The sequence below is a fragment of the Podarcis gaigeae genome (assembly GCF_964106915.1).
Source record: "Podarcis gaigeae genome assembly, chromosome: 9".
NCBI classification, from domain to species: Eukaryota; Metazoa; Chordata; class Lepidosauria; order Squamata; family Lacertidae; genus Podarcis; species Podarcis gaigeae.
This window is the reverse complement of record NC_139685.1, coordinates 31,606,385-31,678,473: the sequence shown is the minus strand read 5'-3', so window position 1 is coordinate 31,678,473 and position 72,089 is coordinate 31,606,385. Positions and strand designations below refer to the sequence as shown.

The following is a 72,089-nucleotide window of genomic DNA, read 5'->3' as shown; positions in this document are numbered from 1 at the left end:
TAAGCAATGCCTCGTGACGAAAACCAGGAAACACGCACTCCAGGTGGGTGTCAGGAGGGCCAAACGTGGCAACTCTCCCTCTCAGCAATGGCATAAGCAATGCCTCGTGACGAAAACCAGGAAACACGCACTCCAGGTGGGTGTCAGGAGGGCCAAACGTGGCAACACTCCCTCTCAGCAATGGCATAAGCAATGCCTCGTGACGAAAACCAGGAAACACGCACTCCAGGTGGGTGTCAGGAGGGCCAAACGTGGCAACTCTCCCTCTCAGCAATGGCATAAGCAATGCCTCATGACGAAAACCAGGAAACACGCACTCCAGGTGGGTGTCAGGAGGGCCAAACGTGGCAACTCTCCCTCTCAGCAATGGCATAAGCAATGCCTCGTCACGAAAACCAGGAAGCTCGCACTCCAGGTGGCAATCCGAGGTTAAAAGAGAAGAAAAAGGAAAAGAGGGAAGAAAAAAAAAATACGGATAAGTAGAGATAAAGGAGCAAGGCGCATTCTAACGAATGTAACCTTTATAAGCGTCGGATTCCACCGGCCCATATCCTTAATCTCATCCACTGGCAGGCCCAAGCGTGCACCTGTTATGGCGGTGCCAATCCTGAATGAGTGTGCCGCATAATCCTGGGAAGATAAAACACAGGCATCAATAACTTTGCGGAGTGCCCTTGTGAATTGGTGTCTCAACAAAGGTGACCCATCCTCGTGAACCAGGAGTGGGCCAGGACCGGGCAGTCTGAGGTAAAGGTACCATCTAGTGTCTTTTGACCGGGCATGGGCCCCGCTGCACTGAAGCTGTAAGTTTTTACGAGGGGACCCATACCTGCCTGGTCTGTTTTGGATTGACGTATGCGCACAGTCATGCTAGTTTCGGTCAACTGCACTTCCTCCCACTTGCGTTAACCTCGGCTACCACTTCACCAACCCTCAAGGCACCAATAAAGGCAATCGCATATGCTGCAGAAAAGAGGCGGGCCTCGAACTTGGCCCAGCAGATTGACCTAAGCTTTGTGCGTATCTGAGATAGCAGCCCGTAGGAAATTGGCTTACGGCTCTAGGGGGGTTGTAGCCTGCCCCAAACCTCAATAGCTCTGCGGATCAGGAAGTAACTACACGGGACAGAGGAAAACGTGGCTTTAGCAAAGAAGCTGATGGCGACTATGCGTATCTTTAAAGTTTTGGGGTCCCGTCCCAAAACATCAAGATGGAAAAGGTATTGCAGAATGTCGTCTGTGGTGGGTAGCACGCTAGGCAAAAGCCCCAATATCCCTGACCTGAAGCCCATGAGTTCCAGGTGCAAGCAACCGGAAGCGAGACATCTGAGAGCGAGACCCTTAGGGTAAGAAAGGTTGTGGATTAATCTAAACTCACCATGGGTCTTTTTGGGTACAATACCAAGGGGCGAGATATGCAGGTTTGGGAAAGGGAGGAGTACGAATGGACCAGCCACCCTCCCTGCGGCCACTTCCTTAGCTATTTTCTACTTCTGCAACCTCAAGCCTTTCCCTTACTGACATCTGGTTAGGGGAAATCCTTTGCAATTAAAGAGTCGGTTACTGGTATTCTGAAACCCTCTGACAAAACCCTTCCAACGAAAGGATGCTGTGCTTCCGTCTGGATAGCTAGACAAGAGGTTGCGGAGAGGAGGGAGCTGGATCAGTGGAAATACTAGACCCGGAGGGTCCCTATCGTCTAGAATGGTGGAACCCCCGACCTCCCCGAAAGGGCTGCTTCTCTTTGTAACACGCTGCGGCTGGGAGTACCCCTGCACACCTCTTGCATTCGTGGGATACTTACCAGACTGCCTTGGCATGACCCCTTATTGAATTACCAACGCACCTTGCGCTTTGGCTCCCTTCTTAAGTCTGGCTTACCCATGCGATGAGAATCTAATGGCTTCTTCTCAACATACGGGATGACCGCCACCGACCAGATGCCCCTTCCAAATTGGTCCCAGCGTGCTTGCGGGATCCTGGAAGCCTTCCTTCAGAACTTTTATCATAGCTAACGGTGGCGGCCCCCCATAAGGCACATAGGCTTTTCTGACTCTTCTTCCATGTTGCCCGTTTTAAACTTGCTCCTCTTACACACGTGCTCCTTCTTGGTGCGTCTTTTGCCTGATGGTTTGTCCCCCTCAGCTGTCTGAAGTCCTCCCTCCAGCTGCTGTTCCTCCTCACCGCCTGACGAGGTGCCCAATTCTGGAAGCTGGACCCAGGGCTGCTTATTCTGCGAAGGACTAGAAGAACTGGACACAACAGGGTTATTGACACAGGCCGGCGGCCTCCTCGCAGGCGACCCAATGCAGTTCTGAGGACCAGATGATGCCGAGTGAGCCCGAGACCTAGTTTGCACTGCTGCAGTTACTGTCCAAGAGCTTGGGCCTGCACCTGAGAACTGAGAATCGTTGAGGAGGTCGGCAGAGGTGCCTGGAAGGTCATCCAGCTGGGTGAGAGGCGGGCTCTCCAGGACCACCTGGGCTCTCCGGGACCACCTGGGTATCTGATATCATATCAGGGGTAGCAGCGGAGGGCATGGGGTTAGGGGATTGATTGGGGAAAAAAATAATAAATCGCTACTCATAATCATCAATGAACAATCTAAATGCATTTAGGCAGTGTAAAATAGGTTATAATCCCGTCCATGTGGCGCCCCCGATGAATCACGGCTATTGGCACCCATGCAGCCTGAGGTGTGAGCTGATTCCGTTGCAGAGCGCTTCCTCTTAGGTGCCATGGATAACATGCTAAAGCTACTGCCACAAACACATGCTACCGCTTACAAGCGGTTGTACAGGGACATGTAATAGATTCTGGAAAAATATACTAATTAATGATTGTTCTACTTATAATAAACAATGATTCCCAAGCATTCCGTTAAATGTTTAATTGTTTATGCCATAAGTATGTGCTGCGTGTGTTATTTATTACTCTCTCTATATAAATTAATTTATTATTATACATATATATATATATATATATATATATATATATATAGATGCTTCCTACTTCATATTATAATATCTCATTCAATCCCCTGCAATGCAGAATATACTGGGGTCCCGTACAGGGATCAAACCAGCAACCTTGGCATTATAGGCACCATGCTCTAACCAATGAGCTATCCAGGCTCTCTAGAATTGTGTGGGACCCCAAGGGTCATTTAGTCCAACCCCTTGCAAAGCAGGAATATGTAATTGTTCCATACAGGGATAAAACCTGCAACCTTGGCATTATTGTCGCCACGCTCTAACCAACTGAGGGTTCCGCAAAATATGTAAATTATATATTATTATAAATGAATTTTATTTTATTTTATTTGTTTATTTATATATTTATCTATAGATTTGTTCAATTAATTAATCGATTTAATCTTGGTATGTGACGTCATTCCACTTATTCTCTTTTATTATTATAATGTATATTATCATTATTATAATTAATTAATAATTAATTTATTATTATTATGATAATTATTATTATAATTATTATTATCATACTACTATTATGATAATTAATTAATAATTAATTTAATATTATTACTTATTCCTACTCTAAATATCTAAATTAAGATTTATTACTATTATTATAATCATAAACCAATTATTAATTTATTATTATTATTTATTTTCACTATAGTTTATGATAAAATTGCTTGAAATCAAGTGCAATGCCTTTGTCAGGTAATCAAATAAGCAATTCTTAAATGAGAATATCCTAGTATCCTGCCACAGCTTCCAAGGAATCAATTGCCCCCACAGCCAGGCCCCCTGGCTGCACTACCCTGAAATGCAGTGATCAGCAGCACTGGAGCTCTGGCCACTCCCACCAGGACACAGTATATGCTGGCTCCTAAACAACTGCAAAGCTACACTTTGTTAACCAAGGCAGGAAGATGCTAATTGCCCAGTTGCCGGGCGACCAGCAACAAATAGCTTGGCGATCCTCAAGCTGCACAGGACACAAAAGCTAACCCTGAGAAGTACCTGCAGGGCACACCTCCTCTTTACAAATGGGCAGGCAACGGAACAAAGCCCTAAAGTATCGCTCGTTAGCTGCTTTGCTGCTTTGTTTACGCACTCAGCAGTGGCTTCTATGGCAGGAGAATGAGTCACTCGGAAAACAAACAACTGCTGACCAAATATCTAAAGGGAGGGGGGATGTAGGAGCTCAGAGCCCAGGTGGTCTTGAACGAAATGAAATAAATGAAGAAACAAAGGACTAAAGCGAGGTTGAGGGGGGAGTAGATGAGTAGATTCCCTGTTCAACAGCAAGTTCCACAGGCAGAAACAGCCAGGCTAAGTGAAGCCCCCCAAACAAAACACCCTTTAAAGAAAAGTACCGGCTGGAGATTTAAAACACACGTAGGAAGCTTTAACAGACGTCCCCTTGCCTATAGTAATTCTACAACCAGACCAGCGAAAACCACCATTCAAATTACTAACTAAAAGGAGGCCAGTGGGTTTTTCTATAAAAACGTAGGGGGGGGGGGGGAAAGCACAACACCGTGTGGCTTTAAACAATGAAAAGGGGACTTAAACAGCAGCGAGCAGCAAGCTAAACAATGAAGTAAAGTGAGCAGCAGCCAAACAAGAGAAGCCGCTCTCCTATAAATAATAGTATAATAGTAAACTTCAGGGAAACATAAGCTTAAACTTCCATTAAAGAAACCAGTTTTATATGCAGCTGTCCCTTATGGGGATCGAACCTGCAACCTTGGCATTATCAGCAGCACCCTCTAACCAACTGAGCAGGGAAGGATTAAAACTAACCAAGTGAAACCCCAGGCAGACATGGAAATAAAATACCCACTTTAAAACCAAGCGGGTGGGGGAGGTAGAGGGGGGGGAGAGCTCGGAGCACAGGGGAGGATTAAAGCTAAAACAATAAAGAAGGAAAAATGGAGGTAATAACAGTGGTCAGCAAGGAGGTTTGGAAGGAGCAGCTGGCCCCTGAAATTGTGGACGCGTGGGGGGGGGGGAGCGCAGCATAAAGTCTGTTAAGGCAGAAAGGTGAAACGTTGCCCCCCAGAAAATGCCCTGACCACGTGTTCCAAAACACCAATAGACCAGTAGAGGAGGATGAGTTAAGATGGACCCTCCTGCCTGCAGACACTCAAAGCAAACACACAGACACCAGCAGAATACACACCACGACCATCTTAAGGGAATGGATTACAGCAATAAAGAAGCAAAATGGTGCAACAACATGATTTTAGTTAAATAAACCCCAAGGGGCAGAAGCAGCTTTGCCTGGCAAAGCCTGTCAACAAAATACTATTTAAAAGGCAAAGAGAGGCTGGGTTTAAACACACAGAGTCGGCAGGCAAAAGGAGGAGGAGCGGCAGAAATGCAGCTGGAGAAACTGGGAGAGGATAAGCAACGTTGTTCACAACCACGCACAAACCACTTTAACAACTATAAATGGTGCAGCAATGGCAAAGTAAGGATCAGAGCTAGCCTCGATGCTATGTATTAGTTGATATAATTGACCCCACCACAAACACACACACGCCGTGACAAACCCCAGGTCGGCAGCGGTGCCCCATAATAGCTGACTAGCAGCTGAGATTCAAAAGACGTTTCACAGCTCCATACATTCACAGGCAGGAAAATTTAAATACAGCAAGCACAGTGATACTGCAAGCACACAGGCACACACACAGACTGTCCGTCCTTAGATCGCCAGGGCGCTGAGGAACAGCACACACACATGCACACACAGAGTGGCTATCCACAGGTCGGAGGAGACAGCTTAATAATACAAATAAAAGGAAAGTAACCAGGCAGTGAAGAATACTGCACTGTGGCAAAAAACAAAGTCGCTAACCCAGCAACAAGTACCCAAAAGAAAAGGAGGACTTTAGGCAGTATAGTCGGGAGGCAGAGAACACTAGAAGTAAAGTCTTAAAGGGTAACGTAGAATTTCCGGAACTAAATAAGCTCAGCAGACGGAAACAATGAGAATAGGCTTTGGAAATCTAAATGAGAAAATAAGGAAGAATGAGGGGAAAGCATTAGGGAAATGCAAGGTACAGGCAAGGGGGGTTAGCTTGGACAACAGCAACCACATGGCGAAAACTCCCTTTTAAAAAAGTCCTCTTCAAAGTACAGGCTCCACGTGGTCGCTCAGCTGGGCACGTGGAAGAGGAGATCCTGATGAGATGACTCGCCACGGGACGACGATGAGGAATGAGGCCAGGGAGAGGCTAGTGCTGCAGCAAAAGGCTGCTGAACACGCCCCCTCTGTGGCACCTGGTTGGATGGCCACAGGAGGGGGCGTGAGCACCAGCCAGGTGAGCTGGAGGCAGGGGGCAAATGCCCCCCTGCTGGGCGGTGCTCGGGCTCCCGCCCACAACCACTCCCCTCTCTTTCAGGGAGGAGAGTCTATATCAATAACTGAGATTAAACAGGTCACAGCTTTAGGTTTTTAAATGGTATATTGAAGCCAGCACTTTTTATTCTGATGCTCAAGAAAATTGTCATGAACACCCACTTGAGATTTCCTCCTGACATAACTGATCTCACCAAAGACCTGCACCAAGTAAATTGTATATTCCCCATGTGAGAAGACATAAGTATGTGTTAGGTTCCCAGGGAAATGATAACAAAAATGAGTACTGTCTTAATGTAGTGTTGTTCTTATTGGGATATATTATCCTCTCTGTGTGTGTGTGTGTGTGTGTGTGCGCGCGCGCGCGTGCATGTTACCATGCAATGATGTGTGACAGGTTCCACCTCTATTCCTACACCAAAAAATTCACCCCACATCGCCACCAAGCAGATGTGTGCCATGAGAGCACTGTTTACCTGTTAGGGTGGGAAACGAAGACAGTGCCTGAATTTATTGTTGTTGTTTTGGGAGTAGAAGTAATCAGTTGATCAGTGCATGCAGACATGCCTGTGCAGAAAGCAGGCGATTTTGCCTTCTTTTGTCCCTCCTTCCACTTCATATAGGGGTGATCTAATTGTCAGCATTTTCATCCCTCCCATTGCAAGGATCACTTGATCATGTTGTTTTACTTTCAGTCTGTGAGAAAGGGGGGGGGGGGCGAGCTACTCTTCAAGACTTCCGTCTCTAGTACTGCAGGACTTTTCCTTTGATCTGTCTAGAGACAGGATGGCTGCATGAGAGCTGCTTCTCTCATACATGTTTGTTATGTTCTTTTATATGTTTAATTAGGAGAAATAAATTAGGTATACTACAAAACCTCACATGAGCAAATGTGAGTCCACAGGACCAGGACCTATTCCTCGGGAATGCTGTGTTGCTGTTCCTGTGTTACTGTGCTCAGAAGGTCAATGAAGGTGCTCCCGTCGCCCAGCCCATGCAGGCACTGAAGACGTGGGCTGAACATGGGTATACGGAAACTAATAAGTGCAAGGCCTCATAGTGCAAAGTCTTGGAAATGTATATTTTTGTCCTAGGGCAAATATTTTTTGGCATCATTGTAGGTCTGTGAAATCAACACATGAGGGTAAGTTACCCATTTATATGAGTGTAAAATCTGTGTTCCTGTGAATACAGTACTTAAGCTGTACTATCAAGAAGTATACATTTTCTCATACAAGCTCTTCTACATGTGTAGAAACAGCTTTTATCTGTGTTCTGGGAAATGTGTGAACAGCCCTATATTGTACAAGTCATATGTGACTGACAACAACAGATTAGGTATGTAGCTCTCCAACTAACAGTGTATTGCCAATTCAGTCCTTAGCAATGAATAAGTTACTGCTCCTTGAAGCCTAAATGTATCCTCCCTAAGGGATATCCCAATGGTTTTTGAAAGATATGCCTTTATAACATTTGTAAAGAAGCACATCCCTTAACAAGAAAACTGAAGGCAGACACTTATTCCACCACCACCCCCAGTGTTAAAAGAGCCTTACAATTGATTTTGGCAGATTTTGAATATAATATATTCACAAAGAGGGAGGGGGGAATCCTGCATGCTTTCCATATTTTTTTTCAACTTGTATACATTACTAGTCATTTAAATGTGTGCACTGTAAATGTTAACCAAATAATGTATTGGCTTTTAAAAAGCTTTCCATGTTTGCATCACAACTAAAATAACATTTCTGTGCTCATTAGAGCCTTGGTCTACTAAATGGCTCAAACATATAAATAGTGTTGGTCTCTGTAACATGAGTGAGCTAAGGAAGTTCATACTAACTGAACCACTGGCCTGTGCTGCTCAGGGGCTATGCTGCCTGATGGGGGGGGGGAGAGTTAACTGCCCCTCTAGTCAATTTGCTAAATATTAGGAAAGTGCTTTGCATTTCAAACACTTACTTCTCCCATTTTTCAAATGTCTGTTTCAGGATATAGGCTGGAAGTCAACAGCAGCTGCCAAAGAAGTCAGCTAGATGGCTTTCACCCTCAGTCTTTGTCTTCTCACTGGGAACTGGGACCATGTTTTCCTCTGTAGCCTCTGGCTTCTACAGCCAGGAAATTTAGTGCATGTATTTAAATGATTGTGCTGCAAAGGAATGAATGCAGGGGAAAGCAAGGAGAGAAAGGAGAAATGGCCTTTGAAATAAAGCGATTGGGAGAGATTTGTGGTTAAGCCAACAGTCCCTATTTTCAAAACTTGGAACTTCAAAGCTTCATTTCATAGGCATGCTAGCAAAACTTCAAAAGAAACTCTACAAGCACCAGGCAAGAAGCAAGGGAATAAAACCTCCATGGAGAGGCCCTCCTACCTGGCCTCAACAGCCCTTGTATTAATGGGACTGACACACTCACAGCAAATTTCAAGTCCTTTGAAACTGCAACAGGTTTCTGCTGGAAATTAACTTCTAGGGTGACCTGCTCTTGATACCTGTGTGCATATTATGTTTTCAGTTATAGAGGTGTTCTAAAAATGGATAATCAATTAGACTTCCTTCCTGCATCAGAGATAAAACAACTGATGTTGTTAATAATCATAAGCTTCGCTATAAAAAATGACCTTGTGAAGTCCCTACCAGCAGTAATGAGCAACTCTCAACCCTTCGAATAAAGCTCACCAAAAAGCAACAGGCTACTATTATAAGCGCTTGTGCACCAACACTGGATGCCGATGGAGACATTAAAGAAAAAATTTACTCTCAGCTGGATACCGTCCTATCAGAGATGACTAAAGAAGATAAAATTATCCTCCTGGGTGATTTTAATGCAAGAGTTGGGCAAGATTTCGATCTGTGGCCTGGGGCTATTGGGAAAGGAGGTGGCAACAGCACACTCGGCAAATCCACACCGTGATCAACTCCCGCCCGGGAACCAATGTCCCCACTGTGGAAGGACATGTGGATCCAGAATTGGCCTCCAGAGTCACTTACGGACTCATTGTTAAAACCGTGTTTATGGAAGACAATCTTACTTGGCTACGAGTGATTGCCAAAGAAGAAGAAGGAACTGAAAGCTGTTTAAATTCTATTAGGTGTTGTACACAAATTCAAAGATAAAAAGGGCTCAGCACGCTGTGAATAGATACATCTCAAAGAATACACATTATCTGGGCACAGACTGTAGTGCAACAATAAACATGCCTAAATTTGGGGATTATTATTGTGTGTATCTATTGTGTGTATCCTTTGATGAGTAACACACTTACCTTTTCTACTGGAGTAGTTTATGAACTGCTTTTAAAGACTTTTTAAAAAATGAACACAAAAAACCTTAAGTTTATGTGCACAGACCTCTACCTGTAACCCATTAGTGAGATAGAAAAAGAGAGTGCATGACAATGTTTTCCTCTCACAGTGCCCCTCTATTCAGGAACTTTTCCTTCCTTCCTTTCTTCCTGAGTAAGTGAGTGAGTGAAATTGATTAGAAAGAGTTTTGTCGCCCAGTCTAGGCAGCTCAGTCACTCCACTAACTTATCTGAGACTAGAGGATGCAGTTGCAATTAGGTAGCGAAATAAGATTAAGAGGCTTCTCACTACACCCCCTCACGACCACCACACACCACCATACCATGAGACATCGTCATCCCATTATGTTTCTGCAAAAACCAAGCAGCCAGTCCCATATCAGGATTCATGTCACAACAGAAGGGGAAAGTGATTCCCATTACTTTGCAGAAATTATAATCCATACACAGTTCTTTTGAAACCTACACTTGGGCTTTGCCAATTTGCAGCAGCCTTCCTGCTACACACACACACAACTGCTTTTAAAGTGTTTTTCAAATTTCAAATCCAGCCTTGGATATATATTCAAATAAATCTTTGCGCCTGTTTACCTCTGCTAATTTAAATTTCAAAAATACCCCACGTCTGTTGGATGTGATGCAGACCATTAGACCCTTTGGGTACATCCTCTTAAATCAGCTTATACATGTATGCCAATTTCTAAACTACAATTTAGATATATATATATTTTAATGTCCACATTTTAGTAAATATGGATTACATGCATATGTGATACTTTCTGTCCATTTATGATAAAAATTAATGCGTGTCTCAAGCAGTGCCTTAAAAACTAAAATAGTTTTCTCTAACTTGTCAATTTCTGAACATCTGAAACAGCACATAAGGATCAAATATATACTCTTCTGACTACGCACACATAAAAGAGGACACAAGGAAAGGGTAGAGTGTAGTCACACATTAGCATGAATATGAAGACATCATCATAATTTACCTTGGTAAACAATTTCTTCATTTTTTGATCTATTTGCAAACCATTCAGATAAGCTGCCTCACTCATCACTGGCATAACTTCAGGAGGACAAAACAGCATGCATAAATGCTTATGGAAAAACTATACTTTAGATGAAACATAAACCAAAATACATAAATTAAAACTTTGAAATACAAAGACCTGCTCCGATCATAACGCGTTGAAAATGGACATGACATTATTACCAACCGGCTCCTTTAGATGGAAGATGAATGACAACTTGTTTAGAGATCAGGAGATTATCAAGAAGGCCCAAAAAACAATAAAGGACTATTTTGAGATAAATTTGAACACTGCTGTGGAAAAAAGAACAATCTGGGACGCAAGCAAAGCTGTGATGAGAGGGTTCTTGATACAACAGAACGCCATAAAGAAAAGACTACAAAATGAGAAAAAGGACAAGATTTTGGGGAAAATTAAAGAGTTAGAGAAGAAACTAAGAGTAAACCCGAAGTCACAGCCGATTTTGAGAGAAATTAAACTTCATCAGGCACAATATTCCAAACTGATAAATCAGGAAATAGAATGGAAGATTAAATCAATGAAACAAAAAACATTTGAATCGGCTAATAAATGTGGGAAACTGCTGGCTTGGCAGTTGAAGAAGAGACAAAAGCTGAACATAGTAACAAATTTGGAAATAGAAGGAAGGAATATTCAGAACCCGGTGGAAATTAGAAAATGTTTCCAGAAATATTTCAAGAAATTATACACTCAAGGGCCACAAAAGGAGGAAGAGATTGCAAAATTTTTGGAGAAAAATGGACTTAAAAAACTATCACAAGAAAATAGATCACTCCTGAATAGTAAAATAACACGACTAGAGATAGAACAGGCCATTCAGAATATGAAGTTGGGCAAGTCTCCAGGGCCAGATGGCTTGACCTCCAAGTACTATAAGACATTAAGTGACTATTTGATTCAACCACTGCTGGAGGTCAGCAATGAAATTATGGAGGGAAAGAAGGCGCCTGAATCGTGGAAGGAAGCTTTCATCACATTGATACCAAAATCAGAAACTGAAAAGACACAACTTAAGAACTACCGCCCCATTTCCCTTTTAAATGTGGATTACAAAATATTTGCTGACGTTTTGGCAGGAAGATTCAAAAGAGTTTTAAATGAGATAATTCATAAAGACCAGGCAGGCTTTCTCCCAGGAAGACATTTATTTGCTAATACAAGGAACATTATTGACATTTTGGAACTCTTGCAAACAAATATTAACACTAAAGCAGTTCTAATTTTTATAGACGCGGAGAAGGCCTTTGATAATATTTCTTGGAAATTTATGAAGGGGAATTTAAAAGAAATGGGAGTGGGGCGGGGTTTTGAAAATGGGATTGACGCGATTTACTCAGAACAAAAGGCAAAACTGATAGTTAACAATGTGGTTACAGAAGAGTTTAAGATTGAAAAAGGGACACGACAAGGCTGCCCGATTTCCCCCTTGCTGTTTATTTCTGTCCTGGAGGTGCTCTTGAACTTGATTAGAGGGGACCGGTTGGTGCAAGGGATTCAGATCGGAGTGAAACAATATAAACTTAAAGCTTTTGCAGATGACCTTGTTTTGACATTGCAAGAGCCAGAATCTAGTACAAAAAGAGTGTTACAATTGATTCAGGACTTTGGTCGGGTAGCGGGCTTTAAACTAAACAAACAGAAAACTAAGGTGTTGGGAAAAAACTTGACAGATGCAGAGTCAGAACGGTTTCAGAGAGAAACAGAACTAACTGTGGTTAAAAAAGTAAAGTACCTAGGGGTAAACATAACAGCAAAAAATCTGAGTCTATTTAAGGATAATTATGAAAAATGTTGGTCTGAAATTAAGAGAGACTTGGACAGTTGGTCAAAATTGAAGCTTTCTTTGTTAGGCCGAATTGCTGCTATTAAGATGAATGTATTGCCTAAGATGTTGTTTTTATTTCAAACATTGCAAATTGTGGATAAGACGGAGTGCTTCAGGAAGTGGCAGAGAGATATTTCTAAATTTGTCTGGCAGGGCAAAAAGCCCAGAATTAAGTTTAAGATATTAACTGATGCGAAAGAAAGAGGGGGCTTTGCCCTGCCAGACTTAAGGTTGTACTACGAAGCCGCAGCTTTCTGCTGGCTAAAAGACTGGCTACTTCTAGAGGACACTGATGTGTTAGATTTAGAAGGTTTTAACAATGCATTTGGCTGGCATGCATACTTATGGTATGACAAAGTTAAGATCAATAAGGCCTTTAAGAACCATATTGTCAGGAAAGCAGTGTTTAATGTCTGGACAAAATACAAAGACCTATTGGAAAATAAAACTCCAAGATGGCTATCACCTCTGGAGGCTAAGGCCCGAAAAAGACCCAATATGGAGGCCAAATGGCCGAAATATTGGGAAATAATAGAGAAAGAGGGTAACAATTGGAAATTGCAGAGTTTGGAAAAAATGAAAGATAAAGTGCGAGACTGGTTACATTACGCTCAGATTCAAGAAATTTTTAAAAAGGATAAAAAGTTAGGATTCCAGGTGGAGAAATCGAAGTTGGAAACAGAATTGTTAGAACCTAAGACTAAAGTACTTTCAAGAATGTATAACTTGCTGTTGAAATGGAATACACAAGATGAAATGGTTAAGTCGGCTATGATAAAGTGGGCACAGGATATTGGGCATAATATTATGTTTGAGGATTGGGAAAGGTTGTGGACCACGGGGATGAACTTCACGGCATGTAATGCTCTGAAGGAAAATGTAATGAAAATGATTTATAGGTGGTACATGACCCCAGTTAAACTAGCCAAAATATGCCATGTGCCAGACAACAAATGCTGGAAATGTAAGGAAAATGAAGGAACATTCTTTCACCTCTGGTGGACTTGTCCCAGGGTGAAGGTCTTCTGGGAAATGATATATAATGAGCTGAAAAAGGTATTTAAGTATACCTTCCTTAAGAAACCAGAGGCCTTCCTCCTGGGCATTGTCGGCCAGATGGTGCCAAAGAAGGACCGAACATTCTTTTTGTACGCAACAGCAGCAGCAAGGATACTTATCGCCAAGAAGTGGAAAACTCAAGATCTACCCACTCTGGAAGAATGGCAGATGCAGCTGATGGACTATATGCAACTGGCCGAGATGACTGGCAGAATTCGAGACCTGGGAGAAGAGAGGGTTGAAGAAGATTGGAGGAAATTTAAGATTTATTTACAAAAATATTGTGATTTGGCGGAAAGTTAAGTAGGATGTTTGATCATAAATAATTGGCCACCACAAAATCGGATCGAAATGGGATGTAAAGTGAGATTAAGAGAAACTAATTTACAGAGGATTATATTTAAATGAGTGGTTATAAAATTTGCAAATTAGATGATAAATTGCTGGGAAAAATTTATGATGATGAAAATGGCAGCGGGAGATGTGAGGAAGTCCAAAGAAGTTATGAAACTTTGTTGAGATAAAAGAAAGGTTGTTTATTTCTGTACTTTATTTTGTAAAAACCCCTAATAAAAATTTATTAAAAAAAAAAAAAAAATAAAACTTTGAAATACAATATTCATAGTATATGACATAGAATGGAGTTATTTTGAATTTAAAAATAAAGATTAAATAAGAAAAAAATTCATTCTTAAACATTTAATTTGATTTTTTCTCCAGAAGTCTCTGATTTTGCTCTTATTCCTGTTTTAACTACTAAATTTTTATAAGTGCAAGATTCAGTCAAACTAAGATTTTAATTATTCTTTGCCAGGGGAGAGGAGATAAGAACAAGCTTTCTACCCAACTGCAGACCATTCACCCCCTGCAAGAGGGGAGGGGTTGTGGGCGGGATCCGATCCCCGCCTCAAGCAGGGGGCATTAGCCCCCTGCCACCCACTCACCTGGCTGGCGCACCATGCCTACAGGTAAGTGCCCAATCGGGCGGCTTGGTGGGGCGTGGTTTGCAGTTTAACTTACTGCTGCACCAGCCATTCTACCTCATTTTCCGCCTTCCCGTCACAATATTTATTTATATACTTTTATAATCCCTCATGTTTGTTAAGCATTAAAAAATAACTGTGGTGTCAGTTTCTGTAGTGTTTCCTTCAGATCCTGGGAATCAAATATCTATAAAACCTCAATGCATCTTGCTAGATATGGGCTATGCCAAAGAGGTGATTTATTGAAGGAAAGAATAATAGGATTTGAGTTGTGTGTTGTTCTCCTAGAGTGACTTAATGCTGCTATGTGCCCCTATAAGTTCTTTGACGAGAATACCAGTACAGGATTGGGGATAACGTCATGTGAAAACAGCACTATCCATACAGAGATGGATAGTTGTGTGTACCTTGCATGTACATAACAGCTGTCTTCTGCAAATAAGGAAAGGAAATGTATTGTTCTAATTGGGTGTTCAATCTATGATAATGAAGCAGATCTCATTGAAATCCTAAAGTAGTTGCTTGCCACATAATTTGAGTATGATTTATTGTTAAGTGAATAATTTGCCTCAACAGAAGGAAGGCACAGCCAGTACTTAACTCATCACTTTGCTAAGTGCTTAAGAATAAAATTCTTACAGAAACATTTTTCTCTTTATATAATCACTCAAAATTATAATCGAGACTGGTTGCTTCTACATTAGCCCATTTGTCAGAAACTGCTACCTTTTGTCAAAAGGGAGCAGTAAAACAGGTAGCACCTTTGCACAGGAATTAACAGAGGTAAACAGGACTTACTTAAGAGTAAATATGATATAGAAATCTTGATCAAGCAGAAAAGTGTTGGTGCATTGCCCTACATTAAATACATTGCAAAAACTTCATTTAAAATCCATTTCAATGAAAGTACAGAAAACAAGAGTGCCCAAGGGCTCCATTGGCTGCAGAGCATTAAGAATAGCCTGAACAAATCATTAGTTAACATCTGAACATTGTTACACAACGGTTTTAAATTGGGATATAATTATTTATTAGAATTTATCAGGATGCTGTGACAATCCACAACATTCAATCTGAGATGTAGGTATTGTAGCTCTGCTGCTGGAGACTGAAAACTGTGTCCAATTCTTGCTAATTTGTGAGTCCCTGGGTGTGTTTAAGGATTCACTGCATTTTTAATCTGTTTTCATAAATTGTGCTGAATTTATTTTATTGCAGTGCTCTTTTATTGGTTTATTATATTATAACTTGCCCCAGAATCATATGATAATGTGTGGGCTAGAAAATTATATTCTAAACAAACAAATATACTTACATGCATATGGAATTTAATTCTCAAAGGAAAAAGGGGGCCCTGGCTGGATGTGCAAACATGCTTTGAGGGGGGGGGAATTGATGCAGTTGGATGCATCTTGCACAAGCTTGATGATTTGTGCAGAAAGGAAGCTGAACTGCAGTGAAGCTGGGGGAGTACCTTCAAATGCAGTGATGAGAATCACAAGGGGTTTGAAATCTCTTCTTGATTTTAATCCTGCACCTAAAGGTGTATAAGCAATGACAAACCTAGACAGCATCTTAAAAAGCAGAGACATCACCTTGCCAACAAAGGTCCGTAGCTATGGTTTTCCCAGTAGTGATGTATGGAAGTGAGAGCTGGACCATAAAGAAGGCTGATTGCCAAAGAATTGATGCTTTTGAATTATGGTGCTGGAGGAGACTCTTCAGAGTCCCATGGACTGCAAGAAGATCAAACCTATCCATTCTTAAGGAAATCAGCCCTGAGTGCTCACTGAAAGGACAGATCCTGAAGCTGAGACTCCAATACTTTGGCCACCTCATGAGAAGAGAAGACTCCTTGGAAAAGACCCTGATGTTGGGAAAGATGGAGGGCACAAGGAGAAGGGGACGACAGAGTACGAGATGGCTGGACAGTGTTCTCGAAGCTACCAGCATGAGTTTGATCAAACTGCGGGAGGCAGTGGAAGACAGAAGTTCCTGGCGTGCTCTGGTCCATGGGGTCACGAAGAGTCGGACACGACTAAACGACAACAACAACAAAGGTGTATAATGAAGGTGCCAGACGAATCTCCCTGGGGAGAGAATTCCACAAAGGGGAAGCCACTGCAAAAGAAAAAAGAAAAAAAATCCAATTCTTGTGTTGCCACCCGCTGGACCTCTCATGAAGGTCTGAAAATGTAAGACAATGGTGGGAGTGGAAATAAAATAGGGAGCCCTTCACACACTTTGATGAATCAGCAGTAATAAAGAAAAGCTGATTCTCCACACCTAAAGTGAGGTAATTTTGTACACAATGTAACACCATCGTGTCCACAGCAGTGGTGCTTGTTGTGTGAAGTATAGAGCTGTCCAGAAGAATCAGGAAGCTGCTCTAGAGTTTCCATGCTCCTCACATCAATTTAGGAAAGGCCTTTTTTTCCCCTTCTCAACAGTCTGCTGGTCATAGCTAAACCACCAAGACATCTGTACCTCATGCCTTTGAAACTGAAGTTAAAAGACAATGCATAGGAAACATATTCTGGATCAAAAACCCTAACAGAAGTTTACCTGAAAAATTAATGGCTAATTAAAAATTTAAACATAATTTCAAAATGAATTGGACGCAACTCCAGGATCTGTCACCTTTGTACCAATCCTATGTGCCTGACATCTTTCTCATCAATAAAAATTATGTATAGCAAACTGTGAAGTTCCCTGGTGAACAATTCGTTGTGATCACCTTTGCTACACATCTAGGAATTCATTTCTTGGATGTTAAGTTTTATGGAACAACATCAATACACTCACAACTGCTTGATATGAAAATGGCATTGCTTCAAAAACTTTGGGGAATGGTTTTTTTCAGTTCAATGCCCCAGGATTAACTGTTTGACTTTCATTACTATTAATAGGGTTTGCATAGCACTATCCCAAAGGAACTGTGCTAATATGATGCCCTTTACTGTTCACTTCTGCACATAACATGCTTGTTAAACAGAATTTGGTGACTGGACTAATTACAATGCCATAAATATCCAGAAAAACAGATTATACAAATACGTGTTATCATTTGGGGAAAAAATATGCATTGTAAACTGCTAGCATTTCATAAATCCAAAACAACATTATAAAAATAGAACTAGTAAACACACCACAAGAATTGTATTGTTTAAATTGCATAAGTAAGTAGAAAATAGAAATGCCTAGGGTTATTGGATGGGAATGATCAGCAATTCTTCTTGGAACATCACCAACAAATGATAATGAACCATAGTTGAAACAGAATAGCTACATGGTGCCTGAAAGTGTGTGTTAGTGAAGCTAAGTCTATACAGAATATATGATATTAATGACTAGAGCCATAGTAGAGCATCAGATGGGGGCTTGGTTGTTATTTATCCCCAGGTTTTCTTAAGAGATCAGGCATCACAGCTACTAAATCTCTAGGCTCTTGTCTGTGGTTCAGTGTATGTTTCACTTGCAAAGTTTTCTGTGTCGTGCTCTGTTCATTTATGTGGGCACAAGAGCCTTTCTAGTTATGGCTAGTTGTATCTTGCTGCAATATTCATTGCCAGGTTAGATTTGCAGTGCAGACTAGCTAACTGCAAGTTTTGGAAGCACCACTAAAAACTTGGAAGCTGGAATTTGCAGAATTCTTATTGAATACTATCCTTTGGCTTTTTCTTTATTCTGTTTAAGGCTTCATTTTCACCTAATGATCTGACCAGAAATGAATAATACAATGTCATTAAAGGGGGGGGGGATCCAGCAGAGCCATCCTTTCTGTTTTCATGACATATCAGTTCTCATAATGCACACCTTTGGAGCAACGTATAAAGTGGTTAGGTGCCATGAGCATATGCTACATCTGAGACTCTTCCCATTCACTCAAATGGCTGCATGAAAATTTATCCCCAACTACATTTCAGAGAGTGCAGCATCTAGGAATACTGTGCCACTGGCAGGACTATTTATTGCATTTATATCCAATATTTTTCTCTGTGGAGCTCGATGTGACTTACATGTTTATTCCCCTCCTCATTTAATCCCCACAAAAACCATGTGAGGTAGGTTAGACTGAGAGTGAGTGACTGGCCCAAGGCCACCCTGTGAACTTCATGGCCAAACAGGGATTCAAACCTTTCTCTCCTAGGTCCTAGTATAACACTGCACCACATTGGCTCTCTATGGGGATCAGTTGCAGAGGCCAGGTTCCACACACTACCTTCAGATTCTTTAGTAGGGATAAGGTGGTTCTCAGAAAAGCAGCTTTGAATATTGAATTTTATGGATCTTAAACTCCCAATCTCATATTGAATCATGACTGCCACTCCACCCGCCTCAGCTGCTTTTAATGTTTGTTGTGCCTCCTCAATCCCACCATTCCCAGTCTTATTTGAATATGACAGTGGCAAGGAAGGCTCATAGGAGAGTCTTCATTGTCCACATTTAATATAAATCTTTTTAATTATGGGTTCTTTGGGATGTACCATGGAAAGGATTGTAATTCTGCATACTTGTATTATTGGTAGAATTTTTCCATCCTTCTGATTACGGATAATAGGAGCTTCTGGAGGGCCTCTCCAGAAACCACTATATGCCTTTCTTCTTGTTCCTTCTTCCTTGGTCCCCTTAAAGCCCCTTTCTGGATAATGACTGGCTAAAGACCAATTTCCCCAATAAAACTTGGCACCAAGCCTGGGAAGTGCATTGGGGCACCGAGGAAATGGAGCGTACCGTCAAACAGATTGAAACATATGCATTATTAATTTTGCTGTTTTCAAGCGTATTAAATCTTGTTTTACCTGCAACAAATAGCTGGGCTCTAATAACAGCCGAAATAAACAAGGAAGCAGGCTAAGGCATGCTTCCGATTAATGAAGAGAATAGCATTCTGCCTCCTGAGCTTTGATGCAGTGCTATAAATCTGCTTGGGAAAGCTTCATTCACCAAAAGGACTGTGACCTCTTTAGATTGTATTATTCTTTCTCAATTAAGCTGTTTCAGCTCCCAACAATTTGCATCAGCCGTGGACAACTTTTCATTCTGTTACCATGGTCTGAAGTGCTGAGCTAAATGTCAGAGGGAAACTGATTGCCCTGACCATGACCAATTATTCTTAGTGGATAATTTATTGGCCAAACTTCTTTCTTCTGTTTATTGCAAGGGGAGTCTGACAACAGGATGGTTCAGGAATGGTCTGAGCACAAGACGGCCCCAAGCAGGTTTCTAGAAGAATACTTTGCAGGACATAAAATGTTTGTGGCTTCAGCCTGTTGATGGAAAAGACATTTTCACAGCTACTATCTAATGCTCCAGTCCAAATCATAACACTTGGAAGAAAGTCCCATTAATCTTATAGGAACTTCAAAATAAAGGGTTTGAATCCAGACTAACTTAGCTGAACTTATGTACCATTGAACTACATGGGACAAGTTAACCATTACTGAACTTAAGCCCCATTGACTTCACTAGGAACAAAGTCAAACTGACCTAGTCTGGATCAAACCCAATGCGTTTATGGAGCCTTGGTGAATGTGCTGCTGAGGGTGAAGTGTTGACAGACTTTATTCAATAAGGAAGCAAGAAAAGGCTGGGCAAGAGAATAAGAGCAGTCGCACACTGCAGAAGGAAGCAGTCAAGGAATAAAAAGCACATAAGGTCAGAAATTAGGCATAAAATTAGTTGTGTGACTCCAACCAAATACTGGTACTAGTACTAACTATATAGACTATGTGGGGGACATTCCACTAAGTTGTTCTTAGAGTAGACACATTGAAATTAATGAACATGACTAAATTAATTTCAGTGGCACTTGTCTGAGGAAAACTTAGTCAAATACCATGCTATGGCCTGAGATGAAAAAGTCTACTGTGTTTGTTGTGATCTCAGCAAGTCATCATCTTTGTAATGTTTCAGTTTTAAAAGACATAAAGCCAATTTACTGATTCTGATGGGGGTGGCAATTAGGGTCCAGTGCAGCTTCGGACAAGTTGGCGGAGGAATCCTCTTACTACCATGCAGCTGACAGGTGACAAATCTCATCCATCACCTGCATGGGGTGAGAGGAAAGCCTACAAGATTTAGATTTCAATTGCCCAATCACTGGCAAATTTGGGGGTGGGACAGGCAGGGTGGACCTGAGTGAAGCCTTCCCTTGCCTGGCATCAATCAGGTCTGCCTTCACTGCATTTAAACTGACTGCCCTCACATTCCCACCCTAATGCTTTGCCCTTTCTGAATGGAAATGGGCATGTGAAAGGCCCTGCAATGGTTGCTATATTTGCAGCCAGGAAGGAATTTTTCTTGCAGACAAATTGGGCCTGTCGGGAGGTTTTGCCTACCTCACAGTAATTGTCACAACTTGTTGGCCAAAAAAGACATTGGGTTGGATCCTTAGTCTGGCAGAGAGGGTGGGTCAGAACCACACACCCATTTCATTGTTCAAGGTTTGAGGGGACTCCGTTAATGCGGTCCAGGGGGTTTGAAGCTGTTTGAATGACCACATGGGGGCTAACAGGCCATAGAACTCCCCCAAAAGACATTCTGGAGGGATTACCTGGAGTTAATTCATGTCATAGAGTGGTCCAAATACCCAAGATCAACCGAGAAGGAATAATCGCAATGTAAACAGGTTGGGTGATTCTGCATACACACCCAGTGCCAATGCCCAAACCTACTGACAACTGTATTCAATAAAGTTTTGGCCATTTGATCCCATGCTGTTGTCTGGTCATTATTTCTTCATCCCACACCCCATCCCTAGTGGCCCAGGTGCCCTGTGCCTGGTTCCACAATTTTGAATTTTTAGGGACCGAAAGTACAAATAGCATGCCTTTGTTTAAAAGTCAATATGTTAATCAAAGTGAACACCTATCATGGTGCCTCAGTCTTGACATTTAAAAGAAACTCTCTTCATGCAAATAAAGTATGTGACTGAATTGTCAGGGAAAAAATATCAAATGCCAAGCCCAGGAATACAATGAGGCACATGATATTGACTGAAATCCTTCATGCGCATTGTCTCAAGTGCAAATTAAATTTGAACTTGCCTGTTTTGAAGTTTAGGGATGCTTGCAGAGTGCATACTGATGTACATACTAAAACAAAATTAAACATACCACATTAAAATACATTTCCTCCTGTTGAGCTTCCTGTTCTCCTAAGTGTAGGCTCTGCACTGAAATGCTAATAAGTTAACAGAATCTGACACTCTGCAACTGTCTTTCAAATTGAGAAACAACTCATTTTCAAACGATGATGACTTGCTTTTGATATTTGGCTTTGTAGCTTCCCTTTGATTTCCCCTCTTCATAATATATACAGTTTATATGTGTTTTTGTTTATAGGGTAAAAAGGAAAAACATCAAGAGATGCTGCAATTTAGATAGAGAACTGAAATTCAGCACCAGCAAATTCTGTGATTACTACCAAGAATTAAAAGATATAATTACAACTAACAGGCGGGGGGGGGGGTGTGACACAAATATTTGAACTTATTTTCTAAAACAAAAGGGCTATTTTTTACACTGCTCTCATACCAGCCTACCATTACAACACCTCCCATTTACACTAGGTAAGTGAAAGGAAACAGCACACAAAGTCTATTTGCAAATGAATTATGGATCAGCCCTTCTATTATTCATTACTTTCCCAGTAAAGTAAGTGTCTCAGACATCCGTTATACAAGATCTTTAATCTTTACCCTCTGAATCATTGCCAAAACATACTGCTTTCACCACAAGTTTTTACACTTGGTTTGTTCATGGATTACATATTCATGCAAATTTGATACGGTAAGGAGGCTTCCTTTTGGACACCTTTGATATCCCTGCTGACATGTGCTTTATTGCAACAGCTCACAAATTGTAGCGTGGCTATGAATGGAATTTGGGGTAACCAGTTTTGGAGCTGCTTCTACAGTAAATCCAATCCGTTCTGGGAGTCACTGCTCTTCTACTGGAATCGGAATAAAAATGAAGCTTCTGTAATGCATTGAATATGATGCTACGTTTAGCTACCAATGTCCTTCCCCGTGGCCAAAAGCCTTCAGTGCTGCCTACTCACAGGTAAGGAACATCTGCAAATGTTCCTGGCAACTTCAAATAAAGGTTTATTGCTTGCATATTCCAGCAGTTTTATTGCTTCCTATTGATCCCTTCCAGGGGATCAGTGACTAATTTCCCTCTGAAAAGTTTATCTGTGAATTGCTCCATATCACTTTCTTTCCCTGGGGTGGGGACTGGTGTTATCTCTTTAAATAGCAATATAGATTGATATATATTACAATTTCACTATCTTTATTTATTTTTATGAAGAAAATTAAAGTGAGAAGAAATTAGTACCATCATACTCTCCCCACCGCCTCTCAGGAAAACAAGCTTAGCTGGGGCAATTCACAGAGAGGCTGTTCCAGGGAAAACTACTTCTTAGTCCCACATCTGCATCTATAGGAAGTAGTAAAACCACAGTCGTACCTCGGAAGTCAAACAGAACCCGTTCCGGAAGTCTACAGCAGCCAACAGAAGCCGTGGAAGCCCCATCGGACATTTGGCTTCCAAAAGAACGTTCAAAAAGCGGAACACTCACTTCCAGTTTTTGATCGTTCGGGAGCCGAAACGTTCGATTCCCAAGGCATTCAGGAGCCAAGGGGCAACTGTATACAGAACAACCCGCCCCCCCATCCTAGGTACTCATGTTACTTACTCCTGCAGGCTGTGCTCTTAATCCCCTAGTCCTAGAAGTATGTGCAAATATTTATTGGGTGTAATCATCACCCTGCCACCTTAATGCAAGAGTGAGAAACCTTCTTCAACCCAAGGGCTACCTTCTGGGGGCCAGATGTCATTTGGTGAATGGAGCAACGGATGTGAATTTTATCTTTGTAGAGTAGGCTTCTATCTACATACACAATCATCCACAAGAAGCATCATCAGAGTTCAGGGACACATTCTGATCACACTGAAGAAGGATGCAAAGCAAGGCCAGTGATTGGTATGGCTGGACAGGGGGCGTGGCTTGGGGAGAGTCCAGAGGGACAGATAGAGAGGCCTGGAAGGATGGATTGGTTTCCCCCAGACCTGAGCGTCTACATTCCTGCTGTAATGCACTGCTATACTTTTGTGATATACACAGTCACAGGAGCAGGCTCTCCTCTCCCAAGATGTAATTGGTGCAGTCTGTCTGCTTATTAGTGGACTGTCATCACACACCTCCACAGTCAACACACTAGTCTTTTCATTCTTCTTACCTCTTGTGGGTTTATCTCACCTTTCTTCCAAGGATCTTAATAATAATAATATAATAATAATTTATTATTTGTACCCCGCCCATCTGGCTAGGTTTCCCCAGCCATTCTGAGCGGCTTCCAACAAAGATTAAAAATACATCAAAATGTCACATATGAAAAACTTCCCTGAACAGGGGTGCCTTCAGATGTCTTCTAAATGTCAGGTAGTTGTTTATCTCTTTGACATCTGATGGGAGGGCGTTCCACAGGGTGGGCGCCACTACCGAGAAGGCCCTCTGCCTGGTTCCCTGTAACTTCACTTATCGCAGTGAGGGAACCAGACTTCAGCGTCCGGGCAGAACGATGGGGGTGGAGACGCTCCTTCAGGTATACTGGGCCGAGGCTTTAGAGGTCAGCACCAACACTTTGAATTGTGCTTGGAAATGTACTGGGAGCCAATGTAGGTCTTAGTGTGGTGTATATGCCATTTTGCCACTATGGTAGCCTCACAACAACTCTGTTAAGATACGCAGGGCTGGGAGACGGCTACTGCACCAGTCACCCAGTGGGTGGGGATATGAACCCACAGCCATCTGGCCATAATCAAACACAGGGGTGCCCCAGCCTACCCACTTCATAGAATCATAGAATTGTAACGGGACCCAAGGCTCTTCTAGTCCAACCCGTCCCCCACCCGCCAATACAGGAATCTCAACATTCATGGCAAATGGCCATTTCATAAGCATCCGGCATCAATACCAGCTTTTCATAATAGTACATAGATTGCATGGCTTCTACTCCTGGCATCTGCTGGCATGCAAATAGAAAACAGAACTACTTTCAATTATTATTATTTTGAATTAATACAATTAATTTTAGACAAGCTGAAGCTTCTATTAGAAATATCGCATAAGTCAGCTCATTCCCATAGTTAACCTTATACCTAAATACTCTTGCATACTAATTGTTGTTTTTCTAGTTCATTTTGTCAGCCTGAAATTAATTAAAAGATGGCACTGCTTATCATTGAGCTTTTATTTACACACACCAAATAATGTGCAATAAAATTAATGTCTGCTGTTTTTGAGACCTTGCTGGGATGTATTTTTAGTTTCCCTGCCTCTGATTGATTTGCAGCTGTTATATATAGGCCTTTTACTACCTTAGCTAAATCATTGCAAAGTGGCACAGCAGCTGTAAGTCTCCAAAGCAGCCAAACTACAATTATCAGGCCTGTATCCAGAGTTGTGAGAACTACGGCTTCTAAATGTATCATCAGTAACATTCACCAAATCAAAGTGGGACAGGAGTGGGCTTTCTCTTCACAAATTTGCCTACCATCTTCACCCAGGTCCATACCTACCAGGCCAGCATCCTCTGAGACATATGATGTACCCATAAGAAGTTGCTCTCTCTACACTTTTCATTTATTTTTTTCTGGAAAGCAGAATCTGTAACCCTGGTGCCCCACATACAACTTTATCAGGAAAAACAAGCAATGCATAATGGTGCAGGAAGGAGAAAAACTATATAAATGTAAGGAACGAAGGTGGATTCAATGTTCAATTCATGGTCAATCTGCATGTGAGCAGGACTGACAACCTGAACACTAGTAATAGCTATTTCTACCATCAGTGTTGTCATATAGCATTTTTGGCTGTGTTGGCCAAACAATTTAACTGATAACAATGTGAGTTGCTAGAGATAGACATTTATATTAATGGTCTTCAGGCCTGGTAAAGATTATGATGACCTAAGGTTGAATTATAGTATTACCCAGAGACAAGTCTGAGAAAGAGCAGCTGACTTGTTGCTGTGGCCGTGGAATGAAGAAGTCAGCAGGCCAGGATGGCCCAGTACAGACCCTCCTAGTGTCTTTACTTTCCAGGGATGTCCCTGATTTAGAGAAACTGTCCCGGTTTCTGATTTGATCCCAGAATGCCCCACTTTTCCAAAGGATGTCCTTATTTTCACTGGAGAAATGTTGAAGTGGATGGAGTTATCTGACCCACGAGCCATCTGGAGGCAATCCTTTATAGGGAAGTTTTTTAATGTTAAACGTTTTATTATGTTTTTATATATGTTGGAAGCTGCCCAGAGTAGCTGGGGCAACACAGTAAGATGTGTGGGGTATAAATATTAATATTAACATTATCATTATCATTATGGAATGGGACATCCCTATTTTCATTGGAGATGTTGGAGGGTATGCCAGTATAACCCTCCTCAACATGATGTTTGCCTAACAGCGCAATTCCATGCATGCATACTGACAAATAAGTCCTATTGATTTTAGTGGAGCTTACTCTTAAGTAAGTGTAGATAGGATTCCACATTGTTGACATACATATTTAGGATTCTTGCCCCCCCCCCCTATTATTTTAAATTTCTAAACTACCCTTCATCCTAGGAGCACAGGGCAGTTTACAATATAAAAACACAAAAATACATACCATGGTAACAAACAAAAATAATAATCCCCACCCACCTCCACAGTTTAAAAGGCCATAGATTGTTTACTTAGCCAAAGACATGGGTGAAAATGAATGTTTTTGCCTAGAGTCTAAAGATATGTAATGAAGGTGCCAGATAAGCCTCCCTGGGGAGAGCATTCCATAAGCGGGGAGCCACCACAGAGAAGGCCCAATCTTGTGTGGCCATCCTCTGGACCTCTCAGAGAGGAGGCACCTAAAGAATGACCTCAGATGATGATTGCAGTGCCTGGATCGGTTCATATAGGGAGAGGTGGTCCTTGAGGTCCTTGAGGTATTGCAGTCCAGAGCTGTTTAAGTCTTTATAGTAAGGTTACCAGATTTTTTTCAATGAATCCGGGGACACTTTTCAACTTCCTACTAAATAGATGGATGGCACTGAATACTGGGAGGATGTACTTCTTCACACAACCAGGATTAAAACTCAAGCTCAAATGTGGCTTATATCTTTAGTCTGTTAATAAGCAGAAAACATATGTTTGCGTGTTTAGATCCAGAGACTTCCCCCCTAAATAAACACACATTTGACTCAAATTTTAGTTTTGGTTTTTGGCAGAATTTAGGCCACAACTTATTGATTACAGAAGGTGAGTGGTTGCATAGGCTCTGGTTCAACTAGCTCCCTGCACCCTTGCAGGCAGCGCTGACCCAGGGCACCAGCATAGGTCAGCCAAGTGTGAACACCAGAGGTAGGCGAAAAGCCCGGGAACAAACTTTGTTCACTTCCCAGATGCTCCCCTGGACTCAGGCATGGGCAGAACCCTCTCTTGGGGGTTGACCAAACCAAGTTGAGTCCCTGGATTCCTTTAATGGAATACCCTTCACATAGGGATGGTGAGACCATTCTCCCATCTCTATCACCTGAACCAGTGCTTATCTGCAACCTTACAAGTTGTGATGATTTGCTACGCAGCAGGCGAAACCCAAATGGCAACAGCCAGTCAGCCAAGTGGGGAAAATTCCAGCCATGCCCCTGTCCCAACGACAGATGACACACGATGGCATAGCAAGGTCAATTGCAAAATGCCCTAAAAGTAGAGAGAAGTGGGCAGGTGTTCCGATGCATGAGCCGAAAGAGGAAGCTCTGGGTCATGTGCATATAATTCCCTTGATCCGTTTAGACTGCACCCCATTGGCCAGATTAAACCCAGCAACGAGGGACCTACCAATTGGGTGTTGTGGCTGTCCAATAGATCCACCCACAACCAGAATATCAGTCTCCAGGTCTCACCACAACACGTGCCCTCTTTTAGGGAGGACACGATCTCTGGAACATATTCACATGGATTCAAATCAACTGTGCAGTTTATAATAAATAAAGCACCTGATGTGCAAAGATGAATTTTAGCTTAGCGGTGTTAGAAGTGGTACTGTGGTATCAGAAGGTAGGCCTGGTCCATCACTTAAGCTCAGCTTATATTGTTGATTTGACACCTATCTAAATTTAGCTTTAAACAAAACCCTGAACTCCACTGGTACTGCCTCATCAAAACCTCCACATCCATTCCACTATTTTGCCTCAGTCCTGGACGTCCTTTACTATGTAACAAATATGTGAGGGCTTATTTTCAGATTTTTCTCCTTTGCAACTTGTAATGTATTGATTTATGCTTAAGGACTGTGTTGTTCTTAAACAAGGAAACTCATTGCTTGTAATTGACCAGTGAGGCTTTTATTTCTGCTTGATTAAAAAAACTGGGCACTTGACAGCATGTGACTCTCTGCTAACAAACCTTGGTTTAAAACTTCTAGATGTTGGTTTAAAATGTAATTTACTTTGTGTATTTTCAAACATGATTGGATCTCATTTCCATGTGCTTGCTAAATAGAGACAATTTGCAATGGCATTTCCCCCAGGGGATATCATGAAAGGAAAATGATAATATAACATTAATTGGATCTTTTTTAAAAAAATTCTGCTTCTGTGAAATCGTTCAGTGGTATGCCATGTTCAGGAGAACATCACCATTCTGTCATTATCCAAATCTCCTAATTATCTGAACTTACTTTACATTCCTTGTGTAGAATCATGTAAATCCTCATTTGTAAAAACTTCAATTTAAGAAACCACCACCTATTGCTATGTCAAGCCACTGAAACCAATAGAGTTGTTCTGAGTTGCAAAATATCAGTGCATTGTTTTAAGTAGAGGGAAAAAAATGGTTCTCACCCATAGCACATTGGCAGAAATAACATTTTCCTCCGCTGATACACTGTTCCTGTTCCCCCCAGATATTTTCTTAGTTTTACAAAAAAAGGTAGACGAGAGTCAATGCATAATTATCTAGTAGTGAGTTCTTTCTTATTCTTTTCCGTACCTCCTGCAATCTGGTGATTATGTGGCTCTTACATTTAGTTTTGTCAGCGTATTCTACGTGGACAAGGACAGAAAGCTAAAGAAAAGGAAAACAGAAAGGGAACAGATGGAATTCAATAGGGAATGAACTGGTAATTACTTGTTCATAGAAAAGAACTTGAAATTTATCTGTCTCATTTGTTGTGATGGAGTTGCTATTGCAAAGGATTAGGAGGCCATTAAGAGACAGAACACCAAGCCAATTTTATGAACTCAGGCAAAAGGAGGAGAGAACGGCAGGCAAAGGCACTACAATGGTAGATAGACCTGCAACAAAATGGATGAATTTGGCTTAGAACCATGTAGCAGCAGTAACCAATTTATGTCTTTGCTTTATGTCTTGACACATCAGCTGTTACTCCAAACTACTGTTCACCTGCTTTAACTTAATCACTTTGAGGTTGTACTTGATAGAAGAGGATACAGTGACCTCATTTCCTCTACAGACTTTTCTGCTGCAATATAGCTTAATACATTTTTTTTACCCCCACAAGTGAAATTTAGAAATTTTTACAGCTGCTTTTGTTATTAGGTGGACCCCTGTGTGGAGGCTACCAAAAAAAGCTGTAGCATGGCAGCCAACAGCTCTATGTGGCAGTCCTAACATGCAATTCCCACCCTCCTCCTAATATGCAACACAGCTTCCTTTCTAGATATTCTGCATTTCCCAGGGAATCTCCATTATTATGACATTATCTGCTACAAGGAATGTGTGGCAGTGGCCCAAATAATTTTCACATAATCCAGAAAATCTGCATGGGAAGGTACATTGATGACAATCTATATCTGACATCTGTATAAATCATTGATTCTGCCAGATTGAGAGAAGTACCGTATTTTTCACTCTATAGGATGCACTGGACCATAGGAGGGTGAGAACAGAAAAATAAATTCTCCTCCTCTCTGCTCAGCGCCCCTTCCATTTCTCCTCCCACTTCGCTGAAGGGGCGCTGCGCAGAGAGGGAAAACTGTGCAGCACCTCTCCAGCGAAGCGAAGCCTGGAGAGCAAAAGGAATTGGTGTGCCCCTCTCACTCTCCAGGCTTCAGGCGGCTATCTGCAAGCCTTCAGAGCACAGCGAGAACTCCTGTTGCGCTCCGAAGACTTGCGGATAGCTGCCCGAAGCCCCCAGAGTGCAGCGGGAGTTCGCACTGCGCTCCGGGGGCTTCGGGCTTCAGACGGCTATCCGCAAGCCTTGGGAGCGCAGCGGGAACTCCGGGGGAGCTCTCCCTCTGCGCTTCAGAGGCTTCACGTTGCTATCGCTGAAGCCAAGGAGCCTGCATTCGTTCCATAGGACGCACACAAAATTCCCCTTAATTTTTGGAGGGGAAAAAGTGCATCCTATATAGTGAATAATACGGTAATCCCAAGTGCCAAATTTCAAATTTAAACTTAAAAATTAAGAGTTTTAGCCAACAGTCATAGATATTAAAACACATTTCAGCAAACCAGATTTTTTAATCTTAAATCCAATTTCCAAAAATTTGAATCCAGGGAAAGTTACTGGGAATGTACCTGTTCTTTTCACTGCTACAGCTTGGTCTGACTCAGCCATCTCAAGTCTGAAGAGTTTTGAACTTGGTAAATATCTTCAGTTCATTGCAAGAAGGATCTGCGGATTGTCACACATCTCAGCACAATGAGAAATCTTTCCTTCAAATAAATAAAAATGATAAAACCAGGTCCCTCAAAGTGAAGTTAAACTCTTATCATAGAAAGTTCAGAGCATGTTTTAAGAAGAGGATTGTAGGAAACAACTTTTTCATTGAAGCTTCCACGAGAACATGCTGAGAAAAATATCTGTCGCTACAAAGACTCTCCTCCTGCAAGAGAGGGGAGTGGTTGTGGTCGAGAGCCAGACTCTGCCTCAAGCAGGCGGCGTTAGCCCCCTGCCTACCACTCACCTGGCTGGCGCCCACGCTCACGGGCAGGCACCCATCCAGGTGCCTGCTAGGGGGCGTGTTTAGCGGCCTAAATTGCTGCGGCACCAGCCTTCCGGCCTCACTTTTCGTCGTCCGTCGCGAGTCATCAGCTAGGAGTCATCACAGGGAAGAGCCACGAGGTTTGGAGTCGGGGGGGGGGTCTGTGTGTGTGTGGAGGCTGCCTGGTTCCTGGCTTGCCTTTTAACTTTAGGAGGCTTGCGTGCGCTCATTGCTTTACTGCTTTCAAAAACCCAGGCATCCAGGTTTGCCTTGCTGTGTCCTACATTTTTTAAAAAAAATAAAATTTTTATTATATTTTCAGTTTACAGAAAAGAAAAGAAGAATAAAGAAGAGAGAAAAAAGAAAGAAAGAAAAGGAAAAATAATCCAACTTTCAGAGTACATTTTTAAGTTGTTCACTGAACTTCCCCACATCTCCCTCGCCCTGCGTTCTTTACAATAAAACATATCAGCAAATTATTACCTTGTTTCATGTCTTATTTATATCTTTCAGAATATTATACTTCTAGATTTAAAGTACCTTTTGTCAAATATTTATACCTTAAAATAATAGATATAACAGCTTTAAATTTCAACTTTTTCTTATTTATAGCTTAACTTCCTGTTTTCTCAATCTAATTGCAGGAGCTAGATTTTCCTAGTCATACAGATTCTTAACATTCATACAACTTGTAATGTTTTTGTAAATAGTCCTTAAATTTTTTCCAGTCTTCTTCCATTGTCTCTTCTCCCAAATCTCGGATTCTGCCAGTCATTTCAGCCAGTTCCATATAGTCCATCAACTGCGTCTGCCACTCTTCCAGCGTGGGAAGATCTTGTGTCTTCCAATATTTTGCTATAAGTATTCTTGCTGCTGTAGTTGCATACATAAAAAATGTTCTATCCTTCTTTAACACCCTTTGGTCCACAATGCCCAGGAGGAAGGCCTCCAGTTTCTTGGGAAAGGTGTACCTAAACACCTTTTTTAACTCATTGTAGATCATTTCCCAGAAGGCCTTCACTTCTGGACAGGTCCACCAAAGGTGAAAGAATGTCCCTTCAGCCTCCTTACATTTCCAACGTTTATTATCAGACCGATGGTAATTTTTTGCAAGTTTGACTGGGGTCATGTACCACCTATATATCATTTTCATAATATTCTCTTTCAAGGCATTACATGCCGTAAATTTCATTCCAGTGGTCCATAACCTTTCCCAGTCTTTGAACATAATGTTGTACCCAATATCCTGAGCCCATTTTATCATGGCTGATTTGACTATCTCATCCTGAGTATTCCATTTAAGCAGCAAGTTATACATTCTCGAAAGTACCTTGGTCTTAGGTTCTAAGAATTCTGTCTCTAGTTTCGATTTTTCCACCTGGAATCCTATTTTTTTGTCCAACTTAAAAACCTCTTGAATTTGAGCATAGTGAAACCAGTCTTGCACCCTATTCTTTAATTTTTCAAAGCTCTGCAATCTCCAATTATCTCCAGTTTTTTCTATTATTTCCCAATATTTTGGCCACCCGACCTCCATATTGAGTCTTTTTCTGGCCTTGGCCTCCACTGGTGATAACCACCTCGGAGTCTTACCTTCTAATAAGTCTTTGTATTTTGTCCAGACCATAAATATAGCTTTCCTGACAATATGGTTTTTGAACTTTTTATGAACCTTTACCTTGTCATACCACAAATATGCATGCCATCCGAAAGCATTATCGTACCCTTCCAGATCTAGGACATCAGTGTTCTCAAGGAGTAACCAATCTTTCATCCAGCAGAAAGCCGCAGCTTCATAATATAACCTTAAATCTGGCAGGGCAAACCCCCCTCTCTCTTTGGCATCTGTTAATATTTTAAATTTTATTTGGGGCTTTTTGCCCTGCCAGACAAACCTAGAGATATCTTTTCTGCCACTTCCCATTTAACCTTCATTTAACCTTCTATTTCCCCCAACTCCTGGTGCTTGATTTGTTTGTGCGGTCTAAGTGCGAATTACCTTTCTTAAGCTGCAGCTTGTTCCCTTGCCCAGTACGTGCCCCCAGCGATGTCTGAGTGTGAGTGTGGCTCCGTCTTTCTTTCTCCCTCGTCTCCTCACTTTCCTTCCCCTGCCTCTGCCTTGGTGGCTGTGCGTTTTATTTTAATTTTTGGCCAGGGTCCTTGTACGTTTTCCCCTCTGTTGCCCTTGCCTGTCCGATTGCGTGGCTGGTCTGGGTGACTGAGTGGGTTTGCCTTACATTTTAATTTGCTGGCCAGGGTGCTTCTGCGTTTTTCCCCCTCCACTGTCCTTGAGAGCCTGGATAGCTCAGTTGGTTAGAGCATGGTGCTGATAATGCCAAGGTTGCAAGTTCGATCCCTGTATGGGACAGCTGAATATTTCTGCATTGCTGGGTTAGGCATTGGAATAATGTGTTGTGGTGTGTCGAAGGGCTAGGTGTGGCCATCGCCTGCGCCTTCAATTTTGGGTATTCCGTTAAAGGAATCTGGTGGTCGTGTATTCTGTCTGATGCCTGCGTGGCGGGAGGCCATGGCACGACTCTCGGTGACATCAGGGGAGAGTTTATAGTTGGATTAGCATCAACAGGCTCCACCTACTGGTGAATAAACCCCCCTGTTTTAGACTCACCCCTCTCTGAGGGGGTGGAGTCAGCTGACGTAATCCAATGCCTAAGCCAATACCTTTTCACTTGCTGTAATCAATAAAGTTGTGGCCTTTTCTTGCCCATTAACCTTATATCACGTGTCCTTGTGTTTTCATTCCACTACGCGGGGATTGGGTCCTCGAACCACAACTCCCAACACTCAAAAGGTTGAAGGGCAAACTTGGTTAATCTTCCATTTTGGGACAATATAGTGAATGTAGTACAGTTTTTGGAGAGTGTAATAAAAAAATAAAATAACTCTGCTTATTCTCAGTACACATGGCTTTTTGATCACATACCTCCACTATTGCATCTCTGCAAGCATAATTTAACTCTATGAAACAGGCAATTTCAATGGCACCTTAGACAAAATTACTGTGAGGAACACAGTGAGCAGCTCCCAGTGTTTTTCTATGTAAATGCAAAGCTGTTGCTAGGAAATTATAAATAATTATTGATTCACAAGCACTCATGGCATGCTTCTAATTGAATAATGTGCATTTGCTTTTGTAAACACTTGCTATATTTCATTATCTTTTTTATAATTATATTTTATTAATTTTCCATCAAAAGAAAATACAAATCACACCACATTACAACTTCTATAAATTTTTCCATTTTTGACTTCCTTCAGCCTCTCTGCCAATCATCCAAATTATATCTTCTTTAATTACACATTTTCAAATTTTGCTATTGCCTTTATGCCTACCCCCCACTTCTATTTTCCCTTTTTACAATAATTCTTATGTTATTACAAAGCTTCTTTAAATGCCACTAACGTTATTCCATTATCACTTATACACAATATGCTATATTTCATTATCTATCCTTTTCATCAGAAAACTAGGGCTCTGCTTTCAGTTATGTGAGCAATACCACAGCCATTACCCCCCCAAATAAAATGGTGTCCGGGAGGTCAGCCAATTTACAGAGCAATGTGAGATGCACAAAAGTCCTATCTAAGCATTCCTGTGCATTTTAACAATTGTTTGAATGTGACAGCAAAGTTGTGCATGCTGACCTCTATCCTGCATTGCAGTCTTACCAGCCCCCACCCCACAACCACCAATCCATGTGTTGATAGGGCACATCTGTCAAAAAGAGCTGCCTCTTCATGCATAGGCTTCTTCTGTGATATAGAACTCAATTTTTAAGCTCCTCCAACTTAATATAACAGCAAAGAGCTCCAGTATGAAGTTGTAGTCATTTTTACGTGAGTACATGTGCACACACCTGTATGGATGTACTTACTTTTGATTTTCCACTTCAGGTACCAAATGTTCTTAAGGCAGCACTAGGTACTTTGATATAAATTGGAAGTGTGAGAAGGTTCCTTTGATAAAGCAGAAATTTTGCATGGTGACTACATGAAGTTATTTCTATAGACTATGGGTCTATGAGCAACGGCTGATTTCACAATTGCTTCTGTCTGTTGTAGAAGAGTGGAGGTCGGGTTATAGCTGCAATCCTTTTTGCATGTTTGTTGCAGTTCTTGCATCTGCATCCAGTGCATATTTAACTCCCTGTAATGAAATGTTCTTCTGCACTGTGATTCATTACTAGAAAGCTTCCCATTTTCCCTTTGAAAAAATCTCAGTTTAAGAGCTTACTGGACTGCTTTAGAATTATTCTTTATCTAGATATGTAAGTAGACAACAACGACTGACAACTTAATAAAAAGTAGCTACATTCTCTGGATTTGTTCTTCCCTAGGCTGAAGTTACTTGTAGGTCTGAGCCCTATGGGTTTAGGAAGATGAGCACAGTATGATGTGCATTTGGGACTTGCACATAGCCCTCCTGTTGTTGAGTATTTTCCTTTCACTTTTAGCATGTCCTGAAATACTAGTTGGGCTGCAACTATACATGTGGGGTGGATGGTTATTGTGCCATATAGTTTTGAATTTTGCATTTTCTTTTCATCTAAGACGGCATTTCAATGTATTAAAAATATAGCAGCATAGAAAATGGATCAGACACTACTTAAGATAATGTTAAGAAAAATCATAATAATTCTGGGTTTTGTTTTTTAAAATCAAAATATTACCAAAAATAAAAAGTTGATGATAAGGAATTCCATTTTGTGTTGTCACTTGCATTTTTTGTTTAATCCAGAGGGTTTGAAAACTGACAGTCTATCTCCAAGGTAGAAGCTCAAAATTTAAGAATGGCTTGGGAAGGAAACACATTAGTTAGGCAGGTATTTCCCTGTCCTTTCCTTTTGATTTAATCCAAACTGGATTCGACACCATTCGATATCAAGAATGACTTTTAAAATATATTACAGGCAGGGGAAAGCCTACATCTGTGGTGAAGGAGAAGAAAAGGAAAAGCACAAGGTCAACCACAGATTGGTGAGGAAGTAATAGCATAGAAAGGCAGAGCTGAGGGAGCAAATATACAACAACAATTCATAAAAATCATTTATATACAACAATTCATAAAAATCACAAAGTAATTAACAAGTTATGATATAAAATGCGTAGTCACAACCAGTAAAAAGCAAAGTTATTAAAATCACAAAACAACTCATCAGATGTAAACACCAACATGATAATATATACTAGTAAACTGTTCAACATATCAGATGGGGGGGGCTTAAAATAAGATCAGCAGGACATAGAGCGCCGGGTGGTGCATATTACGTAGCAGTGAACCTGCAAAACTGAAGATGCCTGACCCACCTCCAGAGATAAGCAGTTCCACAGATAAGTAGTCTGTGCAGATCACAAGAAATATGTGTAAGTAGGTGAGCAGTAGCATTCTGTGCCAGTTGGAACTTGCAAACCATCAAGGGCAGCCCTATATAGAGCCTTGCAGTAACCTAGATGTGAGATCACCCAGATTATCTAGACAAGAGATAGTCACTGTAGCAAGAATGGCCATAGCTGGCAAAACGGCCAAAGAAGGAAATTTCTGCAGTCCAACAGTCACTGGAACCTCCAATGACCTAAACTGTATCCAAGAGGACCTCCAAATTGTGCACCTGTTCCTTCCTAGAGATTGTAATTGTGTCCAGAACAGGCCACCTCCTCACTCCCCAAACACAGGAACCACTCCTCCACAGAACCTCCATCTAGTCATTTTATTGGTCCTCATCCAATCCGTTACTGCCTCTAGGCACCTACTATTGTGCTGCCTTACCTGATTCAGGTGGGATAGAGCTGGGGCTCATCTCATTCCAGATACCTAAATGACCTATCCCAGTGGCACTATATAGATAGTGCCAAGCACAGAGGACATAATGGAAAGCAGGATCACAAATCAGTGGAGCAAATGTCTTCAAGTGCTACTTTCTAGAAGTAGTATCAAGTTACATACCACCTGTCATTGTAAAATGCATCCCAGGGTGGTTCACAATACTAATAATAGCATAAATTCTATTAATATGGGCACATCTGTCCATTTCCAGTCTACAACATTTTGTATGTGTTCTTCCTTAAATCTGTTCCATCCCTTTTACAAATTAATCTGTAAGTAATCTGTAACAAACAACCCCAAATATGCACTAGAAGCTGAATGCAGATAGAAGTCCTCTTTAGCAGTCATGCTGAATGTGAAGGTTTGGTATAGATCCAGTGTAGGGACACTGTGGATACAGCTTTTATGCATGCCCCCACTCTCCTTTTCATTCAAATACCTGAACAGGACTTTTAACATCTATATGAAGCCACTGGGAGAGATCATCGGGGGGGGGGGGTTGGACTGGGTGTTCATCAATATGTGAATGATACTCGGCTCTACCTCTCTTTTAAATCAGAACCAGTGAAGGCGGTGGTCCTGTGTGAGTGTCTGGAGGCAGTTGGAGAATGGATGGCAGCTAACAGATTGAGGTTGAATCCTGACAAGACAGAAATACTGTTTTTGGGGGACAGGGATTGGTGGGAGTGGAGGACTCCCTGGTCCTGAATGGGGTAGTTGTGCCCCTAAAGTAATTTTGGACTCACAGCTGTCCATGGAGAGAAGCAGGTCAATTCTGTGTCCAGATCAGCTGTCTACCAGCTCCATCTGGTACGCATGCTGAGACCCTACCTGCCTGCAGACTGTCACGCCAGAGTATTTCCCTCTTGGACTACTGCAATGCGCTCTACCTGGGGCTATTTTTGAAGGTGTCCCAGAAACTACAACTAATCCAGAATGCAGCAGCTAGACTGGTGACAGGGAGTAGGCGCCAAGACCACATAACACTGGTCCTGAAAGACCTACATTGGCTCCCAGTACAATTCCGAGCACAATTCAAAGTGTTGGCGCTGACCTTTAAAGCCCTAAACAGCCTTGGCCCAGTATACAGTGGAACCTCTACTTACCACCATTATCCATTTCGGCGCCCTGTCCTTTAGGCGAAACAGCTTGCTGGTAGATGCGCTGTTGTGTGCATGTGCAGACGGCGGCAGCCTTTACCGCACATGCAGAAATTGCAGCAAACCTGGTATTTACTTCTGGGTTTGCTGCAGTCGCGACTTGGATTGGGCCCAAATAGAGGTGGTCATAAGTAGAGGTTCTACTGTACCTAAAGGAGCATCTCCACCCCCATTGTTCAGCCCGGACACTGAGGCCCGGTGCCAAGGGCCTTCTGGCAGTTCCCTCCCTGTGATGTGAAGTTACAGGGAACGAGGCAGAGGGCCTTCTCGGTAGTGGTGCCCACTCTGTGGAACACCCTTCCATCAGATGTCAAGGAAATAAACAACTATCTGACTTTTAGAAGACATCTGAAGGCAGCCCTGTTTAGGGAAGTTTTTAATGTTTGATGTTTTAATGTATTTTTAATCTTTTGTTGGAAGCCGCCCAGAGCAGCTAGGGAAACCCAGCCAGATGGGCAGGGTATAAAAAATTATTATTATTATTATTATTATTATTATTATTATTATTATTATTATTTTCTTAAGAATGCCCATTGTCAAGGCTAGAATTCTTCTTGCCCTGTAGCTTTCAGGAGTGGTGAGTTGATGGCTGCTGTTTCATTTTAATAAAGATGAGCAATCAATGATTCAATATTCTACATGCAATCTGAAGTAGAATCAGAGCAACTTTATCAACAACCACACCTGTTGTTTATGTGAACAAGGCTTTAGACTTAAGTTGAATTTCTGCCTGGCAAGTCCATAATGAATTTTGAAGCCTCAGACAAATCCACCTGCTTCAAAGGCAGTCATAGAGACTTAAGTATATTTAGCTTCTACATCCTGATCATATGCCTTACAAATATGATATGCTTTCCTCCACCCCTTACAGGCTTACAAATGTCAGTCACTTATTATAGCTACCACATGCCTAATGCTATTGAAGAACCCTTGGTCTCTGTTATAAAGCACACAATAGGTTATTAAAATCAAGGCATTATTACTTTAAAAGAAATAGGATTACCTGTCACTTGTACACATAATAATTTTATCTTGATTACACTAGAGCATATAAACACAGACTTCCCTCTGGGAGTAGTGCTGGTGTTCATAATCAGATATGTTATTATATTGAATTATATTTTCACATTGACAACTCAACAGTTAGCTGTCTCTCTGTGTCTTTCATTTCAAACCACCAGTTCTCAAGAAGTAATTATAATTCTCACTGGGCTAAAACATGACATTTACTACTCAATAGAACAGGAGGTGTGATGGAGAGGTTTTTAAGAATAATGTAAATCATTTTCATATGCATGTTAAAAAAGGAAATAACAATTCACCGCAGAATCCTGTGTGTGCCTACTCAGAAGCAAGCCTCAAAGTCTTTAGTGGAGCTTACTCTTTGGTAAGTGTGTATAGGATTGCAGCCTCGGTTTTTTAAGTGTTCTGTTCTAAAAAGAACTAGTAGATATGTAAATTAATAAAGTTACTAGGTTTGTTATGTTCAATAGAGAAGGATTCTTGATTCATGAGAGAATAATAGCCCCAGTGATTAAAAATAAACAAACATAGGGTATGATACAGCCAATCTTAAAATCTTTTAAAATCCTTTGTAGCAAACATTAATTATATAAGTAAACATCATTCTAAGAATGTATTTCTCAGCACATGATGTTGGGATGACAGGATTTCCATTACAGTATTCTATTCTTTTGTACTTTCTCTGGTTCACTCTGCCCCAGAGTTCCACTTCTGACTTCTGATTTAATTAAAAGAATTGTAAAATTATTTCTGTAATTGGAAGATTTGCATCTTGCTGCAGCTTTCAGTTTCTTCAATTCATTTTCATCCTTATTGCCCCTGCACCTGTATGCACTGATAAAACATCACAAACAAAAAGCAAGCTTGATGTGACTGTATGTCTGATTGTAAAATGCTAGACTGAATTAATCTTTAGACAGTTGTATGTACAATCAGATCAAGTTTGTTTCTTGTGTGCAATGTTTATCAAGGCAAGCAATTGTAAAACAAGACTCCAGGGTATCCTCTGTATTAAGTGGCATCATTAGCGCTGGGCTGTGTGGCACAGGACTGGGGCTCTGAAACTCCACACACACACACACACACACACAAACACACACACACACACACACACCCTACCCTGCAGCCACCAAATAACTGCACCATAGCTGTTCTTTTAAAAGAACAGGCATGCTGCTACTGAACAAAGCTTCAGACAAAATAGAAAAACAAGTTAGAGAATCACATGGTGTTCTAAATTAAGTGACAATGGAAAGCCCCAAGCTGTCAAGTAGCAACATTTTCTCTTGTCCCACTGCTTTCCCCTGAGAAAACCCACTCTTTACTGCTCAGTCAGAGCAAATGGCAATTCAGGTTTGTCTGGAATGAGGCACAGCGGAGTCTGCAGTGTCTTAGAAATATGGTTTATTCACACATATTTACACCTGAGTTTTATGGAGAGAGCGTTCACAGCCTCTACATCCCAAGAGGGGCAGTGCAGCAATGGATTCAAAGGCATCCTAAGTGCCATCCCCATGTCTCTCTGTAAAAGGCGCATTCATTCAGTTATTCAGTTGCTGCCCCACATTGGGGGTGCCAGTCACGCGCATGTGATGTCACGTGCATTGCGACAAGGCCCAATGCGTCACATGGGTCATGTCACACAGCGCAATGAGGCCTGATGGGGGCCATCATGCACTCTGAAAGGCCCGTTGGGCCTTCCCACAACTGCTGCCCACAACTGCAATGAGTCCTCCTGGGCCTTGACGCACCATGACGTCACACACGTGATGCGTTGGCTCAGCCAACCAGGCCACCACAGTGAAAATGTTGTGGTTGCCTCAGCACCCACAGCCCTGCATAGATGGTGCCTGTGCTCTGTAACAGCCTGATCCAGTTAGCATATCTGCTGCTCACATGGAGTTCTGCCCACTTCCTGCTCCTTCTTCCCAGAAACCCCTGCTCCCCAAACATCTGTTGTAAAATGCTATCTCTTCCTGCTGTGACATCATGCCTCTCCTGTTACCCGGGCTACCTCTTCCTCTGAACTTTTCTATTGTCTTCTGCTAACTAACAGACTGATTGCGGCAAGCACAGTGCCTGCATGGTCAATTGTTCTGAATGGCCCAGTACCTAGTTCTCCTTCTGTTCTTAATGGCATTGCTATCAGTGATCTCTGGAACTGGAGAACTGGTTCAGCTCCTATTTTTCATTGGCTTGGCACCTTCCCTTTAAACTGCAGAAATCAGCTAAATTCTACTCCTTTACTAAATTTAGGATTATGCCCCTGAGTCTGCCCCTTCCAACAAATTCACATACAGTCACACCTTGTCTCCTGAACACCTCTGTTTTGGAACTTTCTGGCTCCCGAACGCCGAAAACCGAGAAATAAATTTTCTGGTTTTCAAACATTTTTCAGAAGCCGAACAATTGATGTGGCTTCCGCTTGAGGGCAGGAAGCTCCTGCAGCCAATCAGAAGCCGCACCTCGGTTCTCAAACATTTCAGAAGCCAAACAGGCTTCCAGAACAGATTACGTTCAACAAACAAGGTTTGACTGTATACACAATGTTCACTATATACTAGTGGGGTGCATTGCCTTTGTGTGTAGCGCATATAATGAGGTGAACTGAGGTGATTGGGGTTGGTCTCTCATGCTCCCAGGTTGGATCATGCCATTAACAAGGCTTGACAAGACTGATCAGAGAGTTTCAGCCACAGTTTTTTCCAAGAGAGAGAAAAACTAAAGCGACTGGGGAAAGGGCCAGAGCTTCAGAGGGCAAGGATGTATAAGGAAGGAGATTAAAATAAGAATTGCTTTCTTAGCTTGTATGTAGGTTGTTCTTAAGTAGGGGGCTACACACACACACACACAAACAAACAGACACACACACACACTATTGTCAAGAAGCCACAGCTAGGAAATGAAACAATTCTGCTGGTATGCCCATGCATGCAAAGAATATCTCTGTATCAAGGCCAATGAGCCTTTTTATTATTAATCTTAAACATAAAAATAGATACAGTATAAGGTGATGGCTATTGCCTACCTTTGGGATTTATGTACACATGGAGGAAGAAGACAGATACCAAGGTCTGTCCATACCCCAAAAAATATAATTGGTGGTAATATATAGCTAGAAATACAGGAAAATAAGGCATAAGCCTACACTAGTCTCCTTGTATTATTAAAGCATTGCCCCGAGCAAATAAAATAGATTTGGACATTAACCAAGGAGGGACTATTTCAAAAGTATTGTGGTATAGTTCCTTCTATTCCAGATAATTACATGTGAGAGACAGGCAATCTTGAAATTCTCTACTCTTATGATCTGATTTTTCTTAAAGAACAAAAATATCCACTTGATTCCACCAGGTTGAGCAGAGAGACAGTATTATTCATATGCAATGCTGCAGATGCCGACATTAAAAAAAACAACCATGAATTTAAACTCTGTAGTAAATGCAGGTTAAGCTCAAATTACTACCGAACTGGAACAACCTACTTCAAAAATTCAGCTTGAGAAATACGACTTCCTCCATGTTTAATTCACTTTGGGCATAATGTCTACCCGCTGGAAGTAGAAGCTTACCTGAAGCTGTAATGTTTTGCTCTATTTCTGCAAATATACATAAAGCAGTGAATAAGATGATATATATTTGAGGTCTTCATGATGGAAACCCATTCTAGTTTCTGACCAAGTTACGCTAAGGAACATCAAAAAGGCTAACCAACCCTGATGTACAAGAACGTTTTGACACTTCCATCTATAAAATTCAACCTCAAACCAGCATATGATGTTCTGTAATAATTTTAGGACACATGTCCTCATTTCAGAGGTTTGTTCAACTGCACTTCTGAATCCTGCCTTCACTGTATTGCTTACTGTCTGATATTCCACTCTTTAGAGGCAGTGTGTGATACTCTGTAGCTTTAAAATTTGGTAATTGGGTATAAAATAACAGGAAATTAAAGTGCTGAGACTGTTTACCAATACTGATACTTACATCCCAAAGAAAATCCAGCTGGCTTTCTCAGATGCACAGCTATTATTCTCTAAAGGGAAACAAGGCAAACAACTGGCTGTGTACACACCTGACTTCACCCATATAAACTTGCAAAATGATTCAGAAGAATGCATTGGAACTGCAGGCTTATTTGAATTTGTGGCCTTTGCAATTTCCTTTCCATGGGTCACTGTCTCAAAGAATTACACTCTCACCCTTCCCTATGGTTGGTTTTTACTAGACACTGAAATGTGCAATAAGCACACTGTGGTTGCCGCTCTTAACTTAATTGGCAGTCATTCAAGTTCAATTAGATCTAAAAGGAGGCCTTTCATCTTGCTGCACCGCTACCTGTAAAAGTATAAATTATTTTATGTTTTTCAGACAATGGCTGTACTCATCCACTTTAAATAGCACTATTTCTACACCTCTAGTCATAAAAGGAAAGAAAACCTTTCTGGAAGGAGGTTTACTCCTCAGTTTTATATTATACTAGCAGTCAATATGAATTCTAGGTCATCCTTCACATAAGCAGCTCACTTTGGTCCATTGATAAAAGTCAACACTCTCCTCTGCCTAGCTGCTTTTCAAGGATCCATTAAAGGAAACAACTGCATGGATCCAGGGCTCATATATATATATGAGGGTCTGTTGCCATTGGTCTTTTAGCAAAGCTATTAAATCTTCTTCTTCATCATCATCATCATCCAAGGATGTTGTGGCATAGATGGTATACATCAGAGCAGGAGGGAAATCAAAACTTTCCAGGACTAACTGGAAACTCACAGCACACACACCTTTAATTTAAGTCAGGGCATTGGCATAGCAAGGTCAGGTGGTACCCAGTGAGGAAATTTTCTTGTCAACCCCCCACCACATTGAAATCTAGTTGGACTCCCAAGAAACTGCAATCTACTCACAGTATAAAAAGACTGCCTATGATCTACCCATTGTCATTGCCAGGAGTTGTTGAGCTTCTTTTGGGATTCCAGGGTTTGGGCCCCTCCACCCTCTGTTTCTTTGCTTGCCTTTCTCCTTTACATCCTCTCCCTGCGTGCGTGCGTGCCTGCATGCCTCCTCCAGCAGCCCAGGAGCATGGGACTGCACAGCTCCACCCCTTCCCCAGACGGATTGTGGTAGGCTGAAGTCATGGGCAGGTGGCGTGCCAAATGTCCACACACACCCCCCCCCAGAGATGACACCCAGGGCAGTCCGCCCCCACCTTGTTCCGCCCCCGAGTCAGAGGTCAGTGATCCTTTTCTTCATGAGGCCTGCATTATCTTGTGGATAACCACATGCCAGCTATGAGCAGGGTCAAAGTCACATGCATGTGCCATTCACACACATCCATCCACGGACACAAGAATACATCCATATCCCCCACCCTCAAATTTGCCAGGATTGTGCTTCCTTGGTAGGCTTCCCTTCCACAGTGCATGTCACAGCTTCAGCCTCACCTCTCCTTAGCTGATTGGCAGAAACTGCTGAGGAACAGGGGGAATGTAAGGCTGTGAAAGGCCAACAAAGAGAAGCCAGCAGGCTGTATCCGACCTGCATGATTTAAATCAGTGGTGCCCCTGCACCTAATGTTTTATTTTAAACAAAAAGGTTAATCTTCACATGCAATTGTTTTGCAATGTTAACTCAGAAATATAAATGAGGCTAGTAATAGCAACAGGAATATATAGATATATTGTACTTTTCTGTTACAACAAAGGACAGACTCTGCCTGTGAGAGCTTAGCAGGGAAAGGATAGAGGACTCTATTCCTCTTTTCTTCCAATGAGCCTGCCATCTAAGGGTCATTTCTTGATGCACATTCTTCCCTTTGCAATTCCAGCAGAAGGAACTGTACTAGGATATGCATCCCTTGAGGTGGCAAACAGAACTTTGAAAAGGGAAAAGTCCATGAGCCCTGACTTCTTGCTGGTCCATCATTTCTCTCAAAGGACCATACATGATCATGACTACAATGAGATAAAATGATTGTTCATCAGGCAACAATGCCAGAAGCTCTGTCTTCCTTCTACTTCTAAAGTAAGTAACTATTATTAGAGGTTCCGGGGTGGATTCAACTAACCTGGTGCACTTGTGGAAGCCAATGTGAGGACTACTACTGGTACAACAGGGCTTTTCCCTCTCCTCCCCTTGAGCTCTCTTACACCTCCCCCAAATCCACTCTGGAGGGTTAAGATAAGCATGCAGGGGAAGAAGGGAGATCATTCCTTCTGTCAACATAAATGCTTATGCTGCTGAAGTGATCATCATAGCACAACACTGACTTCCAGCCAACAATGAATTCAAAAACTATGCAACCAATTAATACCAAGCACATTGTCCAAATGTGTGTGCAAGTGCACACCTGTTAGATAAAACACATTCTCCAGAGAATCACATGATGCATCTCTTTTTCCACTTAACCTGTTAGTTTTCTGTATACAGTGATATTTTATTATGGGAACATTCAAAGTTCTGACATTTGAAGATGAACCCAAGCAAAACCTCATCCTATGATTCTCTTTTTTAAAAATCATCTTTTATTAAGAGTTTTCAACATATAATACAATAAAAAGCAAACCAATATAATTAATATAAATAGGAAAGAAGCAACAATAATCAAAGGAAGAAAATGAAGAAGAAGAAGAAGAAGAAGAAGAAGAAGAAGAGAGAAAGAAGAGAAAATAAACACAAGGCCCTCTATCACAATTATGTCTTAATCCATATCCCACACATGTGATTCTCCTGATCATTTATTTCAGCACTCAATCCCTCTCTCACACAAAGAGAGTAGCCAGAATGTGTCATTCTATAAATAGCTGTATAATTTCAAATCTGTTTTCATTTCTTTATTTGATAAAAACAAACATAATGAGGTTTATAGAAAAACAGTGGAAATGTAAGGCTGAAACCCATGGCTCTCATCCAGAGGGTGATACACACAGTGGAGTCCCACAGGAAAGCCAAGAATTGCAACGGCAAGTTGACCATAGCAAGGCCCAGCTATGCTTGTGGCATTTATTCATTCATTCATAGCCATGATTTCTCTTTCTTTCTCTCTCTCCCACTTCCCCTACCAGACTTCACAGGCATTTCCTCAGCCTATATGCAATCACGGCATATCCTTTCTTTTTATGAAAACCACACACACAAATTCCTCTTTAAATATTGATTCTTAAAGCAATGGCTGCTATCCAGGAAAGTTCTTTAGGTGTGCCAAAGGGTTTACACACATCTTTCAACATTTCTTTGGAAGCTCCGTTGGTTTAAAACATACTGTAATGTTGTATAGCTGGGGGAAGAAAGATAAAAGGGCAGATGGATGCATAGAATTAGTCACATTCTCTTTGGTTTGCAACCATTTCAGGGTCTTATTTTTTCCTTGCCTATACCATCATTTATACTAAATATAAGAAGGCATTGAAAGAATACAGAAGCTGCTCTCTTTAGAAACATGATGAGATAAAAGATTACTGCAGAATTTAAAGTAAGGTTGTTCAACTGACTATTTTAAAAAGGGATCCATTTCCCAAAATTTAGGAATCAAGCCCATTATTTTGCATGGCTTCTATTTAATTGACTTTAATTACCCATTCACATCAACAAGGACAAACAGACCTTGCATTTCAAATGAATCGCTGCGAGTAATACAAAATGCTGGTGTGAAGGCTTCAAATGCTTTATATGGCGTAAGTACAGAAACAATAGCTCAAAGTTGTCAGTGCTGAATAGCTTCAGTGAAAGCAGAAGGCATTACGCTTTATCTATCTCATGCAAGAAACAATGGGATGTAAAGTGTCTTTCAAACATATCAGAGGAAATAGAAATCTTGGAACTCTGCAATCAGCTCACCATGGGGAAAAGTATTATACAAGCCTCTGAGATACATTATTACCACTGAACCAGTTAGCTCCCTGCTAGGAAGAAGTCCTTGCAAGAGATCCAAAGAGGTAGGAAAAGTGCCCTCTTGCAACCATAAAAATTATATTGACAGTCTCACTTTGCTTCTTCAAGGTTCAACTACTGAAATTGTGTAATCGCTCAAGAAAGTTAAGCTTTAAAAAACGAGTTCTGTATTTTGTGGTGGAGAAAGCCGTCATCTAAGTCCAGCATTCACAATTTTAAAAAGAGTAAAGATAAAGAAGCATGTGTATGGGCAGTGGTAGATGTAATTAGAATCAGAGAATCATCCCTGTGTCCTCAAACAACAACAATTCTTCCATTCAGAGTAGATTTGGATTCCTGCCACATTTCTGGGTATATTCCAATAGTGCAGGTTGCTTTACATCCACTTTGACCAGAGCAAACAAAACACACACACACAAAAAAAAACATAGGAAACAGACTTACGTTACCCTAGTTTGGTGCCAAATCCACTCCAATATTTTGTCATAATTTTCAAACTAAATTTTCAAACTTCCAGTGCAGTATGAAGATCCAGGGCTGCCCACCTGACAAGAGCCCAAAGGAAAGCAGAGCAATACATTTGGCACCAACCTGGCTGCAGGAGTTGCTGGAAGGAGGTGTACAAGATGCCATCCAATCATCTTAGAGACTCCACTCCAGGTTTGCGTAGAATTTACTCCTTAGCCCTTTCTTCTCCCAGAGATATCCTGAAAGGCAGCAGAGGTTTAGGATCAGAGTTTTCCTTCTCTTAGATGGGCTCCCTTCCCAGGCACCATCTGCCCACACTTCCCTCTACAGCATGTGCAGTAGCCACCTTCTTGACCACTATTGGTCTCATTTGCTCAATCCACCAGAGCTTGTCTTTCATAGCAGGGGAAGTCCCTAAGTCACTGAGGGTTTGAGACCCATCCACTACCTTCACCTGGTTTAGCCAACCAGTTGAAGCCAATTCCTGAGGTGTGGCTGCTGTCGCATGTTGACAGCTTCTAGGAGCTACAGGTGAGAGCTGAGTGCAGGGTGGGGTCCAAAGGTGAGCAAACTACCCCAGAAGGAGCATAAAATGTCCCCCACTAGGTCCCTCCCCTAACACCCCATACACCATACAATTAATCATAGCTCTTTTTAAAAAACTAAAAAATAATTGCCAATAAGTACCTGAAGCATCATAGTGACGAGGTCTGATAGCCCTTACTCGACAAGGCATTCCATAGGGTAGGTGCCAGAACAGAAAAGAACCTAGCCCTAGTTGACACAAGTCTCACCTCCCAAGGGTGAGAGGTTTGGGGGAGCTTCTTGGAATATAGAATTTTGGCCTGCAGGATTAAAAGGATGAGCCACAGCCCAGCAAGGAAAATCTGCATATAGAAGCTGCTTCCACAAGCAGATTCCCCTGCTGTTTTTATAACACATGTTTCAATCAAATGCCAACACAATCTCCATTTGCACAACACTGATTAGGCAGAACCCAGACCTTTCTGCATGCAACCATCTCTGGATGGGACTGTTTTGTTTTCAGTAGTATCCATAAAGCAGAAATAAGATGGATTGGGTCTCTTTTGGAAAGTTCAGTCTTCAGTTTGATCCAGTTGCTTCATCTCATCTTTGCTGGGTAATGGGTCATTGATCTTATCTGGCATGATAGAAAAGTGTAAATTCTAAATATATCTCTGCAGTTGAGCAGAAACCACTGAGGGAAACAAGGGCCATTGCTTTATGAGAATATAAAAAATAAACAGACAGTAAGGAAAATGTTATGAGAGAGATTGACCAACTATAATAGGATCAGACACCTTCACTTTAAAACAACTCCCAAGTGCATGAACAAATGTCAGGGGGAGAGAACATCTGTATTAAGGCCCACAAAGTAGTAATAATATGCTCATAAATCAAAATTCTGTGAGCCATAACACCTAAGGGAGAAAGCAGACATGGACGTACACCACGTCTGTGTGCTCGGATTGGTGCTTTTTAATTTGTTTGTAAATTATCCAGGAGTGAGGCGAGTTTGCTGAGAACATCAAATTGTTCAGGGTTCTAAAAACAAAAGGGGATTATGAGCAGCTGGAAAAGCATCTCCCCAAACTGGATGAATGGGCATAGTGGAAGGCTGTATGCTTCGGCAAAATGGGCCAGAATGAGCCAGCAAAACTGCCTACTACATTAACTTTTCGGACAATGTGGAGGGGCTAGTTACTAGGTGCCCCTCCACATTGTCTGTATGCAACTAAATCCTGGTACCATTTCTTACAGGTGATAAGTAGTGATGGGATTTTTCTTGTTCTGGAATATACACACACCCAGAATAGCCCACAAGACAAGGCTGCTGCAAGATGGACTGGTTGCTAATCAGCACCACAGAGAGCTCCTAGAGAGTACCCTAACTTTTTTCGACAAGAACTGGAAATGAACTTTTTCCTTTTGAGCCCTTGACTGCATACATTTAAATCATATAACCCACTTCACTTTTAATGTATGGCGTGTACACAGGCTCCATCTACCTCAATGCCATATCTCTTAGACTCCACTCCCTTGTGGAAAAGTAGAGACTGGCACTTCTGTGTTTCATGGCTTTCTGCCTTTCATAATGTGGGGTCCTCGGATCTAGGGAAAGGTGTGTGTGACAGCCCTGGATCCAGTTTGATGAGGCCTGGTCTTATGGTATGTGGTTCAGTGAGCACTAGAATCAGGCTTAAAGCCAGGAACCACAGTCTATAACTTGGTGTGCTAGCTATTGCTGAACCCCAGGGTCATGGTGTCTGTCTTCTTCAAAGTCCACTCCAAATCATCCGCACCCCACCCCTGAAAAATGACCGGTTCTGTTTTTTTGGAAAGGAAGAAAGGAGGCTAGGCAACTTTAAAAAAAACCAACCAAGACATTTACCTTGATTTCTTTTCCTACAAAGGTATTCCTTTAAAAAAGCCAGTCCAGTGCTTCTAACCTCATAACCCACCCACCCCTATGATACGAACAATAGCTGCAATCACGATTGCTATCATTATTCCTCCAAGCTCTATCAGTAATCTAACATAATGCTTAGCTAACACACTGGTCAAAAGGTTAGCCGTAAAGAAATATAAGAAGCTTTGGGTATTAATTATTCATCAGTCCAAACAAAAGGGAAGTTGCAGCGAGTCTTAAGAACCTACACAGTGAAGTACAGCTATAAATCAATTCTATTAACAATTATCCCAATGTATTTTCTCCCTTGGACTATTACGTTTCCCACACCATCACCCCGCCCCCTGGTCTTTTAAAACCAATTGAAAATTACAATAATGTCAATACTGTCAGTTGTGCACAACCCACATACAATGCCTTGTCCATCAAAGGTATGATTTTTAAATAAATTATTAATAAGTGCACTTGGCTGTTCTATTGTTCCTTTCATCTGTGGCTTGTAAAGTGCCTTTCAATCATGAGTCTTACACCACTGGAGCACCTTGAAGACCAGGCTACCTGCTGCAGCAGCCTTTTATTAGGCATTGTAAATATGGCGCACACACAGCACACCCCAGGTAATGGGGTGGGGAGAGAAAGTATAAATAAAATGCTTAAAGCAGAGGCAGGCAGTATATGCCCTACAGGCCACGTCTTTAAATCTCATTCTAGCCCTCTGTAAATCTCTCCCCAGTGCTCCTGCATCATGGAAGCTTAGTACCTTATGGAAGCCTAATAAATGTGCACAAAAGAGGCACCCATCCTGGTAGGCTGGGTACCACAAGTGAGCTTATTTGAGGCCTAAAGTAGACCCAGGCCCCTTTATTGACTTCAGTCAAACTTCCCTTGCCATATATTATCCGCCAAGATAGATCCAGCAGATAGCGAAGACTTCTTTAGGTGGAGCTTTTGAAGCTCCCTTGACGGAGGCAGCTGTGCATCCAGTTGCAAGCCTGCCTTGTGAGGGCAAGGTTTTGAGGTGTGTACTGGCTCCTCAATGACATGGATTATCTAGATCACATGGGGAGGGGACCTGTGGCCCTTTGGATGTTATTGGACTTAAATTCCCATCATCTCCAATTCACAAGTGGTGAGAGATGGCGCAGGTTGTAGTCCAACAACATCTAGAAAGCTATAGGTTTTCCTTCTCTAATCTAGATTCATTTCAATCAAACTTCTGACCTGTGTTTGAAATTGAAACCAACCTGGTCACCCAGATGGATGGCCTGTGCAAGGAGCACAATCTATTATACTTCTCCTATACATCTCAACAATTGACAATATAATCATTTCTGGTACCATCAATTTGGGCATCCTGTCTAGGTTGAGTTCTGGGATACCACACTCAAAGTGATCATTTTAACTTTTAACCCTTAAATACCAAGATAGCTTTGGAATGAGGTTCTTGAAGTACTACCTTCTGCCATATGAACCTTCCTAAGAACTGAGATCAGCATCTGATTTCCTACTCTAGTGTTCTCATAGTCAGAGGAGAGGTGGGGAATGCCTGTGAAAATGTAAAGGGATACAGAGGAATGCATTCTGTTTGTGTGCCCAAAAAGGAGCCAATGGGCCATAGAACGCCCAAAATGGCATCCCAGACGGATTACCTGTATATGATGTGCATCATATGAGGATCCTTAATCCAGGATAGACCCTGAGGAAGTGAGCAGTCAGCAACCCACTCATTCAATATGTATAAAGGTAAAGGTAAAGGTACCCCTGCCCGTACGGGCCAGTCTTGACAGACTCTGGGGTTGTGCGCCCATCTCACTCAAGAGGCCAGGGGCCAGCGCTGTCCGGAGACACTTCCGGGTCACATGGCCAGTGTGACATCGCTGCTCTGGCGAGCCAGAGCCGCACACGGAAACGCCGTTTACCTTCCCGCTGGTAAGCGGTCCCTATTTATCTACTTGCACCCAGAGGTGCTTTCGAACTGCTAGGTTGGCAGGCGCTGGGAGCGCACCCCGCCGCAGGGATTCGAACCGCCGACCTTTTGATCGGCAAGTCCTAGGCGCTGAGGCTTTAACCCACAGCGCCACCTGCGTCCCCCTCAATATGTATACCCAACGCCTATAGCAAAACCTATTGACATCTGTATTCAATAAAGTTGTGGTCATTTTGATCACAATATATTGTTTATGTTGTTTGTATTGTTTTCTATCCCTCTTTCCCAGCAGCCTGAGCTCACAAAAACCATTTTATTCAATCAGGATTTCAACCGATTCTATGCTAATGCACCAAAATTTTTCTGTTCTCAAGTGTACCATTTCTGTGTTATGCATTGTTCCAGTTTTAATCTGCAGATTTCATTTTTTTATTGTTGTTAATTATTTGTTGTTAAACTGATGTTTTTATTTTATCATTAGACACTGGAAATGGGTCTAAATATTTAAAATAAAGTTCTGTATTTATAAAAACCAAATTTCCATTGAAGCAGGTATCTACCAATTGAGGAATGGAAACCCAAAATGATTAAGTGATTAACAGCACAGCTCTATGCATGTCTACTCAGAAGTAAGTCCCACTTCTGGGACTTTGATAAGGATTAATTCTAGGTGACTACAGGAGTGCAGCCTAAGATTACAATCCTTTACACTCTTACCTGGGTATAAGTCCTATTGAACTCTGTGGGTCTTACTTCTGGGTAGACATGCATGTAGGTGTTTTGTCCTAAATTGAATAGGATGTGCTTGGCAAGTTGAAAGCATATCACTTGGCTCCTTATTCCAATGAATGTTTTCCTTCATTTTGAAACATATTAAACATGTAGCAGACTTCTCACCTCACCTGGATGCATGGAAAAATTAGGTCACTCACTGCTCTATCCGTAATTGGAAGTCACCCTTTTAGTCATCCCTTTATGAAAATACTATTCAAGGTCTGTTTACTTCTAGCCTTTTTTGTTTAAGCTGCATTACCTTCCTTCATTGCACATTGATTTATAATACACCCATCAGCCTAGCAGATTAGTGCAAATTAAATTTCACACTAACCTGCCTAAGACTGTGAGGGCTCCATTAGGCTTTAGGTGGCTCAGATAATTATAATAAAATATTTCCATGTTAATCACATAAATGTATGAATATAGTGGTGTCATTCTGTGTGCAGTATTAGGGACATTTAATAAATATAGCTCAGTGGGCATTGGTAAAGATGAAATGGTGTACTACTATACAATTTGGAACAAATGAAAATGGGAAGGGTCTTCCCAGATTTCATCCAGCACCAGCAATAGAACTGTCTCACAAGGAAATAGACTGTCTTCAACAGCATTATTAACTATTTGCCCCTTTCATCTACTCCCATTAAATTGTTGATTTCTCTTTCACAATCTTTCTCCTCCTTATTCCTCAGTATCTATTGTACTTAGACTGCAATCCATAAACTGCTTGCTCTCAAATACTTCTTGAGTAGTCACATATTGTTAAATGGGATGTCACAGTGACTGGTCTGAAGAAGTGGCTTTTTACTGATTGTAGACTGAGGCTGTCTTTTTTCCTTCCACATGGAACACACCAAATGTTCCACTAGCTCATGAACACACACCTCCTCAGTTGTTTTCACCATTGCAGAATCATTTTGTTTACCAAGACAAAAAAAAAAGGAGAAACCCCTTGGAAAAAAACACAGCTCAGAGATCTTCTATATAGCAGGCATCATCATCAAATGCTTTGCAAAATCAGCTACTATTTGGATATGCATATTGAGCACAAAGCTGCATTTCCAAGGTATACAGGCATGCACAAAGCAGAACAATACTGAAGGGCAAGGTTAATAACTTGAACTTGAACAAATAGAGTACTGTAAAGAAACTTTTAAAATGATATATATTTGAACATCACAAGCCTAAAACTATGCATAGCTGCTGGGATGTAGGATTGCACGAGTTAGCATTATTACAACAGCATGCTGCATAAGTAAGGAAAGTCTGTCCTATTATGCTTTGTGCTATTTCAAATAATATACCAAAAGTTTATAATGACCACACCAGCTATGCATGTTTGCAGTGATGCTTGTGATATTTCAGCTATCAGTTGTTACATGAATGGCATTGCTCCTTGTGCTTATTTTGATCATCAAAAAGAAAATACAACAAATGAAAGAGACAGATGCAGCTCTCCTGAATTGTGCTTGTGATTATGAAACTAGGAGTGGCCCTGCTATGCAACAGTGAAACAACCTGCTTCAGGTGTTACCATGATAGGAGTGTAGATGAAAGCAAGAACTGGTGCCTGAATGGTGCAGTAAGATTATTATTATTTTAATGGTATTAGCCTTGAAGGTGGGAAGGTGTATGATCTTGTGAGAGGATAAGAAACTGAAGTGTGAGCTCATATTCCTCTTAAGAATTTATCAAAGATTTAGCTTTTAGTAATAAATAATGGTTGGGTTTTTTCCTTCTATGTACAGTAAAGGTTCTACTGCTGGAGCCAGAGCAACGAGAGGTGATTCATGGTGCAACATCAATATCAATAATATTTATATTCTGCTAAAGGCCAGGCCACTAGTCAAAATGAGATATTATATGACACTTTCTTCTTGTACATATAATAAAAAGTCCCTACTTTATTTCTGCAACACCTTTAATGTAATTTGTTATAGCTTTTTTGCAATCACTACAGCTGCTGTATAAGCATTATCTATTACAAGATTAACCTACTCAGCTAGAACTGAATGCATATGCTGATATATTAATGAGATTTAGATAGCTTTTTTTGCCCAATGTAGAAAAGTAGGTTAAAATGGGCAAATAGTACATGTGGATCAGATTAAAACTATAGATACATTTTCTTAAATTAAGTCAAACAAATAGGTGACTTAAAGTGGAATCCTATACATATAGTATACTCTCAGAATTAAGCCCTATTGAGTTTGATGGAAACTTACTCCCAGCTTATGCTGATTAACCTTTATTCTCTTAACAACTGCATGCTGACAGTGGGACTGAAACCATTCCATCCACCTCTCCTGCCGACCCATTAGTTTTTGCTCTGTGCCACCCTTTTCTCTGTTTTTCTGCTGTCCTCTAGCTATTTTTCACCTCCTTTTCACCCTCATGAAATTAAGACAAGGTCTGTACTGGGGTGCAAGTCTCCCACCCCTGGAATATACAAAAGTGTAACCTTTACAACACAGGGTAATCAGCATTTACTCCTTCAGTTAATAGTGTTAGCACTAATTTTCTTTGTGATTCAAGGACCTGCCACTCGCTTGAGGATAAGAAAGACACATGGACACAGTATATTAGGTTAATGGGCTAAAAAAGGCCACAACTTTATTGATTACAGCATGTGAGGGGTATTGGCTTAGGCATTGGATAAAACAACAGAGCATGACTCCAGCCCCACAGGGAAGGGTGAGTCTATCAAGTGTTAACCACCAGTGGAAGGAGCCTGTTGATGCAAATACAACTGAAAGATCCCCCTGATGTCACCGGGGGTCGTGCCATGGCCCTAGCCACCAGCAAGGGCATCAGACAGGATCCACGACTGCCGGATTCCTTTACCAGAACACCCATAAAATGGAGGGGTAGGCAATGGCCACACCCTGCCCTCCAACACACAACCATATTCCAATGCCTAACAGCCAGAATTTACAAAAGTGTAACCTTTACAACACAGGGCAATCAGCATTTACTCCTTCAGCTAATAGTGTTAGCACTAATTTTCTTTAGCATCTCTGCCAAAACTCTGCTATATATTTTTCTCCCCAGATTCTTCTACAAGCTCCACTTGCATTCAGTACAAACACGTTACTTTCCTGAATACTTATTGAACTGTTGTGAGCTTTTAGTTCTGTCTCCTCATTCACAACAAAGAAGAAAGATGAAACACAAAATATCTAACATATTTGGCTTGCATGGAAAGTCTTCAGCAAAGACCCTCATAATTATGAGGTTACAACAAAAGAAGGCCTTCCTCCATCCCCTAACACAGTGGTTTTCAACCAGTGTACCATGGTACCCTGGGATGACCTGAATGGTGGTCAGGGGTGTTGCAAGTGAAACCAGCCTCCACCCCTCCATCCTTTCCTCCCTCTTGTGTCTCTGCCTCTAGAGGCTTTGCAGCTGTTTGTTGAAGTGGTCCTAGTTACAAGGTCTCCAGGTGACTGGTACCTCTGGGCCAGCCAGGGAATGCTGGTTGCCAGGAGCTGGGGTCACCTTGGAGTAAGAAAGTGGGTGATGACTCCCAAGGAGAGGGGAGGGAAGAGGATGCTGAAGGAACCTTCCACAAGTGAGGGTGTCCCAAAATGGGTGAGGTTACTGATGGCTTGGCAGGCAAGGGGCAACATAACTGAGCTCCTGAGACTCAGAGTTTGTTTCCTCACTAGAGAACCACAGAAATAATGTAGTTGGTCAAGGGAGCTGTAGACTCAAAAAGGCTGAAAACCTCTCTCCTAACACATTGTCACTGAAGGAAGCTAGAGAAGAACTTTAGCTGTCTATCTTTAATAAGAACCAGAAACCAACAGGAAATTCTTGATTACATTCAGATATGACCATGTCCATGGTCACCTAGCAAAAAGATTATATAATACACACATTATTTAACATCTACCTACATATATATCACATACAGATCTTATGTTTTGTATGATGGAGACTCTGAGCAGGGTTTTCCCAGAAGATCTAAATTGTAGTGTGGCGCTCCTTACAGGAGAGGTGTTTTCTCTTGTAACAAGGATTGTGATGCAATGGGACATTTATGCACTGAAGGCTGCAACCATAACCACACTTGTTAGGGAGGAACCCCCCCTCCTTTCCAGTCAACTTTTGTAGGATTGGACTGTTAGTTAATTATGTTTTGGCACCCAGGGGAGTAAATTGTGTTTTTAAGCGTGTATTTGAAAACCTTCCATTCTAGTTCACTGTGATCTATTTGCAGACACCATTTCCTCAAGGAATCTATAAACTGAATACATGCAATGTTTTATGCTGTGACTCTCACAGACAACGGAGTTGCTTATCATTTTGAGTTACCGTTGAACATTAAAACATTATTTATCTTTTTGTTGCTGTTGAGGAAAATCAATGTGAATGCAGTGCCACAGTCCTATTTTTTATAAGTGCAGAAGTACTATGGAAGCTCCTTAGTGCTACATAAATATAATTATGAAAGGTGGAGTTTTCAGTTTTTCTTTCATTTTACCCACTAAAGGCTGCCTTTGTACAGTTCTTTCTAGATTCAGTGAGTGATAGATGATTGTCTAGGTATTTATTATTCAGTTAGAAGAATGTTAGGAAAGGAAAATATTTCCCACTTTTCAGGGTACCACAAACAGTAGTTTAAGGTAGTTAGGGAGAGAGGGGGAGGTTGTTGCAGAAAATCATTTTAGCCTGAGTTTCTTATACCCATGCAGCCGTGAGCCTGCAATTTCACTGTGTGAAGAGATGCTCTGTGTGTCTGGGCTGTAACTCAATGGAGAACTCAAATTCAGGTTGCAGTTTCTGCCAAAATCTTTAAATGCTCGGATCAGAGCAATATATAGGCAAAACATAGTTCAAAGGCACAGCAGGTGCTATGTATGTCCATGCAAGCAAATATGTTGAAATTAATAATAATAATAATACCCCTCCCATCAGGCCGGGCCTCCCCAGCCACTCTGGGCAGCTTCCAACAGAATATTAAAAACACAATAAAACATCAAACATTAAAAGCTTCCCTAAACAGGGCTGCCTTCAGATGTCTTCTAAATGTCAGATAGTTGTTTATTTCCTTGACATCTGATGAGAGGGTGTTCCACAGGGCAGACACCACTACCGAGAAGGCTCTTTCCCTGGTTCCCTGTAACCTCACTTCTCGCAGGAAAGGAACTGCCAGAAGGCCCTCAGTGCTGGACCTCAGTGGCCGGGCTGAACAATGGGGGTGGAGATGCTCCTTTAGGTATACTGAAACCCTGCAACCCTGTTATAAAGGAAATGGATGTGCACAACTCATCACAGCAGGCGGTTGCAGTTCTTATACTGGGCAAGCAACTTAGCACTTCTCCCAGATGGGTTCACCATTCCCATCTCTGTGTTGGTGTCTCCTTGACCTGCCTCCTCAGAGGTGGGCGGGACAGACAGGGTAACAACCCCACAGCTGAAGAAGTGGAACTGCACATGGTTTCTGTTACTCTGGAGGTAGAGTTAATGGCACAAGAAGCAAAATGGATGAGCCAGAACCAGCCTCCAACAGCTCTGGAGACCAAGGCAGAGCTGTAGGGACTCATGGGGTGGTGGAATTCTTTGGGAGGAAGGGCAGGATATAAAATTTAATAAATAAATAAAATAAACTCATTTTCACCTCTCACTTTCATGGCTCAGCTCTTGATCACTGGCCAATGCCACCCTGGTAAAAGAAACCTGGTGAAAGCATTTTCTGGTGGGATTTGTTCAGAACTATGCAGAAGCATAATTTAAATTTACCTTTTGACCAGTATTTCCAATGTATTTAAGAAACTGGCTAACGTAGTAACTTTTCTTTGGCATGTAGTGCAAGCACACATTGCTGGGTTTTTCCACCATCTACGTGTTGTCATGGATCTAAGGCTCATCAATACTCCTTCAATAAATTTTATTCAGATTCTGATAATGCAATTAGCTGAGGTTTAAGCAAAAAAACACACAAGTTGCTCTGTTCGACAAGAGATAAATGTCAAGGCTTGTGTAGAGTTGCTTGGCAACAGAAAGCTTGTGTATGAGGGTAGTTCTTATGTGTCCAAGAGTTCCACATCGTTGCCATAACTATATTGTCTCAGTCTGCAGTTAGAAAGGCAAGGCTGTGAAAGGCAGGAGCAGTTAAAAGCTAGATGAGCACCTCATGTCTGCCAAGAGAAGCGTAGAAGCACAATAATGTTGTGGTAAAACTGCAATGTTTTATTGCATTATACATATCACAAAAAACAACAGCAATTGCTCACTATTGGTTATTAAAGATAACTTACATAAAATGCAATAAAACAATGTAGTTAAGATAGACAATGAACAATCAAAACCAGAATACTTTCAGCAGCAAAACTAGTGATTCAGAGATGCCCATCCACACACACATCAAGTCAGCCCTGGAAGTCCTCCAAAATTGGAAGATATTGGAGCCTTTCTGGAATGCCACAAGGGCAGAGTTAGTCATTTGACCTTCTTAGGGAAGTTGTAGTAAAATTATTGCTCCTAGCTATTGATGAATATGACTTCATATAACTCAATGACTTCATTCTGAACATGGGCAGATAAAGCCATATTTAAATCAATGGGTCACTATCACTTGGGACAACCCAAGCAGAATGGAATGGACAATATCTAAAAGCTGCTGAAGGACCTAACAGAATAAACACAGAGATGTTTCACATCTATGGAAACATTTATAATCTGGGCCATTAACACTGCCTAAGTCAGTGTTGCAAGAGCAAAAGCAGGGATCATTCTGTTAATAATTTAAGGGTTAATTCTATTGTCAGTCAGCTAAGAGGGAGATGAAGATGTTGCCTAGCAACCAGCCAGCGTGACATGAACCTTGCTGAGGTATCTTGAACTCTCATGGGCTATGTTGTTGACTCCATGCTTTCAACAAGTCCTATAAGAAAGACAAACTCCCCAGTGTTTATTTCTGCTAATATTTTATACTGTCTTGTTCAGTTTCCCTCAGTAAAGCATTGTCAGTTTCTTTTCTCTGTAGACTCTGTCTGTGTTATTCACATCACCATGCTAACATTCAAAGCTCATATTGAAATGGTTCTAGGTTGACTGTGTCATCAAAAAAATCATTGAGGTTGTTCAACCTGCATGGTACCTATAAATATCACACCTTGGAAGGCAAGATATGAGAAAGAAAGAAAGAAAGAAAGAAAGAAAGAAAGAAAGAAAGAAAGAAAGAAAGAAAGAAAGAAAGAAAGAAAGACCTCTACTCCCTCATTCAGTGCTAAAGTCTCAGACAGAATAATTATGCCAAATATTCATTGAAAATCTGATATGTTGGATATCCTTTCCCTCTACCTTTCCCTCTACCTCATGTTTTCTGCTGCAGGAGGGAGGGGTTCTGAACTATAGTGGTTAACCTTTGGTATGTATGTGTAAAACTGCTGATTGCTATCTAACATTTTCAATCCAATGTCCTGCTTTTCCGTGATAACTGAGCACATGGAAAACTGGATGAGGGAAATACATTGCATAGAACACTCTGGAAAATGTCGGCTATAATTTAATACTGTTTTGCTTCTTTCCATCAGGCTTTGTCTATGCATGTGCAACAGGTATATGGAGTTATGCATGACTAGTTGTGCTTGCTATGTCAGAGAATGTGTGTTTTAATTCACATCAGAATGCCTATCAAAACATGCATCCATCAAGAGGAACGAAATCCTGGCATAAATCTACACTTGGATGAGCATCTAAGCTACTATTTTTCTACCTAACTTGTACAACAGGTACTGATTATTTATACCCCCTGATGCGTAGTGACCTGGACAGAATCAGACATGTGAAAAGCTTGTGGCAATTGTACCAGTGGGAAAAGATCCATGTTGAATATGGAACCTAGAAGAATACAGTGGCATTCATGCTTCAATCACCCCGGCTTCCTTAATTAGTACTTTTAGTGAACGTGCCTCATGGTGGCAGAACTAATAACAGAATGAATATTTGGGTTTTTTTAAATGTTTTCATCTGCTATGGTAACTTTCGGTGTTCTTTTTCATTCTCATATCTTGCCATGCAAATATGGTATGGAAAAGTTGACATTAATGCGTACAGGGAAAAATGATAAATTGGGCCAGTCTTACTACTCACTCATACAATGACAATCTCACATTTCATGCAAGTGTTTTTCCCCCTTGGAAAGAAAATGAAGAATTGTTGTTTGGAAACAAAGAGGTAAGGTGCCATTGAATAAAAGCTTACAAAGACCAAGCTGTCAGGTGATACCTGCAGTCAGCAGCATGACTATTTGACTTGAACATGGGGCCAAAGAGCACCAGGGAACACTAACTCATCCGAACATCATTTGTGGTCTTTGGGGCATAATTGTTTTTGTTGGTTACTGTGTATTTTTGTGTCTTTATATTGTAAACCACTCCGTGATCCGCGGATGAGGTGTGGTAGATAAATTTTATAAATAATAATAATAATTAGGCAAAGGGATATTTTAGCCTCTCTTGGCCAATCTTTGTGCAGCTCATCTAGCCCCACAGAGCTACTCCTTTTCCTGCTGCCCAGCTGTTAACTGAGAAGGGCCAGTGTTCTTTACTGGGTCACAGCCATGGGAAAAGTTAGAACTTCTATGCCTCATCAATCCTACTTTAGATAAGATTGCTATTAGTAGCATGCGGACAGTGATTTGTCAAGTATCATGATTACAAGGTTGTGCAGACCAGTAATCCTAGTGAAATGCATGTGTGTTTGCTGAATATGTGCGTGTTCATGGCCTTGACCATCACTGACCACAACCACTGACATGTAGTCCTCAACCACATACCCTCCAACATTTCTCCAATGAAAATAATGATAATAATACCCCACCCATCTGACTGGGTTGTCCCAACTACTCTGGGTGGCTTCCAACACATATAAAAACATAATAAAACATTAAACATTTTTTTAAAAACTTCCTTATATAGATGTCTAAAGGTTGTATAGTTACTTATCTCCTTGACTCAGAGCTCACATAACTCCATACCCTTCAACATCTCTCCATAGGTCCATCCTAAGGAGAAGCAGAACATTCTGGGAGCAAATCAGAAACTGGCTTCTGTAAATCCAGAACTGTCCCTGGCAAATATAGGGACACCTGGAGGGTCTTCAACCATACACCCACCACTACATATGACCCTAGAGGGCAAAAATCTGTGCACCCATTTTTGAGCATTAAAAATCAGTTCCTTTTCAGATCTTTAAAAGTTGCAATTTTTCCCTATGATTACTATGTACATTTAAACAAGTATTTGTTTATGTGTTTTGTTTTTTTAAAAAAAAACCTTAAACATTGTTGTATAAGGGAAGCCCAAATTCTTCTATGTGACCTTTTAACTCTTGCCTGGGCAACAGGCCAGCTCTGTTCTTGTAACTCTCAGTAATGACTCAGGGTTGTTGCTGCTCAATTTGCCTTCTTACTCCAGGCCTGACTGCCTCTTTCCCTCCAGCAACTCTGATTCTCCTGCACCAACTGAGTGCAACTGAGACCTTTGCCTCATCCAGCAGAAAGCCTGATTCCACTACCAAACTTCATAGAAGTAAAAATTTGATGCACAAGTAAGTGCTCTGCATACCCAATATATTCCAAGCCAATATCCCTTGCAGAGTGAAAGGTCTTTTCTGAGTTCACAAAGATCACAGCAAAATCTTTACTGGGTTTAAGAGTAATGTATTTCATGCCAGATATTTCAAGAAAACCTTTCCTGAGGGCAGAGCAACACACTGAAACCTGCTTGTTTTTCTTCCTCCTTTCATCAAGAGAATCCGCAACTGGAGGCAGGGATCAATTTTGGCTGTAGTATCAATAAGACATTAATTGATAAGCATGCAAGGTCAGATATAAATAATGCCTCTCTTAAATATCCACATAGACCTGCCATCCATTTAGAAGGGCATGATATTCTATTTACAATCAGCAGATTCTCACTGTGTAGTTCCTACCACAGCATTTAAACTGCAGACGAGGAGCTGTTTCTTTGAATGAATTCCCAGCATGCACATGCACACGCACACTGCCCCTGCACATTTAAAACTAGCATTGTCAGGGAAGCAGTCTAGGCTAGATTTTCCCTGGTGTTCTAATTTTCTGTTGGCGGAATTCAATGTAGTACTAAGGAGATCAGGGGGAAGAGAGGAAGGGAATAGCCCCATAGAGCAGGTGACTATCCTTGCCCTGGCTTCTGCTAGCAGGACAAGTTAATTGAATCCATCCCTGTATGTTGGAAGGGTTTGGGGATGCACTCGAAACATATGTGTCATGAGTCTGAGGAATCATCCTGGAAGGACTGGTCAGATGAAGGTGAGAGGTGGGAAGATCTGCAATGAAGCCATCCCCACTCCACTCCTTTATAACAAGAGTCCAGGTTGGATCCACATCTCAGCTTGGTTAGACATTCTATGTGCCTGCTATAGCAGTGGCCCTTGCATAGCTTATGTACCATACTGATCTGATTAAAGCTAGTAGCAGAAAACAAGATTTGAGTCCTTCATCTAGAAAGCGCTAGGGCAATATGCATCCTTGCCAGCAGACTGATGTGATCCAGTCCTCTTACATAGAGGAGTCTGCTGGAGCCAGCCCAATATATTTCATTGCTTGAGGCAAAGGACCAGATACGAGTGCTCGTCCAACCTCCCATTACTTGCCCAGTTCTACATACAGGAGCTGCTCAGACTGGTAATTGAACCTTACTTCAACATTGGGGACAGGACAGTGCTGTGAGTCCTTCAGTTCCAACTGGTTTAGGGCTGGAAGGGACTGTTACTGTCAGATGAGTCAGAAGAGAGCACAGAGCACTCCACTGGCAGGGAGTGGGGTGAGAGGAAGGATGTTAGCCCTACTCTGCTGCATTTAGAAGCCAGGGAAGGGAGGAAGCATGAGTGGCTCCGTCAAGCTGCTTGCACAGAGCAGAAGATTCCCTAGCAACAGGAGAAGATGTCAATCTGCCAGGAGGGGAGACTGGACAGCTGGAGGAGGCTGGACAGCTAGCACACACCTCCAAGCACACCAATCTCATGGGGAAAGAGAGAGCTCTTTTGAGTGTACCACGTCTTCCATCCGAAGCTGATGGGAGGGACACGACCAGTTGTTGAGGCAACTTCACAACTTTAGTCTCTTTTTGGACCCACTGATATCATTCTTCACCTCTTAGTTGCACCATTTGCTATCTGTGCTCTTAGTCTGACCAAAATCACTGGAAGCATTGATTAAAGCTTTCTTTTTTACACACACGTAGGAGCCTCTGACATTGCTTCTGAGATGGAAGCCAGGACCCATGTAACTGAGGGCACTAACTAGCTTTGTGGAGTGTAGGGCAGGTCACATGGAACATACAACTCTGTCTTCCAACACTTCCCTGCCACTCCCAAGGGATGCAACTAGGGTGGTGTCCTGTGCCCAGGGCACCTGATTCAAGGGGGTGTCAAATCATGATTAATGTTAAACGTTTCCATACTGTAATAGACCTATATATGTTATTTACAAAAATAAAATGTATTCATTCTAATAATGTATTAGGTGACACTATTGGTAAGGGACTGCATGAAAAAATATAATGTGTAAAGTTACTGATAGAATAATTATGATTTTTAAAAATGTTTCTCCTTTACATGCGATTGCACGTAATAATGTAATGTTACAATGTAATTTAAATAAATATGTTTGGGGTTTTTTATCATGTCATTACAACTGTTGTTAATTTTTTATGCCACTACATACATGGTTGACTATGGGATGCATTTCATGTTGTTGGTCCTGGGTGCCAAAATAGCCACTTCCAACCCTGCTGGCTCCCTATCTCCTAGCATTTGCTGCCTGGTATGGCTGCTTCACACTGCCTAATGGTAGGCCCAGCAATGAATCTTCTGTGTATGTATATTGGCTGAGAAAAGAAGAATAATAAAAAATCTACCTGGATGTACTAATTAGCTCTCTCTTTCTATGGACTCAGCCAGATGCTTAAATTGTGGTTCATGAGCTCCCTTCAAGTGGGCCATGGAAAGGTTGAAAAAAAGTCAAGAACATTTGTATTTGTTTCTGCATTTGATTAGTTTGCTTTCTGACTCTCGTGGTTGGCCCAGTTTTGACCAGAACTGGGTTATCAAACTAGCCAACAAGACTTGCAGCTGGGACCCACGATTTTATAATAAACTGCTAGTTCACTGTACTCATATTTCCTTTAAAAATGTACTAATGGTCTTAGGACCTATGATTTTATAATACAATGCTGATTTTGATGATGATGCCAGAGACAAAGAAAATAAACACTGTTAAAACATGAGCTTTGATTTGTTAAACTATTACTACTACTACTACTAAGTGGTTCACTGAAATCCTCAGAAACACTTTAGTGGAAGTACATGGTACATGGTACATGAAGGGACCAGCTTCTGTTCTCATTCTCGGCTTTTCCTGTGCCTAACTAGGTAACTACTGTTACAGATAGGTAGCCGTGTTGGTCTGCCATAGTCAAAACAAAAAAAATTCCTTCCAGTAGCACCTTAAAGACCAACTAAGTTAGTTCTTGGTATGAGCTTTCGTGTGCATGCACACTTCTTCAGATACCACCACCCTTCTGAGTAATACCCCTCCCCACCTTCTCACTATATAGAAGGGTCTGGAAACTTCTGTTTCAGTGTATCTGAAGAAGTGTGCATGCACATGAAAGCTCATACCAAGAACTAACTTAGTTGGTCTTTAAGGTGCTACTGGAAGGAATTTTTTTTGTTTTGTAGGTAACTACTGTGTTACAGTTTATCTTGTGCCCACCCAATTATACTTAGTTTAGATGTGAATAAATGGTTATTGACCAAATCAATAGCCTTAGCAATGCTATACTACATGTATAATGGCTGTAAAAAAAACCAACAACTGTTGTTTCTTTAGCTGCCAGAGAAGAATGGCTAGGCTAAATATCGAACTAAATTTGCCTCATTAGGTTATATTCAGATTAGAAGTGGATAGGAAAGGAAGTCCGTTTTTTTAAAAATGACTTCTATTTCCTCCCTCTATCTCAGATTAATTAGAATTTACCAGTAAAGGTACTTATTAAACATCACAATTAGGTTTTATAGCAACCATATTAAAGTTTATGAAGAAACTGAGCAGCTGTTCGTTTCAATTTGCAATATATGAAGACTTAAATTTGCTTTTGTTGTCAAAGTAAGAAAATGAAATGAAGCCATGTATATACTATTTTCTCATATAAGGAGCTCCTTGACTAGCATATTTGTATATCATATGAATTCCTATTATTGTTAATATATATCCATATGTCACACTAGAGTCTTATTCTGTATGTAGTAGTTCTAATGTTAGCATCAGGCTTTAAAGATTAACCAATCATACAAATTTGTTGATTCCACATAATCTATAGCTTATCTGGGAATTGAGGCACATACAGTACCTGGCAAAACAGAAGCCTGGAAATATAGCTGAAGAAATAGGGTGGTATTCTAACTATGTCATTGACATTGCAGACTCTGCAGTCTGGTTGATCTGATACCATTGGCCCTTAGCTTTCCTCTTGCCTGAAGGCATCAATCTCACCATGATGGAACAGAATTTGGTGACCATACTAGGAAGCCAAAAAGAAGCAGACATCTTTCAGTTATCACATTGTATCAGTTATCCCTCAGAATTTTGCGGTATTTAGAATGCCTTAAGTATCTCTTTCTCTCTCTCTCTTTCACACACACACACACAAAACCCCACATAATTGACTTGGGTTTGGAATCTGAGATTCTTAAATCAACTACAACACCAGGGATTTTTATATCCAGGTTCAACTAGATTGACTTACTGAAGCAACAAGCAATCACTGAGGGCTGTCTAACTGTAAAATACAGAGGCAAGTTTCCCATTTTGTTTTGAGTTTTCCATTGAGGTAAACTCATTGTTTTATGCATTTGAAGGCTAGGGTGATGGCAACTGGGGTGGAGATTAAACTTCTCCTTCTACTTTTCTTTACTCCTGCACCCCTCAATTTGCTGCAGAGGGTACCTCAACTGCCTGGAGAAGATTTGGGGGCATGGGAGAGGGCTACAGGGGGAGAAGAGGAAGGGAAAATCCTGTGTGTGCAAGCAGAAGTCTGTTGTGCAATATGACATCACTGGATGATACCCACAGGGACTTCCATTTTAGGAAAATGCAGGGTTCTTTTTTCATATTCTCAATGTGAAATAAGGCCAGAGAATTCCTAAAGCGCTTTCCATTAAGACTGTTCAAGCACTGTAATTTGGTCAAGCTAATGCTGATTTAATAGAAAATGAGATTATTTGCAGATAGTTCTGAAATGTGGGCATGAGTGCAGATGTGCTGCTGTCGAGGAAAGGGGAGATTTGTCCACTTGCTATCAGATGTTTTAGAACGTTCATCTGATTTTTTAATTTATTGCATAATTGATTGGTTTTTTTTAAAGAATACATTTCATGAAGTCCAACTTAAGGACCTAGGCACTCTACATTTTGTAGTACATAACTGCTTTTTAAAAATAAAATAAAAACCCTCTAACCCCGGGCAATGGGTTAGAATACAGGAGTTACAAAAGAGCACCTTCAACAGAGCCATAAACAGGCACTTAGAACTCTGAAAGATCATATCATTTCCTAGTGGACAGAGTGCTTAACTCCATTAGTGCCACAGTCTGATTAAATCACACCACATCACATTTTAAAAGCGTTTCAGCCAATTAAGTCAGCCCCACAGTGCTCAATTCATCTCTGCTTTTTCGAAGGCCATAAAGATGTTGGAAACAAATTTATGATCTGGCCTATAAGTGAGATGACTTATTATAATACAGCTACGGTTAAAGCAGTTTTGTGAAAATAAGAAGGGATGGGAAATATTATCTCAAATCAAACTTTGGTATGGGGCTTTTTAAATTATTTTTTGTATTTGTAAGTAACAGCCACTGATTCAGAAAATCTTTAATTGCACTTTTCAGAGGGTTTTTCTCAGTGCAGCAAGAAATCAGAGAGCCGAGAAAATCAACTAGCTGGAACAGAGTGAGGAGTGGGGAAAAATAAGCTAAATTCATTTTCAACCACCTGACCCCCATCACGAAAATTTCTCCTTGTAACATTAATAGATCACCTCACTGGTAATACCACCAAGTAGCAGAGGAATGGATAAATATGATCTCTGATGTAAAATCCATCTAGATCCATCTTGCTAGCACATTTCAAAAAGCATTTCAGATGATTAGGTTGTTCCATTCATTCCTACATATCTGGCATTGCACAGATGCTAAGAAAGGTACCAGGGAGAGTGCTGAAGGCTTTTAGCAATATCTGTATGATTCATCACATGCACCTATGCAGCACAAAGTGTGCTATTTATCATCACATCCTTGACTGAAATGAAATATAGGGTCACTTACATTCAGCCCATGTCCAACCCAAAAAACAGCAGAGGGATGGAAGGGATTAAAAAACTGGCAATAGGAAATGTAAACTGTGTAAAATGAGGAAATCAGTGTGTACATGAAACAAATACGTCTAACGTATGTGAACTTTGGTTACATATTTGAAACATAGCTCCTGACTCATGTGAAGAGATTATTTCAACCAATCACAAATACGTTCCTGACATAGCAGCAACGAAATTCTGAGATCTTCTCACATCCATCTTTCCATATGCACCTCTTTATGTTCTCTCCATAATTTTCTCATTTGCTTCTTGTATCAACACAAGCCCTGCTGTTAGTTTTGGATTATCCACCAAGAACCGGTTGTGGTCCCCTTGGTCTTTTGATATTATAGAGTCTCCATATTAACATATGGAGACTTTACAATTTATTCCATCGGACTGAATTGTCTATTGTCACATTTCCTGCATATGTCCATTTTAACTTTACAGCCTTTGGCACTACAGCCATACCTTTCTACATTTGTCATATAAAATTATCAGTTTTTATATCTTTATATCTTTTAATGATATTCCCGCAGTATGGACAGAGACCTCCGTGTGAGCAAGAGTAGACGAGAGCCTGCTCTTCTTTTTCTTCTTCGGGGAAGAAATAGTACACATGACAAAGATCATAACGGACGCTATCTCCATGGTAGAGAGGAAGTACTCACAAAGTTCCTCCACAATGTGATTCCAATACCACCTCCAGCTGACTGTCTGAATGGTAGGCCAAGAAACAAGGACTTTGCTCCGTGTCTTTTGTATAAATTGAATAGAAGCCTCTGGTGCCCTTTTGACTCAGCAGGTGCTTCTGCTTATGGAAGATGAGGAGAAGCACCTCTAGCTGATTTCACTTTCCCTCCAACCACCAGGAGTTCCTGAAAACTGGCTCCAGACAGTTTGGAGCACCCTACACAAGGTGGTATGGAAGGGGCTGCAGGGGGAATTGCAAATTGGCCCAAATCTCCTGCCCTCCCCTTCTGTTAGCAAAGGCATTTGCTGAATCCAAATCCTTTTCTGAGCATGAGGACACTATTTGGATTTTAACAATTAAGAGCAGTACATTTCCTGGCTATGCTTTAACTTGGTAATTAGCTGGGTTACTTGATGGGCGCTGTCAAGTCGTGGCCTGAAATCAAAAGAGCAAAGTGGCTTCCTGGAGCAAATTGAACTAACTTAGCAAAACAATAAATATGTGTATTGACAGGCAATGAGATGCTCCAGCCATTGTGGGGAAAGCAAAACTTTTCCATCCTGAACTCCAAGGATTAAAAATTCTGGCCTGAAAAGAAGTAGGAAACACACAGAGAGAGTACATTCCAATAAAAAAAATTTCCCCCTTATTCTAAATTTTCAAGATAGCCTACAAAAGAGAACCATAAAACAAATATAAAACAGATCAAAAACATCACAAACAAAAGCAATTATCATATCAACAGTAAAAATACAAAAAGCATTAGATAGAAAAGCAGTTAAAATCCTGGAGAATCTTTTTTTAAAAAAAAAATCTAAAACGTGGGTCTCCGGGCAACCCAGTCACATGGCGGCTTATAAATAGTAGTAATTATTATTAAGAAAGCCTACAAAGCAGCAGGAATATTTAGAGAAGGACCTCCGGTGCCAGACTTAACAAACAGGTAGTTTCCTTTCTTGAAAAGAAAAGGAAGAAAAGCTAACATTTTCAATGAATATATCTCCTTCACAGACACCTCTGTGATGATGATGATGATAACATTAAAATTTCCTGTTCTTCTTCAATAGAAGAGGGAAAATGGAGACCATATTGTATCAAAGGTCTCTTTTTTGGAGATGCCCTTGATTAGTCGCCGATGGTATGTGAGGCATTCTGATAGAACAATACTCCATATATTATTAACCCAACCCAAATATTATTAGCCCAAGTACATTCCATTTGAAGTGCTTAGTTTTTTCAGTTTAGATTTTCTTTTAAAGGTCTTTTTTTTTGCACACTAAAAGTTATTGTGTTTCAGCAGTGGAGAGAAACCACATCATCATGTTATCAGCTCTGCTGCAGAACTCGTCATATCTAGGCATAATAGCTAATACATAAATAACACATTTACTTTCTAGCCACAACCAAAGCTACAAAATTTCAAGGCAAAGGCCTGCTTTATCCTAGTTAGGGTGGGCAAGGCTTGAACAGGTTAATATTCTTATCCTGAACATTTTTACTCAGTAATGCACCTGGTGAAGTAGACTTTTTCCCTGCGAAAGGTTGCAGCCATAGCTGTTGGTCTTTAAGGCATCACAAAGCTCTTGATTGTTCCAAAGCTCTGTACTGTTTTTAACACTGATTGGGAGCCGCCCAGAGTGGCTGGGGAAACTCAGCCAGATGGGCGGGGTATTAATAAATTATTATTATTATTATTATTATTATTATTATTATTATTATTATCAAGAAATCAGTATGAAATAATTGGACCTTGTGCATTAGTATTCTCATTTGTCATTGTTGCTGTCATATATATAAGCCTTTAAAAAGATCTTACTTGGAGGAACACAAGTTGCACAATATACCAATGTAGTGTCTGAAGGTGCTTGGGTTCCTCTATTAGAATTATGAATTATAAAACCACTCAGCAGTTTTACCAGTTCTGCGGATTTTCAGTGATGGAGAATGCTAGATTTGGACTACACTTTTCAGCCATCTGTCCTCTTCCTTTCTTTTCAATGACTCTTGCACTCATTTTGTAAGTCATCAAAGACACTTTGGGGTAAAAAGCATTATCAACCTTCCAGGACATTTCACATTGACTAAAGGAGAAAGAGATTTGTCTTTTTTATTGTTGATGGAGATGTTGCCATCGCAGATGCTTAACACTTCCTTAGAATGGATTTGTAGCTTTTGGTAAATTCCATTTAAAGAATAGACTGAAGCTGTTTATTTGTGTAACTACATAATTCTATACATTAGGTTGTATCCAAAGCTACTTCTAGACCCATTGAAAGTAATGGATATAAGTAACTGAGGTCCATAAGTTCCAATGAATCTAGTCTGAGTAGGATGAAGTTTGGAAACAATCTATTACTTTTAATAATTATCTTTGTAATAAATCTACATACATGCATAACACTATTTCTTCTTAGAAAAGAGCAGAATAGCTAACACAGACCAATAACCAGATCTGTAGAGCCTCCTTTGCTTCTATACTACTCAACCATTAAGTGGTCAAAGACCATTCACTAGTCACTTCTAGCAAAATAGATATTCCATGTATTTTGGGGGCAAAGAAAAAGCAGAAACTTACCTGTTAATTCAACATAATTAAAAATAGCTTCTCATCTTAGTCCCCATGGCCTCATAACAGCCACCTCACCAAGCTGTTGCTTCACTGGTTGACAGTGTCATTCACAGTCAACTGCTAGATGTACTTTTCCATTTCCCTATAAACATCTATGTGCCAAAATAAAATCACATACCAGCATGCATCTCACTGATGGCCTCACACTTTGACTTGAGCTGTCCTGAAGTGACAGGGGTAAGAGCACATACTGTTCTTGAGACCCTTCATGCAGGCATGTTCTGTCAGTCAATTCCAAAATAACATTCCGAATGGTCGTTACCTCCACAATTTCATATTCAGCAAACTGTGGCACTGACCCCATTTTTTTTAGCTTTTCATTTATCTCTGGTGTGGTTAGCAAAGATACATAATTTTCATTTCTACTGCCATGGGCCACGAAGATATTTAATGGGCTTGACCACAAACAATTTACACCCACAACTAAGGAAGTTTGTAAAGAGAGGTATAAAACAATAAACTTGAAGCTACGAGTCTGGGACACTAGCACATTCATATTTCAAAATGTCACAGCTTCTTAGGCATGTGGTTTGGGCTCAGCAGTAATATTGATATGCCTGAATATTGTGGTGTTTTAGAAAAACATAGGTAGAGCCTTTACTGTTGTTTAAGCTTTCTCTCCAGATCTCAGAATTGTAGTTAATTTCTTATTAAGTCAATAATTTCTATTACAGTGCAATATAATTTCAACTAAATTACTCACAAAAATAGGTTTTTACAAGAATGATAGGAACATGGAAATTTATTTCAAGATTGACAAAAGGAACTTAATCTGTCAAAAATGAAAAAAGAAACACCGATGACAGCAACCCTTTCCAACTATTTAAATGTAGGGGTTATCTTAAAGTCAGTGCTTTTAAGGTAGCACTATTTCTTGCCTGTTGTAGTATATAGCATCTGACTAGCATAAGTATTCATGTGGTTCATTAAACTGGTATCAGTTTCTCTTACTTGGTACATTAATAATATTACCAGGTTGAAAAGAGAAGGAGGAGGAGGGCGAACACCGGTCTTGAACCAAAAATGATTTCTTGATTCTTTTAAAAGTAGAAAAGGCAAAAGTTTATCCACACAGCAAAAGCATTATATTTCATAGGCAATATCTGCATTCTCATTTTATCAGAACCTGCTTCTTAGCATGTGCGTTTTCCTGGCTCCATCTGTGCTAGCTGATGAGTTGGATGGGATCTTGAAGGTCATTTCCCTGCTCAGGGCAGCTGCAGATGGAACTCCCCCCCCCAAATCTCTGCTTATAATGGCACAATGCTTTTCATTCATCTATGTATAA

The 72,089-nt window shown here is 41.0% G+C and overlaps 1 long non-coding RNA gene across 1 annotated transcript; it reads right to left on the bottom strand.

Moving 5' to 3' along the window:
• Positions 1 to 28,580: 28,580 nt before the first annotated feature.
• LOC310852595 lies at positions 28,581 to 70,828 on the bottom strand. The gene is made up of 3 exons (XR_014568302.1): positions 70,748 to 70,828; positions 30,149 to 30,286; positions 28,581 to 28,672 (listed from the first exon to the last, which is right to left on the bottom strand). It is a non-coding gene; the product is annotated as an uncharacterized lncRNA (long non-coding RNA).
• Between the last annotated feature and the right edge of the window lie 1,261 nt (positions 70,829 to 72,089).